The 72,089-nt window shown below is 40.5% G+C and overlaps 1 long non-coding RNA gene across 1 annotated transcript; it reads left to right on the top strand.

Moving 5' to 3' along the window:
- The first annotated feature begins 666 nt into the window (after positions 1 to 666).
- LOC136373728 (uncharacterized) lies at positions 667 to 33,371 on the top strand. The gene is made up of 3 exons (XR_010745714.1): positions 667 to 718; positions 32,352 to 32,416; positions 32,708 to 33,371. It is a non-coding gene; the product is annotated as an uncharacterized lncRNA (long non-coding RNA).
- Positions 33,372 to 72,089: the final 38,718 nt, after the last annotated feature.

The raw sequence follows: 72,089 nt of genomic DNA on the forward strand, positions 1-72,089 counted from the left end.
AGATGGATATTCCCTCGTGCAGGATGTGCTCTTATCCTGGACCCTGTGCTCATCACGGGGCAGCACTGAAGACCCAAGCAACCAGAAACTTGTCCTACTGTCACAGGAACCTCTCTTTTTGTTGTAGGAGCTTAACATTTGACCTGAGCAGCTTCAACTTTTTCCTTTTAGCATCCACATATCTTTAGGGGAAACTGTAGCTGAGTTTTTTAATGGGATCAGTAGCAACTACCTGCACCTGGGTCCATCTGCAGCAAGTTAATAAAGACAGCTTGCATTTAGATATAAAAGTGTGTATTTTCCCATGCTGTAACTTGATTGTCTTCCACAGAGTTACACAAGGGACAGATTTGGATAAAAGTAAATCCAGTCCAGCCTTTTACTCAGGGCAAAACTTATATTGGGATTAATGGGCTACTTTGGCATTTTGTCCTGCAGAATCAATTAAAAACATTTATAAAGGAAAAAACAAACCACCCCTGGGGTTTGTGTGCCTATTTTTTATGGCCTTTTATCATGCATAGTCCTCAGCACCTGTTTAAAATGCTGTGTAATCTGAAGAGTGCCTCTATGCTTGGGTGTAAATGGAAGTTCCCCTGTCACAGCTGTGCATACTTAAAGCAGTGCTTACACTGGGCAGGGCAAGTGTGTCTGGTTCTTTCTGATGACCAAGCACACCAGGACTTCCTGAGGGCTGCTGTCTGCTGGCTGGCAAAAGGTAAAATAATCCCTGATATTGTAATTTTTGGTGTTCTCAGATTTGAGGTAAACCTAGAGCAGTCTTGGCTTGGTTTGTAGGCTATCACAGGTTAAAATCTGTCTTGGGAGAGTTTTCTGTGGCAGATGAGAGGGGGTTCCTGGCGTGGCTGCTCTGCTACAGGTGACCTGCAAGGCCCTGAGAGAGGCAAGGAACCCATTTCCACAGAAAGCCCTTTGGTGTGGGTGCCTGCCCTTGTGACCTGGGGATGCTGCATGGGCTGGGATCTCTGCTGTGCCTTGCCTTTGCCTTGGGGTGATGCAAAGATTTTTTTTTTTTTTTTTTTTTTTTTTTTTTTTTTTTTTTTTTTTAATGCTTGCGAAGTGAAAGTTGGTAGACTGAAACCAGGAATGGTGGTAGCTTTGGTTTGTGCCCCTAATCTTGTGTGTCCTGCTCACATGGGCAGATGTGCCCTAAGGCAGATGCTTAGCTCTTTTCAAGTGTTAGCTAGACCCAGGAGTTCCTGTTTTTATGAAGCATGTTATGAACTGTAAGGTTTTCAGGTGTAATGGCATGAGTGCCTTTAAAAAAGTGCTAAAACTCCCTGTAGCATTTATTATCTGCATGGTGGAAATAGAAGTGCCTTCTTTCCTTCAGCTCTAGGCTTCCTCTTACCACCCTTTCCTGGTCAGATGGCTACTAGGCTAATTTACCATGGAGATGTTTCCTAAATTAAAGATTTATATGATGGGAGGGAAGGAAATAATTTTATGCTTAGGGACAGGTTAGGTTTTAGCAGCATCCAAGAGACTAAACTCAGCTTGGAGTGTGACAGTCTCAGCCTCTTTTGCACCCTTTGAGCTTCAAATCTTTTGCTGAATTAGACGTTTTCCTTTACAAGTTGATACAGAATGACTTACTTTTATTTTATTTTGGCTTTTTTTTTTAACTTGGGGTTGGGGGAGGGAGATGATTGTGGTGGAAAAGAAGTGAGGTGCATTGCTCCCTTAAAACAGCACTTTACTCAAAGCCAGCAGGGAGCATTGCCTGGTTTGTGCTGCTTGCCCCATGTGTGCCAGAGCTGTGGCTGCCAGCCAGCCACGAGCAAAGGGTTCACCCAGTTAATGGTGCTGGCAGGCAGAAGGAGGTGCTCACACACAGGAGGCATTCCCTGTGCAGGGTGTGTGGGATAACCACGCCAAGGATTGCTTTCCCTGTGTGCACAGGGCACCAAGGCTGCCTCTTGTCAGGACACTGAAATATGAATTACATTCCAAGCCTGAAACTCAACCTCCCACCTTGACAAATTGGCTGTGAGCTGAGCACGATTTGAGCCACTCCAGTGCAGCCTGGCTCGGTGTCACCCCTTGGTGCCCCGGGAATGGGACGTGTGAGCATCAGACAGCTTTGGCAAAGGGGAAATACTGCAGAGCACACGGCCAGATTGTCTCCTTGGTGGTAAATAGATGGTGAATAATTGAATAATGTTGTAATAGTGGAGGAAGAGCTGCCTAACATAAGGCACAAATTATGCTTCTCTCTCTCTCTGCCCCAGCTCAAATGTTTCAGAATCCTTTTTCTTTGCCATAATTGGACATAATCAGTAACACAGTCGGTGACTAAAGGCTGTCTGGTATCAATTCCCGCATTCAGCAACCACAAGATCTAGATTGTGAGAGAGTTAATGTGCTCTATTAGTTGATTAGTTCAGTTAATTTGTTGTGTCCCATGGTGATTGTTAAGTAAATACAAAAGGGAACTCTGTTTCAAATGTCTTCCTGCAGCTCTGTGTGTGTTATGTACGTGTGATACATGCATATGTGTATATCTGCTTGAAGGTGTTGAGAAACTGAAGTTTTCCCTGGCTTCAGAGGAAGTTTCTGGCTCAGCATCTCCTAAAGAAAAGTTGTCCAAGAATATTTCCTCTGGTTCAAAGGGAAAGACTTGTTTTATGGAGCAACTCAGAAACAGAAATGTGTGTGACAGAAGAATTTATCTCAATTTTACTTCTACATATAGCCTGTATGTCTTGCCTTGTTTTCTAATGGAAATTCTTTGGGCAGGACTCCTTTTCTTCAGGAATGTGACCTTGTGATTAATTAATCAGCTTAATATAAAGCATGCTTCCCCTTCTCCCCAGATAAAGCTCATTTCTGCTACTGCAGATGCAAATGTGACTTCTTTAAAGTATAAACCATGGGTAGACAATTAGTTGTGTATTTTCCTGTGCCCTAGTGGATTAGTTATGGATTTCTGAAGTAGTTATGTCCATCCATGAAAGACAGTGTGTGTCACTGCACAAATGCTTTTGTTGTCTTTGACAAACTGGAGTAGCTGAAAAAAAACCCAAAAAACGCAGGGAGTTTCTGGTAGGTATCTGGTTGATAAATAGCTTCCTAGGGGAAAATGTTATTTTTCTGAGGATTCAGACTGAACTGGAGTGAGAACCTGTTGGCTTTGTACCATGGAGATCCCCATGCCAGCAGTTCTGCGCCTTCAGAGCAAGCTGAAAGCCTCATGTGGGGGTGTGGTTGGATACCTGTGCTCCAGCACCATTTGCTCCCTCCTACAGCAACTTCCCTTGGCTTCTAGATTCATCTTTATTCCTGAAAACAGGCAGAGATGGCATTTCCCACTGTGTGGCAGCTGTGATGAGGCTCATGATGATGGGCCCAAGTGCAGGAGAAGTTTTCAACTTGGTGGGGAACAGCAGCTTGTAACAGTGCCATGATTAAAGTGTCAGGTTACTGCTCTTTTGTATTATAGGCAGACTGCAAAAGATTAATGCAGGGTGATTTATCTTCTGTTGGATTTACTTGACAGTGAATGAGACTGTAACCAATTTGCCTGAAGCAAGGGAGCTCAGAGTAAACCCTGATGGGTTTAGGGGGTGGACTGGACAACCCTTTGTACCCTTCCTTGTCTTAGGGAGGTCACTTCTAAAAACCTGGAGCTTTATGTGGTCACTCTAACTCTTGAACTTTAGCGTTTTGAAGCTTCAAATCACCTTTTCCACAAAGTGGAATCCCCCAGGCCAGACTTCAGTTTGCCCACACACCTGCAGCTCCCTTGCTGCCTGCAGTTTTTTATCACTGCAAGCTTTCTGAATGAAAACCACTTGTTTTGCTGTTTGTGGGGTTTTTCTCTTGGTCCTTGGTCCCAATTTTGCCTTTAATCCTATGAGTTGTGGAACGCCATGGAATTTTGTTCCTTCTGGGCAGTCTGTAGCAGCGGTGGGGGGAAACATCCCAAATCTGGCCGGTGAGCGGACTGTGAGCACTGCCGCCTGCCTGCTGCGAGGATTTTGCACTCCTGGCTGTACAATGAGGATGTACAAACACACCTGCTGACTGGCAGCCAGCATTAGCCCAAAGGTCAGCGCTAATTACTCCTCCTGGTTTGCATGAGAAGCTTTGAAAGGTGCAGGAGAAAAGCGTCTGTGGCATTTCCAGCCAACAAATTACTGGGCTGACAGGAGGGTGTCAGCGCTCATCAGCGCTGATGGACTGCGGGTTGGTACTCGTGCAATTAAGCAGGGTGGAAATATTGCCTCAGAGAGTTAACTTTCTGGGAGTAATTAACTGCGGGTGTCAACACGTGCCCATGAAAAGGAAGAGGATGTATTTACTAAATACATGAATTGAGGTTATGAATGATTAGTCGGTGGTTTAAGATGATCACCCTCGCCTCCAGCCCTTTCTTCCTCTTGTTTTTGCATGTTTTATTACCAATTACACCAGGGAAGGGTAGAGGCCCACAATTTCTCTGATTAGGCTCTGCTGATCAGAGTTTTGGCTGTTTCTCATCCAATTGAACCTTGTGAGCGTTAGTGTGAAAGATTAAGGCATTTTTAAGCCTTACTGTACAGACATACCTTGCAGTGCTTGTAAAGAACTGAGGTTGAAGCAAGTGAAACAGTAACACAAGGGAGGTCTGGAGGAGCTAAAGGAAAATTTGACTTTTGGAAGAAATCTGAAAGCAGGAGGCTGTTAATTAACAAGATTATTGGCTTCGAATGTCTTGGGTTCTTCATGTCAAATTTCCATTACCAGAATTTCAGTGGGGGCAAGGGGACTGGGCAGTGGAAACAAAATCCCTGAGGAGTGTCTGTTGATTACCCAAAGGTGAAGTCGATCAGGGCCAATGTTAGGATGTAAAAACATTACTTCAGATGAAAGCTTTTATTCAATAGCGTTGGTAGCATGATGGGGCCTGGCTCCAGCAATCAAAATATTGCCAGAGATATGTCCTAGAAAGTGCCAGGTCTGGGCTATGTCTGTGTCACCTCTGTGTATCTGTGACTCTGGGAAACGCTGCTGTGCCTTTGCTGTTGAAGAGCCAGCTTTTCCTTTGGTGTGAATTGAGCAAATTCAGTTATTCAAATCTACATGCTCTCTTTATTTCCCCTGAATATTCCCTTGAATAATTCAAGGTAGAAAACGGCAGTAGCTCCTTGAATTTGTCAGCTGAGCTGACATGTTTTTTACCGACCCCGTCCCTTGCTTTTCTCTGTTATTGTTACACATTTAAACTGGCTTCAAACAACCTGCCTACCTAGTTATTAAGTTACAGAGACTTCAAACTTCTGCAGGAGCTGAGTGCCCAAGCCCTGCTGTCACTGAGTGATGATGAGTGCCAGTCCTTTATGTTCCTTTGAACTTCAGCACCTTCCTGCTCATCCTAAGCACCAACTCTAAAACACACAACAAAAATGCTCTCACAGAGTGAAGCAGTGGCTGTAGCCTCACATAAATCAGGGCTTTGACTTACCCTTTGCACGACAGAAAAATACCCAGAGACAAAGGGGCTGCATGCTGTCCTTGTCGACAGAACAATTTGTCATGCATTGGGATCCTGTGTGTGACCAAAGGCAATGATCAACAAAGCAGGGTGATAAAAACTGCATCTGCAGATAAAAACTCCTCCTGTGGCACCTGGATGCCCATGGATTGGTATTGCTGTGTGGATTTTCATCTTCTTCCTCTGGGTGTGGTGAGGCAGGAGTGGCATCTCCTCTCGGGATGTTTTGGGGTCCTGCCCTGGCAGCCCATGAGAAGGGTTTGCTGTGCCTGAGACCCTGCCCCTTTTCTCTGGCACGGCAACAGCACTGTCCCATCTCACCAAAGCAAACAGAAGCAGAGACACGCCACTTGCTTCCTTGCAAGAAGTCTCACAGCTGATTAAAATCACATTTCAATGCCTGAATAAACCACCTTCTGAGAGGAGCGAGGCAAAATTGTTGTCCCCTGCAAACCATCCTTTGCTTGGTTGCATAAACGTCATTGAGTGTTTTGTTTCATACTTGGGGTTATCAGACACTGCTTGTGTTTAGGAATTGAATTCATGCGAGGTTTGAATTGTAGGGCAGTGGGGTGGTCTGAATGGTGAAGCCAAAGTAAAAGAAAATCCTCAGATGGTAGAGGGTAAATGATGGGAGTGTTGAGATTAAAGCTTGGAGCTGGGTCGGAAGTAGGAGCGCACAGTTATTGTCCCCAGACTGGGATGATAAACTGTGAGTAAATACAATGGCAGAAAGGACAAGGCTGAGGACAAGTCTTGAAATAAGCACTGGGGTTAGAGAGGAGTACCTTGATAGAGTTGAGGAATTTTACACCCATAGTTTACATAGCATTTTTGACTTTGCCTGTGCTAGGGCTTGCTAAAGACTTCCAAAAATCCTCTGTTTAGGCTTTTATGTTTGGCTTTCTGATAAACATGAAGGTGAAAGAGAGAAATTTACAGCAAGAGATAATTTCCAGATGGAAAACCTTCCTAGCTCCATCGCCTGAGAGGTCTGTGAGGTTTTAGTTCAAGTCCCTTCATAAACTAAAAGGTGCTGCTTACAGCATGCTTATTTTCATATTTGATTAGTAAGCACACTAAAAATGTGGTAAAGAGCAGGACTCTGCAGGGAGGCCATTTCTCTCCATGCCGTGCTATCATTTGTCACTCAGTGCTGTTAAATTAAAAGCAGCATGGCTGCAGCTCAGCTATTACCTACAGCCACTTAAAGGCCAGCAGTTTCTATTTTAGAATGTTTTACATTTCTGCGAGTTTTGGTAACACATCTTCATCCATGACTGCTCAGCTTCTTATTGACTCTGAATGAAAGAGAAATGTGAAACCATTTTTGCTGTGGGCCTTGAAGTGTTCCCAGGAAAAGGGAATGTGCCAGCATGTCAAGTTTAGGTCTCGATTTTGGACGATTTCAGTTTTTTCTTCTTTTTTCTTTTGCTGTAGAAGTGAGGATGTGGCAGTGCCTTGAATACACAGGAAATTGTTCTGTGGTGGAAATGTGGTGATGGAAGCTACCTGAAATGTCTGCTACAGCTGCTTGTGTTATCATGAAACCACTTTGATTTCTTTGCCTCTGTAAATGTAGGGAAACCTTATTAATAAAATTAGGGTGCTAGTAGATACAAAAAAGCTTCATTAAAGGGAGATCTAGAGAATATTGATATCACTCTTTATCTTACCTTTTTTACTTTTCAGATTATGTAATAATTCTCAGTTAATTCTAAAAAATAATAGCTGATGGGGTCTGAGTGGGAGGTTGTCTGCCCAAAACCTTGCTTGCCTGTATTTAATAAGGGATAAAAGGGGGGGGAGAAATTAAAATCCTGCTGGGTTACCTTTTCCTATTTTTCCATATGTCTTTAGTCTCTCACGGCTCCCACTGAACAACCAAGAAAAGAATTCTTTCTTGAGCAGAAACAATTGCATTTGCAATGTCTCATGGCATGGACAAATTTTAATGTGCCACAATGAACCTTACAAGGAGTCCATTACACTGGCAGCTGAGAGGATGCAATGAGGAAATGTTTGATATTTATATATTTGAGGATAGAAAGCAGTTTGCAGACACCTGTCTTAAAAGAGCTGATACTCCTGGACGAGGAGAGTTCTCTGAGTTTTATACTTCAGTGACTGGGAGACCTCGCAAAGTAAACAATTTTCATAAATTATCAAGTCCAAATATATTGTAATACTGACAGACATAAGACTCAGCTGAGGATAGAATAATCCATCTGGCCTTCAGATGATGGTGCAATGATGCAGAACTTTTCTATTAAGAGCAAATAAGCCTTCAAGGTAAAGGGTACTGGTAATGCTTTTGCTGGTGGAATTGGGAAAGCAGAAAGGGGATAAAATCTCAGGCATAGTTTGATGGAAACAGTTGTTTAGCCAAATGTCCGGATATAAGGCTTTAATTTGTTTTTATTGGTTTTTTTTTTGGTTTTTTTTTTTTTTTTTTTTTTTTTTTTTTTTTTTTTTTTTTTTTTTGTCCTGAGGTGTGTTCTATGAGAACAAGAAAGATGATCTTAAAAACCGCCTAAAAACTCATATTAAAGCAATCATCTGGGAACGGATGTGAATTACTTTTTTAAATCTAAACAGTAAAGGAGTACCTGAGAGCTGCTACTACATTCGACTTAAAGACCTTGCAGGTTTGCTCTGTAAAGAAAAATTCTTTGCTGTTTCTCATGTGCTTTGCTCAGGTTGAAAGAGGATCCAGCTGATCTTTGAATCTGACCATTGGCTGGTTGCAATGAGAACTGATCCTGGGGGAGGAGAAATGCTTGAGGATAGAAAAGATCTTTAGGAATTTAGGCAGGAGTCTAAACATTAATGTTCACATCTCCCCCTTCCAGGAATATGTCTCTGGAGGAGCCTGTTGCTGTCCTGTACCAGTGATTTTATCTTTACTAAAATATTAGGAGAATGGCATCCATCCTGACAGGGAAAGGGGAGCTTGAGGGTGACTTCATAACCCAGCAGATGCAAACTGATCAGAGACAAAAAATTAATGTTATGTATTAAATGATTAATTAACCATGCATTGGAGAAAAGGCTTATCTAGATGCTGGAGCTGTATTGGCTGGCAGCAGACACCTGGTGGCTGAAATGCTGGAAGACACATTTCCAAACTTCTCCTCTGATTTACTTGTGCTGTGTTGGTACCCTCTCATTAGCTGCAGAGCTCCCAGCCTGCTGAGAGGGTTTCTGCAGCATTGGAGCATCTTCTGGAGCTAATATTGGCTTTCTGGTGCAGCCTGGAGCTGCTCCTTCACACAGAAAGCTTGAAATATGAATTGTGAAAGTGCCAATTTGTACTTGAATATGGAAGAAAGCTTAATATAATGGAGAAACTGGTACAGCATAACCTTAGACATCTTACAGCTACACTGCTCTCAGTTAAGAAGAACTTGTGTATTGCAAAATAGTAAAAATGAAAATCTCTCAAAGGCTACTTTGGTTTAATTTGATTTTGATTTCTTTTAATTGGTTGTTTGTTTGTGTTGTTTTATTTAATTGGTGGCTATTGGTTTTTTTGTTCTTTTAATTGAAATGTGGAAATAAGTTAGTAAAAGAAAGCTAGGGAAACTAAAAGGGTTTCTTGGCCCTCCTTGCCATGAAAGGGATCTCTCCACTCAGGAGCTCTAACCTGAGAGCAGATCCTCTCAAAGCTGACACAAGGCACTGAATTTCCTTTAAAATAGGCATAGAATCTCTGTTTGAGGGAGAAGGCGCAGTGACCACCTCTGCTTTGAGAGAGAACTTGTCGTTTGGGCTGCCAAATCTGAAATGTTTGCAGAGGTTCCTGAATTGCCTTTAAATTGGAACTTAATGTCTTTTCACACAGATTGCCTTTTTTTTTTTTTTTTTTTTCTCCCTTTTTTCCCCCAACCTCAGAGTTTGGTTTCCTGAATGTTTTTTGTATCAGCTTGACCTGTTGTGCTTTATGGCTTCACTGCCTCTGAGGCTGCAGAAATCTCTCTGGTCGTGGGGAACACAAAGCCCTGAGTACTGTGGTGGGTTAGAGTTGCCTCTGCTGCCTCAAACTCTGCGACAAAACAGGAAAAGCCATTGAAAACAACCCTGAACCCACAAAAGAATTCTAATGCAAAAGTCTCTTCTTTTGTAAGTAGTGGTAAACATTGTCTTTCTTTAAATCAATATATTAAGTAGCTCAGAAGCCAAAGTAAGCTGAGGGTTGATGATGACTATGGAAAGAGCCTCTGTAAGGCACATTCTGCTTTGTGACATCACCTGCCCCCAAGGAAACCACCTGAAAGTCTTTCTTAGTGCTTCTTCCTCGTGTGAGATTATTTTTGCTGACCTCAGTTCTACTGGATCATTCAGGCTAAAGCTACAGCACTCACTAATATTTCAAAGTGTATCCAAGCCTCTAATTAGCTGGGAAAAAAAGATGTTTAGCTCGTTATCCTGCTTCAAAATTCTAACGGATGGCACTGCTGCTACTGTGATACATTCCATGTTAAGAGAAAAAGTGAGTTTCTGAGACGTGAGAAATGTAACATCCTGCCACCCTTTGCAGGGCAAGAACCTGATTTTAACACGTCTTTGATGGAGAAACCAAAAGGGGGAAAATTCTTATGGCTGTTCTGCATTGATGAAAATGATTTTACTTCCTTTCAGCCTGATACTGTTAAACCCTACAATATTTAGGAAAAAAAAGAGCAAACCCCAATAAACCCCTCTAAAAACCTAGAAAACCCAGCCCTAAAGTGCATCAGTAAAAATTATTATTGGTGAAGTTCCATATAAATACACACATATATATACATATGTGTGTATATATATACTCTGAGAACATGGACAGAGAACCTTAATTTAATTTCCTTCTAAGAACTTGTGTCCTTGTAATTACTTCAGATACTTGTACTCTAATTTTAAAACTTCTTGCAAGGCCTATTAAGGCAATGCCTTTAAAACAGGCACACTGCAACTTTAAACTGCTTTTTTTATACTGGGGAGAGACAAAAGAGAGTGATAATCTTGCTGTTTCAAAAGCAGGTAGGGTGGGAATGCATATGTTTAATCTTAGAGGAGTGCAGGTCTTTTGTGGTGCTTTGACTTTTGGACAAACTGAGCTAAAATCCAAATGGCAACATTGAGCTATGTGGTGAAAAAAAAAGCAGAGATTAAGAATGGTGAATATTTACAACACCGATGCCCTCAGTATAGCTTCAGGCAGTTATTAAATAGCAGATCTTCTTTCTCAAAGTAAAAAAAAAATTGGATTGTTTTTATCTGTGTGGTAATACTGTAAACAATGGATTTTAGCCTACACAACTTTGGTGTTTAATGCAACAGTTTCATTGAGTTTAATAAAATGTGTTTGTGTCCTGTGTGTGACTGACAGCATTTGTGAGATAAACAAAGAAATCTCACATTGTCGCATCCCCACGTCCAGGTGAGGATGCTGGAAGAGCCTTAGTAATTAAATCTAACATCCAGAGGCCCCAATGCACCTTGAAGGGATATTGGAGCAACCTATGAATTTTGTGTCCTGTTGATGTGGAATGACACTTTGGTTCTTTGGGAACAGAGTGGGGAGTGTTTCAATTCTCTGCAAAGCCAAAACCAACAGAAAAGATCATGAAATCATATGATCCATCTACAGTGACTTCCTCCAGGCCTCATTTTGGTGTCACTCACCTGGAAAAGATTATGCCAGCATTCAGGCTTTCCCAAGCACAAGGTCTTGATCCAAATGCTGGGAAACAGGAGTTCCATTGAAGCAGGAGTCTCAGTGACCAGACCAGTCAGCTATCAGCAATCTCTTCCTGATGAGTTCACAACTGCTCTGATTGTGCATTTTTAAAGATATGTGTTTGATAAATACAGAACTTCATAAAATAAATGAGTTTTTTGATCAGGTTGCACATCAGCATGATGCAAATACAAACCCTGAAAGAGCAGCATTTAAACATTTCAGTTTTGAAGGATGAGAGTATGTTAGTACCCTCCCTGAAGATTTTTTTTTCTTTTTTGCCCCATGATTAACTCTCTTTCATTTTCTTTAATCTGTTGCCATGTGCAACAGGCAAAAAGACAAATTGTGTTTACATTACCTTGGTCCTTCCCTTCATTTCCAAAACAACTGCTTTTATGCACTTCATGCAGCTCAAATCAGGCCTAATTACCAAGCCCTACATCTGCTTTCAATCTGTGGGCTAGCTCACAAGGTTGCTCTTGTTTTGAGGCTTGCACGGTGGTTCCACTTGTTTGTTTTTGTTTTGCTTCAGAAATGTATGTCTATAAACATGCACAAGGACAACAGCATCCCAATATTTGCCATCCATCATGCAACGGCCAGGGAGGATTTCTCCTTGGGTGCTTTGCTGTCTCTGTGTCAGGATAGGCACAATGCGCTAGACTAACCAAGCTCACTGAATCCATGTTGGGCATCACTATTATCCTCTTTTTGTTCCTTTTCCATCAGCTGCCTTTAGTTAACGAGCTTCTTAAAGAGTTTAATAAAAATTTCCATCTCCACCGTTTGGGTTGTTTCCCTCCATGATGGAAGAAGTTTTGCTGAAATAAGAGATACCTTTTAAAAGGCCACAGGGAGGAAAGAGATCCATTCTACTTTGTGCTGCGCTCATCTCAATTTTCCTTGAAATGGCTGTTCATGAAACAGTAGAAAGCTGGTTCTGAGAGTTTCTATATTAAAATTTAGAGTAGGTGGATGGCAGAATTAGTTTGACAAGGAAACAATCACTTAGAAGGTCATTCTTGCTACAAGCAATGACGTGTGGCACTTTGTGTGTGAGAACAAATAAGAAATTTATTTAATGGAAAGCCAGGATTGTGGGATATACTTTGTATAGCAGGCAGTGGTGGGAAAGCCCAGGAAAAAAAACCAAAAAAATAAGAACCAATGAAATCTCAAATTTCACATATGATCCAGACCATGATGTGGACCTACTGTTAATTTTTTGGTTAACTCTTTTCTTTGCTGAGGCACCAAAAGTGATGTGGGATGAATCTAAGCTGAAAGACTTTATCTGGTCTCTTAACACACAGATGAGAAAGAAGTAAACAGTAAGGCCAAGGTGAGATTTCTGTCACAAAATGATGTCAGGACTTTGTTTGATTCTGCCAATATCCAAACCAGTTGTATGTCTAATGAAATATGTATACATTGCATGTAGGTGTGCTCTCAAACTCTAAATGAGCCACCACTTATGTGTCAAATGTTCTAATTTTTTTTTCTCTTTATCCCTGAACATGTAAAGCTTTTTAGGGCATTTGAATGTTTGGTTTGATCTCCTTTGGTTCTTTGATGTATTTGTGAACAACAATGCCAGTATTCTTTCACCTTAGAGAGCCATTTATGGCTGTCATTTTTTTAAGTGTATATAATTATCGATGATAATATTACAGAGTGCATCTGCTATAGAATAGCTCTCTTAGATCTGTTTTATGTTGTGAATATCTTTCACAATGTAATAAGACTGAATAAAATTGAGAAGGCTCCTTTGCTCCATTTAAACTACTCTCTGTCTTGACATCACATTCTTCATTTCCTTCATTTCCTCAATGACTTAATAAGTACTTAAATTAAACAAGAAAGGCGTTCTAACACAGAGGTGAGGAAATGCAGAGTTCAAGCTGCTACTCAGCTCTTAATTCAGCTGGTGGTGCATAGGCACTCTATTAAGAAAGCCACAGAACAGCAGGTGAGCTTTTATCTCCTGTTTCTGCAATGTATATTCCATATGTGCTTCACAGGTCACTGCCTGTGCTGTGTGTGATCACCCACTGCTCCGGCCCCCTGCTGCACCAGGCTGCAGCCAGGTGATGTCAGAGGATAAGGAATGACTGCCTGATTAATATATTCCTGTTTTGCCTGATGATCTCTCTGCTTATAGCACATTCTTTCAGTGGAATGGGACCCAAAACCATTTTTCCCCCACCTCCCGCTCGGGTGCTCCTGTTCTTTCACTGCTTGACTTGTGTAATGTGTGGAACCTCTTGTTGTGGTCTTCAGCTTATTAAAAACAGAGGCCCTTTCCTCGAGTGACAAAAGCTCAGGAGTGGTTTTTTGGTTTTTCCCAAGTTACCCTTATGAGTCAAGAAATGAGTCCTGGCATGTGCCAGCTTTTGTGCTGCAGAATGTTCCTGGACATGTTCTCTGTTCATGGACAGAATGTCCAGAGCTGCCTCACTTCTTCTGTTACCAAGTGCCACAGCATTTTACCCTCTGGGTGAAGCTGATGCTTCCCATGCAACACCTTCTGTAAGTTATTGCACATTTAGTGCTTAGTAGTTAACTACTGTAATCCATTCTGATGGAGCTTGACAGGACACAGGGTGTTAATCTTCAGTAATTCTGCCTTAACACTCTTATTTAGACCACAATTCTTGTATGGGAGACTGTTCTAGGCTGATTCTCCAGCCCTGAGTCCCCGTGGGCGTGGAGCAGCGAGGAGCAGCTGACCCAGTGCGTGCTCTCCATCCCCGGGCTGTCAAATGCCACCGGGCACACCAGGGGATGCTGACTGACCCTGCCGCAGGCAGGACACCAGCAAGGCTGTCAGGGCTCCGTGCTGCTCACTGCTGTCTTCTGAGACAGCAGAAGGGAAGGGGAGCGGAGGGTGAGGTCAGAGCAGTCCCCGCACTCCTCGGGAGCCGGGATGCGTGTAGGCACACTGCAAGCTGCAGCTCCCCTCGTCCTGGAAATGCGCTGATCAAAGGCTCTCTGTCAGTATCTGATTAAGAGCCGTGTAAGAGCGCTGAAGACATTTCCTTCTGGCTCACAGCTCTGATTACAGGCGGCTCCCGGGGTGAATTTCCCCGCTAGCAGACAGCCTTGTCTCCAGGCTCCACCTGACGCTCTAGGGTTTCTCCATGCCACGGCTTCCTGTTGTTGAAGGCTACTATTCATTCGCAGCTTGTAAATCAGGGGCTTGTAAATCAAGGGATGAAAAAAAAAAAAAAAAAACTACTGTTGGAGGAATGTTCCTCAGCAAATTCTTCTCCCTCCCCCAGATATTTGTTTTCCCAGGGTGTACAGTCCACGATCGTGGAAAAATATTTTAAGATTCGACATCTGTAACTAATGACAGAGGTGGAAATGGAGGGCCATACCTTCTTCATTACCTAGGAAATTTGCTGTAACTGCTTTAATGTGATTTTTATTTTTTTTATTATTATTTAGGATTGGGTTTATTTTATAGCAGAGCCAAATTAACATTTTTATTGCTAACAAGCAATAGACTCTCATCTTTACAGTAACCTCCAGAATGGCTGAAAGCTTAATGTAAGCAAAAAGCAGAGGAGAGATTTGGGGTTGCTTAGCACTGATTTTCCTGCAAAAATGATTGAAATAGTGTTAAGGAGCTCTGCCCTGATGAATGCATCCAGGTGAACACAAGCAGCTGCTACTACTGCAGAGAGCACAATGCATCCAGTGAGGATCTCTCTCAGGGGCTGCAGAACTCCAGGCAGCAATGATAATTAGAGGACAACATTTGGTAGCCAAACCTCAAGAAGCACACACCCTTCGAAACAGAACAAGCTCAAACTGAATTACTGCCAGACATGCTGCTTATCTGGTGTAACACTGAGAAATGTGCTGTGCATGTAATTTTGAGCTTTAACTCCTTTCTCTGTCAGCAGGCAGAGCTGCCTGCTGGCCTGTGTGGCTCGTGGTGTGCCTGCAGAAATTGTGCTGGAGCAGATTTGAGGAGATCTCAGTACTTAATGGGCACCTACAAAGCTGGATGTAGGGTCTCTCTGCCCCTCAGCCCGATGGGCTCCTATCCTTACTCCAACCAGGTGCCTCAGGAGAGGAGCCTGGACCTCTGTGCTGTGCTCACCTCCAGCAGGGTGCAGATGCAACCCTCTGCAGGTCCTGAATGAACTCTGCAGCTGGTGTTCCCAGCTTCCCTTTGCTTTTTAGCCAGAGTGGCCTATTCCAGCCACACACACAAAAAAAGAGTAATTTTCAATCTAAGCTCATTTAACATGTACCAGATGGGGTTTTTTTGGTACTGAGCCCTAGAACAAGGCAATGACTGGAGGAGGGCCATGAGAGAGAACTGCTGCAGCCACAGCTCTGAAAGAATCCATGGGGTTTTGTAGGGGGAAGATGGGATGAAGATGGCATAGAGATCTAGTAAAGGGGCTGAGGCAAGAATTGAGGGAACATATGAAAAGTAGTAAGAACTGATCTAAGAAAAGAGAAAATTTGAAAAGAAATATAATTTCTCATTCACTGAAAAGCCAAAATATGTGACAACTTCTTAAAGGTCAGGGGAGCCGACTCCTTTTTTCTATCAAACTAGATGATATGGCAGCCAAAGAAACATCTGAAAATGTGCAGGGCAGGAGTAAAAAAATAATGGTCAAGAGCTAAAAATAAAAAAAAAGATTAATTGTGCTTTATTTTGACTCTAGTCATCACGCCATTAATTCTGAACTTTAAAAATACTTGCTGTTATTATTCTTGATGATGTGGTTAGTTGGTTATGCACTTTGTTACTTGTTGCCGTGAGAAAAATCTGTGACTGTGCTTTGAAGTAAGAGCTGAGATGCAAGAAAATGTGTTTCTGACAGCTTGCAGGAGAGACTGGGCTAGCAAGAAACCCTCAGCTATGGAAAGAATAATGTGCCTAATTTCACAGCTCCTGGAAGTGTTGTCTCTGAAAGAACTTTGTCTTTGCACAAGGATAACCTATATAGGGACTGCATGAATCTCTTTGGATTCATGTTCCTAGTAAAAACAGGTCAAAATTATTTTCTTAAGTGAAATCGGAATTGAACTTGACGTATAAAATATTTGCATGAGGTTTTTCTGTTTTCTATAACTCCTAATTTTTATGTTCATTTCCATGTCTTGGTTTTAATGGAGAATAGATACGAAAATGCTGAAATGTCTTAAATTAAGGGTTGCATTTGCAGTATTTCCATTAGAAAAACCTAGAAATCTGGTAGCCTATCCAGTTCTGTGTAACCAAGAGGGTACTTCAGCTTCTGGGTCTCCACACATCCAAAAATCCCAGACTCTGAGGTTTTCCAACAACCACAAATAGATGGAGAATGCTTTCTAGACTTGTTTTCTAGTTTTCTCCCCTTAACTTCTCAGAACTTCTGAAAGCAGTTCCTTTGATTGCTTTTATACTTAGGAGTAAAATTTGCTTAAGTTAGGTACTTAAAACTGCAGTTGTAGATGAGTTGACCATCAATTCTGTGCATTCAATCTCTTCAGATGAGCTCAGACTGCAAGCACTGTGACACCTGACCCTTCAAAATGTGCTTATTCACCTGAAAATGCTGACTTGGAACCAAGCCTTTTTTTTCTGTGTTTTGCTCTTCTCAGGCATTCTGCAGCTTCTACCCGAAGCTTCTCTTACTTTTTTTCAAAATTGAACCTCTGGTTATAAGTTCATGTAGAAGTAATTTATTTTGAAGTCATTTTAATAGGCTGAGGTACTAATTAGTTTCAATTTCTTGATTACTGTCTTAAATAATTTTGTGGCTGGTCACTTGACCCTAATGAGTCAATTTTTCTAAATTGATTAGGAAGCTATGGGCACTGCCTGCACGAGTTGCCTGGATATAAACTCTTTCTGGAAGACCCTTTAGCAGAAATGTCAAAAGAATAGCTGCTCAGATCCATCATTTCCCTCTTATTCATGCTTGATGCTTTCCCAATTTTGTAACCAAGGGCTTGTAGGAGACCTGATGGATGCTCCTTCCTCTTTGATGTTGTCTGGGCATGGCTGGAACTTCATAATTGAGAAGGAGACCTGCCTGTAATTACTGGGCCTGTCCTTGTGATGGCCTAGAAAGGGACCTTAAAGCAATAAGACACACTTAATATCAGTGGGCGACTCTGCTGTGTCCATTCCACTCTGAGAGTCATGATGCAAACCTCATTCTGCTCTGTGACTGGGGAAGAATTCAGCATTTAATTTTCCCCCGCTTCCTCTCTTATTTGTGTAAATAGAGGGCATAAAAAAGCCCTGTACATAACATTTTTTGCATCAAGTGAGTTGGTTTTTCATTTGCCTGTGTTTCCTTCAATTTTTTTTTTTCAGTTTCCTCCTGAATGTGCCTTTTGCTTTTTCATGCCTCCGCTTCTGACTACTTTTTTTCCTTCTGTCAAACACCAGTTTTTTTTATTTGTGTCACATTTTCTTCTCCTTCCTTTCCTGCCCTCTGAAGTCTTCAGTGCTTTTAACCAGGGTCTTGTTTAATCATTACATCAGTCTCTGCTAAAACTTGCATAAGTGAGGAGGCTCTGTGACATTAATGGCAAACAAATCCTGTGATGTATCCCACTTTCTTTTTCTTCTGCTATTGGAGCTTGGATGTGCAAGGGTTAGAAGGCATTTGCCCCAGAACATCTTGTGCTGACCTTGCGGAAGTTTGATGAACTTAAATGTATTAGGAAGTGTTTAAATCCAGGCAAAGCTGTGGAATCTAAGGACTTGTTATAGATATGAAGGGTGCTAAAGCCTTAAAGCCTTTCAGAAATTGTTTTTTTAAAAAGAAATCTCTGGAATGTGATTGATTAGAGTCTCAATAATAATTTAATAACTCATCTTGAAGCCTTGAGTGGCTGAAGATTTTTTTCAGGAGTACCAATTGCCATATTTTTTGTCCAAATCTCTATTTAAAATGTTAGTGAAGAACCTGAAAGCTGCAGATGGAGACCTTTGATTTCTTTGCTTCTAGCTGGTGTGGAGGCAGTAATCTCTGAAAGCAGGGTCGAGGAATTATTCCACACTATAACTAAGCTCAGCATCTCCCCAGTTCTACAGGGAGAGAAAGAGAGACAACCATTAATTGGCTAGTGGTCTTTGTGGTGTGATAGCCAAGATGGAAAACTGATTATAACTGCAAATTGGTGTTGGGAGTCACTGGGAGGTATAAAACACATCACATGTTTTCCAAGGTGCACAAGGATGTTCAGGCAAGGGGTGTGTGTATATCTATTCATCCATAGATTTTTCCTTCTATCTTTTTTCTGCCTGAAGCTGAATCAGAAGGGGTGATGAGAATGTGGAGAAGAAAATTGGTCAGTGTTCATGGGACAGAGTTCAGATCATTGGCACTCTGGGCACCGGGTTTTAGTTTTGGTTGAATGCAGCACCAGGTGGAACAGGCTTGTGGGTCCTGTAGGAAGCTTTAGGAAAAGCTTTTATGGGGAAATATTTCCTAAGTAATTTGTTTTGATAATGGATGTGTCCAAAAATCTCTGATGTACACTGGAGAGAAAACCTCAAAGGGGAGGAGGGACACTTTCAGTCACCTTGAATGTGTGAAATATTAAAGCCTGATATATAAAGGACACTGTAAATGTTGATAAGAATTCATGAAGGCAATAAATTTTTCTTTTCTATCATATTCTATCTAGAGAAAGAAAAAAATTTGTTTTGACTGACAACAGCGTTTCCTCTATAGGTTCTTCATTCTCTTTCCAGTGCACAGTTCTTATCTCTGCAGTCGCTTGAGCAACAGTCTCTTGGATGAATCAAGCAGGGCTCTCCCATTCCTGGAGCTTCAAGTCCCTGCACAGCAATATTTGTTCTTCAGGTGCATTCTCCTTTCACACCACTTTTTCCTGTCCCCAAAGGCTTCCTGGCCTTTGCCCCTTCCCTGCTCCCCTGTATCCCCTCATGAGCTGTGCATTATGCCTTCCAATTGTTGATTGATTACTTTTATTTATGTGGGAACAACACTCTTATTCAACATATTTCTAAATTAGATCATCAGGGGAGGAGGAGCAGGAATTTCCAGCTACCTATTCCCAAATGAAGTACCTTTTTTTAAATTTTGGCTTGTGTGTAAATTTAAATGTCATTTATCTGTAGGGAATAACAAGAAAGTTATTATGAGAGGGCAGCTCCACCGCTAGGGATTAAAGAAAAGATTTAAAGTATTTTCTATGGTTTGTGGGGGGGTTTTTTGGGTTTTGTTTGGGTGGTGTTTTGTTTTTTGGTTTGGTTTTTTGTTTTCGTGGTGGGGTTTTTTTCGTTTGTTTGGGGTATTTTTGTAGCTCATATTTGTTCTGCATTTTATTGATCAGTTGAAGACGTCAAAAAGAGACGGCGAAGAAATCAGTAGAGTTAGGTTTTGGGTATATGAAGTTTGCTGGCTTGGCTATAATCTGTTGTGTGGCTTCTCAAATTTTATTTTGCTTCCTTATGCACATTAGAATCGTCTTTTCACAGTCTTTTAAGGTTTCTCTCTGAAAGTGGTATAGAACACCTGCATGTTGTTATAAGAGAAAGAGAGGGAGTGACAAAGCTGAAGAGGACCTTCAGTGTTGGAGCAATGTGGGTCAGCATCCTCTTTTCACAGAAGGATGGGGCAGCTATTATTATATATTTTTTTTAAATTTATGTATGCATGTTGTCCATTCAATAGTCCCAAATTTAAAATTTACTATCAGCCTTGTTTCTGAATGCACTGATAGCAGTGCTTTCAGCTGTGGTTTGTTTGTTTGACTTGTGGGTGAAACAACAGGGAGCCCACAGATGGCATCTAATATTTAGGCAGGAAGAAGTCAGCTCCAATGTCACAGAGGAAAGTGTTATAAATAGAAAATGTGTCTGCAGAAGAGCTAATTAATTTACAGTGAAGACACTAAGCAAGATAACTAGTGCCAAATCCACGCAGGAATATTTTAAACTGACATTTTTCTTGGTCTTCAGAATAACTTCCACTCTGCTCCAGCATGAGAGAGTGTAAAGAAGCTGTGGGAAGTCTGGTGGTGTGTTTCCAGCTTTTCTGAACGTGGGCTCTGCCAAGTGAAACTCTCAGTTGTACAGCATGTGCTGGCAAGGGAGAGAATATGCTCCGCTATCTCACAGCCTTCAGTGGCTGAAAGCATTCCCCCTCACTCCTGGGGAAGTGCAGGGATGCAGTCCTGGTGAGAAGTTGTGCAGCACACTGTAATTCCTTCAGTGCTGAGGTGGGGCTCTAATCGAGTTCACCAACAACAACAGATGGATTTGTTCACTTGTTGGTTGGGTTTTTTTCCCTTGGCACACTTTAAGACCTGGATTTAGCATCTCTGGTTAAATGATACTTCACCTTCCCTCCCACATCTGGCCCTTTCTTTTTGTGCCCTGGGTGCAAATGAATGGCTTGTCTGTTCCCTGTGCCTCTCCTTAAGCCTGAGATCTGTGGCACAATTTGGCTCCAGTTTGATAAGACGCAGACACAAATTCAATCTGCTGTAACTAAACCTCACCATTTATAAATCTCTTGATGATACTGAGGCTTTAAGCAATTTTTTCTCTCTCTCTGATAGATGGGGCAGAGGCAGGTCTGGTGTGAATGCCAGCTAAACTGTGAGAATGCAGCACAATAATTGAGTGAGGAGCTTGGTCAGTTATTTTTATACTTTTAAGTTGAATCAACACAAATTTCTTTCACTTTTCCAGTGTTCTTCGTTTTTATGCACTTAAGTATTTATTTTTCATGTTGGCTTCAAGTATCACGCTTTAAAATCTAAATTTTTTTAATTCCCTATATGGTAGTGGGAGGATCTCAGCATTTATTTGAGGTATGGGTTTACATGGTTTTGGAGTGTCTGGGGAAACTTTCCAGGGCAATAAATCTCTTTCTGCTTGAAATAAATTCACTTATCGTGTATTGTCCTGGGTCTTGCAACAATGCAGTCTGGTAGCTCTTGAGAAATAGCTGTGGGAAATATACAAATAAAGAGACTAAATGACTTTGAAAATGGATCTTCCCTATTTTGACTTAAGGGATTTTTTTCTGTTGTTTAATTTTTATGGTCTCCTGACTTCTTCAGCCACTGCAGTGAGTGGGGTAAATGCAGTCCTACTCTCTCTCTTTTAGCACTTGACAAAGTTGCTGTCTGTTGGACTTATCTCTGGAAGTATCATTCAGGCCTCCTTATGCAATACTCTTGTTCAAATATACATTTTCTTTCATGGTTTTTTTGGCCTCACTGAAAATTTCCTCCTTCTTCCCCCTCCTTTGCCTCTTCCCCACCTCCAGCTCCAGTCTAGAGCCATATGGACTCTTTCACTCTGAGCACTAACCTTTGATGAATATGCCCTTTATTGCTGCTCACTCCCAGAGTCTGCAAGGAGCAAGACTGATTTTGCAACTGGTTTATTTCATATCCTAAAATCATCCTGGCTAAGGAAGGATCACAGAACTTCTGCATCTGAAAGTTGTTTTTCACCCGATGAACAGGTTCAGCAGAGTTAATCTCTTCATAAAGCCCCAACCATTCCTTGCTAATGAGAACCATGTGCACATCAAATAGCACAGGTCCTGGAGAGAATACTTTGATGCTCCAAACACAAAACATCTTCAGGTTAAATGTTACAGGAGACCCGAGGTGGTGGGAGAAAGTGGAGGTGCAGAATGGAAATGGGGTTTGTACGGGGAGACAGGAGCAGGGGACAGCTCAGGTCATTGCGCAGGGGCTTCGTGCTGAATACAGCTCCAAGCTATCACCAGAGCAAACATCTCCAAGACTCACGTGAAATATATCTTTTCTTGGCTAACACCTTGCAATTGGAGGCCAGGAAAAATACCAAGGGTTTGGGGAATTGCTGAAGAAATGTTTCATAAACAATCTAAATTTTGAGGTGCTATTAAAGCTGATGTCATCACTTGTGGTGTCACTCAGCTCTGTTTTCCATTCTGAGTGTAAACCAGAAATGGACTTACCTTCAAACTGGAGTGACTGTTTGGAAGAGCTCAGCCACCTCTCTGTGTCTCAGGGAGACTGACCAGGGATGGGGAGGGAAGGATGGAACAAAATCCATTGTGACCAGGAGCAGGGGAGGGGAAGCCACCACTTCAAGCAGACCATGTGCTGTGGCTGGCAGGTAAATGTGCAGGCTTTTTGTGCATTTCTAACCAAGATTAATTACTTCTGCTCTATAACTCTCTGTGGCATTGCAATGAGCACACAGCTTCACAAGTTTCCCATTTGTGCATCTGTGTGTTTACATGATATGTTTCAGCTTTATTTCTGGCAATAATTATTCTTTCACTCCTAAGGACAGCTTTGACATTTATGTCTGTGTAAAAGGATGCACTCACATTTTCTGCCACTTCTAATAGTGAGGCCAGTAGCTAATCCATGTCAAGTAGTTCCCTGCAAATGGATCACTTTTCTGCTTGGTGTCCTTAGCTTTGCATGGGGTGACTTCTGAAGTCTCTGTCCTCACATATCCAAGACAAAAATAGCTGTGTGTGTAAAAATGAAGTAATAGGGCTGAATCCTCAGGTATATCAGAACAGAAGTACATAGGATTTTAAAGGTGTCTTTCCACTCTTGCAGGTATTGGGAAGCCATTAGACCCCTTTATAACTGTTGCTGATGGTTTTGTTCCTGTGCACTGTCCCTCTGAGGGCTCTGTCCAGCAGACCTGTGTTACCAGTGCACAACCAGGCTGGCTGAGCTGTGCCTTGCTCTACAGAGGGGAGTGAGGGTGTGGATGTGGGGAATGTGTGCAGTGCTGGTTTTTTTTTGGACTGCATTCACCTTGGAGTCGCCTTTTTTTTTTTTTCCTGAAAGGTTGCAATGTGTAGTTAGCCCAGGTCAGGTCATGGCTGATGCTGTTCTTGCAAGTCCCTTCTGTCTCCCTGCCTCCTGCCACTATCAGTCCCCCAGAGGGAAAGAATTCTGTTAGCTACAGGATGCTAATCAGAACCTCCCCTTCTGTCATGTCACAGCTCTTATTTGTAATGGTGCTGTGTGCATCTGTAGCTTCTTTTTTATTTTAATCAATAATCGAAGGGCATTGCTCCCTTCTGATCCCTTGCTGTGTCCCCTCCTGGGCTGGAGACAGTTCAGGTTGCAGAAGCTCCACCTGGAAGCCATCCTGCTGCTGCTGCTCCCCCTGCCTGCCCCTAGGGAGCCAGAGCCTAATAGCTTACACGTGTATTCCAATTATCTCTTCCCTGCTTTCCTGCCCTGCATCCATCACTGTGCAACAGCAGCTTTGGGTGCAGCACCCAGGCTGCGTTAAAGCCCTGCCTGACTGATTCCTTACAAAGATTAAAGTTGCTGACATTTTTGTGCCCCAGCTCAGATAGTGCATGCTGGCTTTGATTATTCTCTGTTCCAACCCCGATATAAATCTGAGCCAGTGGAGTTATGCAGATGCAAGGGGGAAATCAGATGTGCTGCCCAGGCCTTTTGATGTCACCAGCTGCCTGCTCTGATTTGCATCCATTGCTGCAGAAGGAAAACAGGAGCTCACCTTGTAAGCAATCACCCCAATTCAATAATTAATCTGAGAGTGCACAGTCTGTGTCACAGCTGGAATTATTGTGCCAGGTTTCATCACTCTGCCTTTGTTTGTATCTCTCTGGTAACTGGCTAGGACAGGGGGAAGCAATTGGTTGGTTTCCTTAACCAAAATGTTAAAATGGAAAGCACATTAAGATTTAAGTGCTAAAAGGGTTTCTGGGGTGAGATGGGGAGGAGAAAGTTTGTGAAAGCCTTGAACCAGTGATGCTCACTTTGACAACATTGTTTTTATGCAAGCAAAACCCTCCCAAACTCATTGAATTTTTTTGTCTTTCTGCCACTACAAATAATAAATTTCTTTTTCTGTCACTGCCCTGTGCTATGTGGAAGGGCTTGTTCTTCAGCTGCAAGAAAGCAAAGCATGTTCTATTGACCACCCCAGTTCAAACCTCTGCAGTGCTGCCCCAAATGCCACACTGGCTGTGCATCCTAGGCAGAATACTTCTACTGGTATCTTCCCATCAAAAGGCAAAGGGGGTCACCTTGCTTTCCTTTTGTTGCCCATGAAAGATCTTAAGGAGCCAAAGAAGCTGAGGGTTTGAGCCACTGGGAAGCTTGGGCACTCTACCACTGACAGTCCTGCTGTGAGCTCTGGTGTGGCTGTGATGTCTCCTGGGAACTTGCAGAGAGGTCTAAAACGACCCTGGGTTTAAAGAGGAACAATACTGTTGAAAGTTTAGAGAGAAGAGGTGAAAACCTGGTCTAGGAACCAGTGGTTTTGGTCCACTCCTGTTGATTCAAATATTTCACTTCTAAATGAAAAAAAAAAAATCCAATTTCTATATATCATGGTTTTTTGTTTGGTAGTTTTTGGTGGGTTGTTGGTCTTTTTTTTTTTTTTTTAATGAAGAAGTAGCAAGGAAACAGCTTCTGTCTAGACTGGGACATCTCTGTATGTACCCAAAGGTATGAACATAAGCCCTTATAGGATTTTTCACTCTAAAGATAAAGCCAGAAGAGGCTAGGGAACTGAAACTCTTGTAGCTTGGGCCACAGATAACTATGAAATTTTAGACCCCGAAGTTAAGTTTGGTTTGTGGGTATTCAGAATATGACTTAATTTGTAACCTGGGTCCTAAGGGTTGCAGGAGCTTGTGGTGCTGTGACTGGTAAGGGAGGGAGCAGAGGAGAGTCTGCCTGTTTGCTCCGCTCCCCCTCATCGTGTACCTTTCTCCTCTGTCTCTTCTGATTCATGTTTCAAACCACAAATCATGCAAAAAGATGCCCTCTGTAGGTCACTTTATGGAGCAGTGATTTACTTGCAGATGCTGCCCCAGGTACTTTTCTGTCAGTGTGTCTTAAATTTCATGCCTCTAGGAGCTGTGGGCTTGCAGCTCACCAGTTCCCTGCCATGGGCACGTCTGTGTCTTCTGATTGTAAACCTGCATTACCATATTCTGTGTAATAGTTGCTTTTCATTATCTCTTTGCAATTTTACAGCCCTCTACTCACCAAGGAAAAAAGAAAAAAATCAGGTCTTCATAAATTGTGAATAAGTTCCTGTCACTTGTGATCCATTGGTTTGTAGAAAACCATTAATTGTGATTCCTTCTCATTAATTCTGGCCATGAATATCATGCAGAGCCCAGTGTTGCATTAAGCTTTTTATTGTTGAGAGACAGCAGTAAGCCATGACCTTATAAAGCCTAGCAGTCAGTATTTTTATTAGTATATTAGATATGATGCATTACACCTGCCATTTCTGTGATTTTCATGGATGGTTCATAGCTCTTAGGAACTCAGTGCTTGACATTTAAGATGGATACAGCACCAATTAATTTAAAAACACAAACTTCCTGGCTATTCTCGTTATTGAATTAGCACAGTATTGTGAACCACTTGCCTCCTGTGTGTGAGAAACAATTCATGAGCAGGACATCAATGTTAATGCTGTTTTAACCTTTGCTGGTTTGTTAAGGGATGGAACACTCGATGAGATGCTTACATCTTCTGGAAAAAGTGCTCGTTTCAGCCAGCTAAATTGACCTGCTTATTGGTGTAGTGATGGGGAAAATGTGCTTTGGGGACAGGTACCTGGACATTCTGGGATTCAGACTTGCTTGGAAAAAAGCAGGAATGTGGTAGCAAGGATGGGGTCCGGGTAAAATCTACCCCTAGCCCCAGCAGCTGGAGGTTAGTGTCAACGAAAAAAATTATTCTGTTGCTTAGAGTACATGCTTGGAAATGGAATGAAAACTCTCAGCTGAGCTGGCATAACCCAGCCATTAAAAAAAAAAATCACTTTTCTTCTGGTTTTGCCCCAAATTCTGTAGAAATCTGTTGTTGTTCCCACACGTATCCAGATATGAAAAGTTCTCAACATTGAATTATGTCTCCTCAGAGAGGACAAGCCGCTGCATAAGAGACCCAACATCCAAAAAGTTTTACCTCTGTGTACTGAGCAAGAGACAAAACAGCTCTGACAGACAATAGATAAGAGAGAGGTTGGTTATTTTAGTGCCTGTGTTTGTCTTTGAAGCTGGATCAGCAGCCCAAGAAAAGTTGACTCTGCTCTCACAGTGAGCCCTGCAGCTGCAGGCTTCATCCTTGGAAACCATTATGGGCTTTGCCTTCTCTGTAGCTGCTTGTTTCAGCTTCCCAGAAATGTTTGAAGGTGCTGGAGGGGGATCTGGTGCAGTTTCACAAACTGGCCTCAGTATCTGCAAAGCTGTCTGGAACTGGAGGAGGAGCAGTTCAGTTTTCAGATCTGTAGTTAATTGTGTTTACTTTGTAGTATCTTTATCAAGAATGAGACCCATTTTAAGGAATGAAGCCCCCTTATCAATCATTTGGATGAAGTTTTTGGGGTCAGTGGATCTGAATACTGAAATAAAGTGGTTCAGAATTGGATAACGAGAGCGCAAATTGCTGTGGAAATTGTCAGGTTTAAACTGATCAGGATACAAACACTGTTAGTTTGAAAACTATATAAAGGTTAAAAAAAGGGCATGCTAAGCCACCAAGCAGGAATAACAATCATAAAGTGGTATTCAAATAGCTCTGCTGGGGGAAACTGCTAATTGTTCCTCTTGGGTAAGCAGGTACAAGAAGACAGTAGCCTCAGGGTAAAAAAATTACAGCCTTGAGCCAGACAGAGAGAGACCACCTGGGTGTCTCAGCAGCTGCTGTAGGTTTGGATTCAGCAGTGCCTAAAGAGTGCCTTTCCTGGGCACTCTGCTCCCCAGGAGCCCAGGCTGTCCCACCCTGGGTGTTCTGTCAGCCCTGGACTGGGCTGCCTGGAGGCAGTGAGCAAGGAAAAGGGAGAAGGGACAGAGATTTTGCTGGTTTTCCTCCTCTCCTTCCTCCCTGCTGCTCCAAGCTCAGGCTCAGACACTGAGCTGGGCAGGGGCTGCCAGGGCAGGAGAGTGAGGGTGGGTGCCTTGAGGAGGAGCACTCTGGGCAAGAGAAAATTCTGATGTCAAACTATAAATTACTTGAGAGATCCTGCTCCTTGACAGCAGGCTGCTCTTTAAAATTGGCAAATAAATTAGCTTTATCAGGCTAAAATGTAAGCTTTCTGTCATGCTTGGTGTCTCAAAACTCCTTTTGCTTTTATTTTAAAAGGAAGACAAGGGAAGAAATAACTTTTAAGAGCTTTAGCACTGTCTGTGCTGAGCAATGTAAAAGTGTAAGATCTATTATATCAACACTGTAAGTTTGGCCTGTAAAGTCTCTGCCTTAAAATTCAGTCTAATCTGGTGTGATGTATTCCCTAGATGCCATATGAAAAATGAAGAATTTGCCTCTTTGGAAACTGTTTCAATCCTAAGCCAAAATATCCATAAAGCGGCAGCTACTGTTTATCCGCTCGCACGGAAACATCCACGAGGTTTTACACTTTTTGGATCCAGTTACAACAAATGTCACAAGCTGAATAATAAAACCATATTCCCAGAGATCTGCCTTCATTATTGATGGTGTCTTTAACAAACAGGAAAACAAGTAAAGAGGGTGGGAGTCTGACCTCCACTTTGATCTCAAAGTGGGAAAAAGCATCGGCCAAGCAGAGGATGGAGGAGGACATCAGCCTCTGACCTTGGGTCCAAAGACTGCCAAAACTCCACAGGGTTTTTTTTGGTTGATAAATGAAATAGATTTTAAATACACTTCTATTTCCATTTGTTCCCTTTGCTGTTGCCTCACAGCAGAGTTGTGGCAGCTTCCAGGTGATTTCTCTCAAGCCCTGGAGGGGAACTCTCCACTGACAGGGAAACCTCAGTGATACATTCACTGTAATATTCATACCCTTCTGATCCTCAGGACTTAAATGAACCCTTACTGGCTCTTCATCCACAGTATATGGTGTTAATTTATCAATCTAATTTGTTCTTTATATGTCTATGGAGATTCTGTTTGGGAAGAAGGAGTGGAGCTGGGAGGTGATGTGGGAGTTGGATGCAGAGCTCTTTCTGACAGCAGAAACCAAGCTTTGTTTGTTCAGGGAATATCCTGACACCCCAGGATGTATACATGGGGCTTGGTTCATGTCAAACAACCAAACTGTTCCAGCTTGGAGAGCAGCAGGTGCAGGGATTGCTATTCCTGGGAAACTTGATGCAAGTGTAAGTTATTCTGATTTCATCTGAGAAGCTGGTGCCTGACCCTGTGAGGGTTGGTCTGCAGATCCATTTCTTTCCTCTAGAAGGAGGTTTTTCTTCTGTAAAGGTGTAGAGTTGGCTTAGAACTGTGTGCTTTTACCCTTCTGGGCCGTCTCTCTGTAGTGCTTGAACCTTTTGGGTTGGGAAATGTTGCAAAAACCATAAAGATATTTATGGCCTACAGTGAGCTTCTGATTTGCCTCTTCTGTTTCATCCAGTGCTATCTCTGTTGTGCTTACCCAGAATATATGAACGTAAAAGAGTTGTGTCTTCCATTTGTTGCAGCAACAGGCAATTGAAAGATTAAAATAAATGTAATATTCTCAAAATAAATCTGGGGAAAACCAACAGCCTATCTTCAGCATTCTGGCAGCCAGTGTTGTATTTATTTTTCTTTCCTCTGAGTCAAACTGTTACTTCTCTCAGCAGAAGGAAGCCAAAAACCTGTATTGGGGTGGTTCTGTGAATAGCTGAAGCACTGAAGGCATTCAAATAAGATTGTTTTGCCCAGCTGTTTAGGAGAATATTCTGCATAATTGATGTACCATAAACAAAGTGACTATTGGCGAGCACAGCTGTCATTTCTATAGTCAGACTTGACGGAGAATATGGGAGTCACTTGTTATGAAAATCTGGTGGGTCTGTTTTGTCATTCTTAATTTGTAGGCTTCCAGAAGAATCTAGATTTCTCAAACAAACACAATGTGCTAATCTTTTGTCCAGGAAAAGCTGTAATCACTTTCCTCATTGAGACACAGCACTCTTTCTTTGTGGGTGCAAAGGGAAGTTATCAAAGCAAAGTTAATCAGGGCTTTTGAATATGGGATGGGTTGGAGTTTTTTGGGGGGAGGGGGCATTTTTTTTGAGGTTGTTGTTGTTGTTTTGTTTGGGTTTTTAAAATGAAGATAGAAAGTAATTTTTAAAACAAACAAGCATATTTTGTTTTTCAAAAAATCATATTCAATAATCAAATTTTTAAAACTTAATGTGCTTAAAGGACCAGAAATAACTTCTTATGTCATATCATTGCCAGATATGAGCTACTCTGCTGAGGCTGTGAAATAATAAGAAACTGTTTCAGGGTAGGGATCTGTCCAATTGCAGGAGCTCCCTCAGCAAGATATGCTGTAGAAATCAAAATGGACTACTTCTGCTGGTGTGGTGCTCTTCCAGCCAGAAAAAAGGGAGAGAATTTCTAGACAGACCCCTTCCATCTCAAGGAATGGGTGGAGGAGAGCTGACTGTTCAGTTATTGGTGTGAGGGGCTTTCTGTCTTCAATAAAGCCATGTACCACTAACACATCTGGCCTCCTCAAGAGTCTCCCAGTTAGACAGGGTTAATTTTTTGGGTAAGTGCTGTGGGGCTTGAGCACTGTTAGCTGGATGTGCCAGAGTGCTCTCCTGGCTTCCAAAAAGTGAAGAGGTAAAGATAAGGCTTAACAACCTATAATTCCTTACCATGGTCCCATTGTGTCCAGCTGAGACCTCTGCTGGCCCCAAAACTACAAATAAGTGACCAGGGGAAAAGACTGTTCTTATGTTTCTGTCTAGGGTGGGACTGTATCTCTATTTTAAGGACCATGTAACAGAAATAGGAGCAGAACAACACCAAACTCTGTCCAGCAGAGTAAGAAATCCCAAATGAGGATTTTCTTCAGCTTGGAAAGATGGCTTGGGGTTTTTTGTTGTTGTTGTTTGGGTTTTTTGGTTGTTTTTTTTTTTTTTTAATCAAAGACTAGAAGAACTTGTAATATGAAGCTAAGCTGTAAGTTTTTGTTAAAAGAAACCCAAAACAAAAGAAAACAAAAACCACACACACCCTCAAATCCACTGAAATTTGGGAATGGGACTTTTTAATGTATTCCTCTTCCCTTGAAAGCTCACAGGCTCCTAGGTAGCTGTAGAGGAGACCTGATGAGAAACACGTGAGGTGAACCTCTTTGAATAATGATGCCATCTGCAGGAGTTTCCCAGCCATCAGCCCCGGTCCCAGAGGACCATTTGTACTTCACAGCATTAATATTCATTAGGTGTAACACCATATGTTGCACAGCAGGATGCATTGCCAGCAGACTGTTTGTCATAAAGCCAGATTTAATAAAGCATTGTAAAACAAACATTATGATGATAAATACAAAATGACAGGCTAATTAAGAGAATCTTAATTGCCATTTTTCTGTAATAACATTTGTTTAGTGTGTATCTGTCTTGTGCTAGTACCTTCCTTGTACAGCTTTTCACTTCGTATTAGTTCCATAAGGGAATCTGTGTCCTGGATGCTTTAAGGCACTTAATGTTCTTTTGCAAGAAATAAATTCAAGATTAATGAATTGTTGCTAGACTATAGATGTGCATAACCATCGACCTCCAGTCTTGAGGAGTGCAAAGAAATCCAGCCCTGAAATGTAGATTTCAGAGGGGGTGTGAGTTTGTTGGGGACAACTTAATGCCCCCTCTTGAGGGAATAATTTGGCAGTGCAGCAGTTGCATTTCTTTAGACAGGCACTGTGCAATCCTTCTCCAGGAGGAGTGCTTTTCAGGGAACAGCTTAGATGTCCATGGCAATTTTCACATTTCATTGTGCAAACTGAAAACCTCTTTTTTGCCTCCTTCACTAGACTAGAATTTCATTATTGGTCCAGCACCTTACACTGGCAACTTCATGGGAGAGGAAGGGATTTAAAGAATGTGAAATGATATTGTGAATTAATGCAGGGAAGTGACACCTATTTTTCTTCTTGCTATTACCTTTTTATCATAGCACTTGCTGCTAGAGTGTCAGGAAATTAATACATCCATCTTCAAACCTGTCAAGGTGTTGAGTTACAAAGATTTTCAGAAACTCTTGTAGAAGGAAGATGGAGAAATAAAGTCCTATACCATACAATGTATATATTCGTACCTGACCCTTTTATATGCAAAAGATAGAAATCATGACTCAAGAAAACCTCAGCAAAACTCATATGGGAGATCTGACCATCATAGTTGGGGTTATAAATGGATTTTAGAGTTCCTCTTAATGAGGTTTCCTCTTCCACAGGTGTCATTTTCTCCTGTAATGTAGATTTGGGCTTCTGCCTCGGTGTAATATTCTGTTGTGACTATAACCAAAACTGGTACAAAATTGAAAGTCAGGGAGAAGGAAAGCCCCAACTCTTAGTCCAGTGACATATTTTGAATTTTACTACCACATCTTTATGCCTGGATCCCTTGAACCTGTTACATATTTCACAAAACAAACTATCCTTAGGGACAAAAAAAGTCTAAAAAGGGTCCAAAAGCTTATAATTCATTAATTTCTTTTAGAAATATTTCTTCTGCTATTGTACCTCAGATGGAATTTTTAATGTACCTTGTCTTGTAGATTTTGAAATAGTAATGTGTCAGAAACTGGATAGTACTTGCTTTTTTTGCTTGGAGTTTGGGGTGATTTGGGGTTTTTTGCCTGTGCTATTAGCCTTTTAAATTTTTTTTTTAATTATTTTTTAATTTTACTTAATTTGTGATAAAACTGAAGCAGAGAATAAGCTTGGTAAGTCTTAAGCTATAAGAGTTTTTCTTTTGTTTGATGATGTAGGTTGGTTTGTCTATTGTGAATTTTTTGTGAGTTTTTTTACATTTTGGTTGATATGGAGGTTTTTTCAATCCAAATAGATAAAAAAGATTTCTTTCCTTCTCTGAACACTTCCTGGACTGTAATTTACAGCCCTTCCCAGTCTCCCACCTGGATCATCTCCCAGCAGTACCTTATATAGAGCTTTACTCTTGGTTTTCTCACTGAGTACTACTTCTTTCTATACCCTTGGGTTTTACCTACACTGCTCAGGTTTCAGTGTTCTCTCCTTAGCACACACAAATTATCAGTGAAGGATTTTCTAGCTTTATTGTGTTTTTTTTTGAGGAGGGTTTAACTACTTTCCTTCTAGATTTTAACCTTATTTAAACTATTACTTCTTCTCTTTGCTTCCTGTGCTACCTTCAGGTGACTGTTGGGTGTTTGACACTGTCTGTGACAATCAATTCACTTTACATCTTCCAGAATATGAGGTGGGCAAAATGTCCACCTCTGTGTTGTGTAGTCTCAATGGTCTCATCATAAAGGAAGAAAAAGGCTCCACAAAATTATTTTAAAAAAATTTAAATGAATAATAAAAAAATCCCACTGGATGTTAAATTTGTACTACTAGAAAAAAAATGCACATGGGCTTTACTTGAAACTCTTCTGCAAGAGGTACTGAATGGGAAAGAACCAAATCATGATATTTAAATCATCCTGGGACTGCAGAGAGAAGTTAGATGGCCAGGACAAATTAATAAGTGCTTTGTCTTCCTCCGAAGGATGGCCAGGACACTCATACTCTGGAGCAGGGAAGATGAGGTGCTGAAGTGGAGCAATTTTTGAGAAATTGGAGATGGAATCTCAAGGCATATAATGAGCAATCTGAATGATCCTGCTCAGAAATGGTGAATGCTGTGTTAAAAACCCGCATCTTCATGTGACAGCTGTTAAGACTTTAAAATATTTGTGTTGCAATGCTTTTAAAAACATCTTTTATCCTTTATGACATCGAAATTGTCATGGCCAAGGGGCAAAAATGATCAATTCACAGGCCTTAGTTTAGGAAAGTGGTTCAGCACCTTGGGAGCTGAGTGGTGAATAAATATAGTGAGATCCTCATGTGTTTTGTGCTACTCTAATTTATTCCAAGTAACAACCACACTTTTTTCTGTCCTCACACTTTCCTCTAGTGATGTGATCAATAATGGAGAGGCAGATGTTGGATTTAAGGTGCTCTTCTGGTCCTTCTGACATAAATGGGATTTTTTTTTTATTTGGAGAAGGGAATCTGTACTCATCTGTTGTGGGCTGGAAACTTGTTTGTGGTTGTGGCCCATTTGTGTTTCGTGTGTGTTTTTAGTAGTTTCACATGGAGAAATCCCGGTGTGAGTTTCCTCTATACAAAAGACTATCTGTCTGTGAGTGGTAACTTAGCAAAATCTCAATTCTTACCTTGTTCAGTATCAGCATGTTAAGAAGAGATGTGTGGTATATGCTAAGAATGGATTCCTGAGAGCTTTTAGGCAAAATATTTTCAGTGGATCAGTGTTTCTTGTTTGACACCTTTGTCATCTTTATCTATTGAATAAATTACACCAAGTACAGCTGATTTTTTTTGTACTTTAACACACCAAAGCTTTCAAAACAGTGATGACAAAAGAAAAAATAGATTTTTGCCTTTCCACAGTAGACAAGTAAAGTTGTGCTCCATTGCTGAATGTGTCTTCTGCAAAAAGATTTATGACAGGTTTTTCAGTGAGTGACTGAGGATAAGTAAAAGCTCAACAGCTGTGTACATGCAAGCATGTAGGGCCTGGGCAATAAACAGCATTAAAGAAATGAGAGAGAACCACTACAGTAGTGATCCTGTTCTTTGATTTGTGGACCCAAAATTCAATAGGTGTGATTAAAAACCCAAAACAACAACAAAACCCCAAACAAATAAAAGCCTAGATAAAGATCAGAGCTGACCACTACTGAAGTACTGTGCTTGCCTTTCCAAAAGAGTTAACCTTATTTCCTTCGTGGTACTAATGTGTGCTGTCATCTGGGTGGCTCTGAAGATCACAGAAGTGTCACCTCTCTTCCTCTTCACTGCTGTAATGGCTGTGACATCCAGGCTTCACACCTGCACAGGCCTTGCTTCCAGAGGATGTGGAAGTCTTCATTTGCTAAAAGGCATCCAGGAAAAATTGATATAAAATGCAATTTATTAAGTCAGGCTCAGGAAGTCTGAGTTGCAAACAGATGGACGCTACAGGAATTATTTGGGAGACAGGAATGGTGCAGGACCCTTATTTTGATTTGGTGCTGCTGCTCTGACACTGATTATTGGTCTTGGAGAGCTCTTAGATGGCCATGGCTGTCCGAGCTGGTGGTTCAAAAGCTCCTTTGCCTCCTAATTGGACTTTTGGAAAGGAGGAAGAGCTGGTCCTTGCTGACCAGGCCCTCAAGGATCACCAAGGAATGATGTCCTGACCACTGGACAGGTCTTGCTGGTCAGAGGGGAGTCCCTTCCACCTCTCACTGCCAGCTTTTGGCTCAGCACAGCTTTAAAAACACCTGGCAGCACAAGCAGGCAGTGAACAGTACTCCAGCTTGTTATTTCCAAGGACTCAAAATAGACATCACCTTTGGCAAATGAGATTGGAGTGAAACATGATGAAATGGAGCAGGTATCTGAAAAAGTTTTATAAAGATCTTTGGGTTATTTATTTTCAAGTCAGCTGAGGAGTCTGAGAACAAAGCATCCATCTGGGAAGACTAGGAGAATAAAGCATCTAGAAGTCAGGTTTAGGGTTCATAAACATCTTCTGCTGTTATGAGTTTAATCTAAAAAAATTATCTTGAACATTATCAAGGGATTTGCACCCAGAGAAGTATGCTGTAAGAAAGCTTTTCTGAGCTGCACTAAACACTTCTTAGCACCAGGAAGTAATGCCATCAGTTTGTGACTAGCTTTTTAAATTATTCAGGAGCAGCCATGGGGATTTGGATTAAGGTTTATACACAATGACATTCTGTGCTAAGTTTCAGTCTTGGAGTGACACGTTGAAAACAAGCACTCTGTCATGTGATTATAGGACATGAAGATGTGTGCTAGAAAAGGAATGAGAGGCAGAAAGATAAAAATCATGATTAACTTTAGGAAATAACTGTGAGCTTCTGTGTCTACGTGCAAGAAATGAGGTTAGGAAGGAACTTGGAGGAGAGGCATAAAGTGGTTAGATGCAATTTTAAATTAATGTTTAATGAAAAGATTCAGGGCCTCAAATGGTACCAGTGAGATCCAGATTATCCTGTTTCCTCGCTCTGAAACTACTTAGATTTTATACACATAGTGGACATTCATCTGATCTAGTGACTTTCTGCAGCAGGTCTTTATTCTAAGCAGATCACTAAACAATAAATTCATTACTAACAAAAAACTCAGCTTAGAATAAAATAGCCTAAATCCTAAATGGGCATTATTCTTAAATTTATCTGTGATTACTTATGCTCTCAGCATCCTCTTGTGCATTTGTTGGAGAATGTCTGGCTAGGTGTTTTCACATCTGTCAGCAGAGCCAGCCCCTAAATGTGGAGTGTAGCACTTGGGAACACTTTGCAATGATCCCCAGAGGACCTTTGGCCTGTAAAAAGCAAAGAAAGGATTAGATGGACCCACAAATGCATTCTTTTATTTTCATCTGCAAGAGGAACAGCATTGCTCCAGCTTGGTCCCACATGTTCCATCACTTTGGACAATGATCTTGCCAGACTGTAACTACTGCTGTGTTTGAGAGGTTAAAGTGTTATATTTAGAAATCCTCAAGGCAAAGTCAGAACTTGAAGGATATATTGTGAATTACTTTAGTAAATATTTTTCTTCTCTTGTAATAAATGAAAAAAAAATAAAAATCAAACAAAACCCAAACAATAACAAAAATCCTTTAATAAGTGGCTTGGAAGGAAAATAAAAAAAGTGCACTGCAGAAAGGAGAGGAACATTAGTGTGGGTGGTGCTGCAAGGGATAGAGAGAGATTTAGCAAAACTGGACAGGCAAGGAAACCTCTGGAAAAACCAATACCCCAAAATAATCATTGTGTGATTTCATTTGTGGGAACTTTTAGGAGTTGTTCCTGATTATTTTGTCATTACCTATATCTGGTGTGCTGCTGGATGAGAGAAGGAGTTCCTTAGAGTGGGACAGTTTTCACTGTGGAAAAATATGAAGTGGCTTAGGTCAGAGTCAGATCCTCAGCAGGTAATTAAGTCTTTCAGAATTGAAATATAGTAATGAAAGCGAGCAAGTCTCTGCACTTTTAATTGGATATTAGTTCTCCTTTTTGTTTCCCCACTCTGGATGTCTTCAGAAGCTGCCAGATAAAAGTTCAGTGTCCTGCCTAGACAACTGTTTCTTAAACAAGTTATGGATGGTGCTTTGTTTTGAAAACTGCTGGAACTGTGATGCACATGGTGATTTTAAACAGTGAGATTGGAAAAGTTAGCAAACATGAACTTAGTGTGATGGCAGTAACTGGGGGAAGCTTTTGACTTGCTGACCTACAGTACTTGTTCTTTATTTATTCTTTCATATAAATATTTTGTTTAGTGTCTACTATGAAAACACTGAGTCAGTCTGAAATAAAGTTGAAATATTTTTAAGGCACTTGTTCTTCTCCATAGTCAAAAGAAAAAGTTTTGGGTTTGATTTTTAATGTGTGATATGGGGAATCTTCATGAACTCCCCCACATTTACATGCTGAGTCTGAGTCCCTGCTGGAGACCTGAGCTTTAAGGACACTTGGTCATGTGGATAGGGGAGACACTCAGCTGGCTGATTGCTTTTCTGTAAACTCTGGCCTAATTGCTCTCATTTGGGATTTAGTTGTGAATTCTTCATCTATTCCTTGCCACTAAAGCCAGTTGTGTCTTTTTTTGAAGTCATGAGAGCACCTTTTTAACTGAGAAGAGAAAATTCTGGAGTTGTCTTTCTTTAATTTCTTTTTCATTTGTTTGGTTAGGGTTTTTCATTGGGTGTTTTGTGTGAGTATTACATTTGTTTGGTTGTTGGGGGTTTTCCCCCTTCTTCTCTGTGTATTACTGAAAAACTACGCAACTTAACAGCACCCCTGGTAATTATAAATTTCAGCTTTCCCTTCCTGTGGCAGACAAGAATGAAATACAAGTCCACAGGTAACAGAACATGCCAGTGACTTGTCGGTGCACAACACTTAAGGAGCTTTCACTGGACATCCATCTTCAAAGTGCCTTGTAAACAGTGGCAGTCAGAGTGGTTGGATGAATTAATCACTTTTGAGAAGCACTGGCTTGATTACATAATTATCTAGTTTTTTTTATGCTGTGGGGCATTTCACCTTTAGTCTTTAGCTGTTGGCTTCTGGAGAGAAGTATAAATTACTGGACTTTGATTTTTCCCACATATATTCATTGTGGTCCCTGGTAAAATTTCTGAACCTCCTTAATTCCCTATCTGGCCTCAGGTATGCTTCTTTTCCATGAAAATCTTCAAAGATACCTTTTTTATTTGTGAAGAGGAAAGGGAGAAGCAGAATGAGCAGCAGTGCTGCAGAATCACCTTCCCTGTCAGGTGTGTCCTGCAGGTCCCAGCTGGCAGAGGCACCAATGCAACCTGGGCACAGCGTTTGTTCCTGTTCCCAGGGTGCCTCTGCACCCCTTGAAGCTGAGATTTATTGGTGGGAGGGTGGACTCTGCTCCAGGGACTCAGCTTGGAGAATTACTTATCCAGGAATACTGGTCAGTGCCTGGTGAGCAGTGGAGGGAGCTGGGTTGTTTTCCCAAGCTTGCCCCTTTTGACCCCAAAGCCAGGCCCAAGGGGGATTTGCTGCTCTCACATCTTGTGCAAAGACTCTGGACAGTTTGCCAGAAGAAAGAGGTAATAATTTATTTTTTTTTTCTGTGAGAGCTGCCTGGAAACATTTCTCTTTATTTCTGCTCTGCACCCCTCTAGGCAAAGCAAATGAGTGTAGTACTGTGGGAGGAAAAAAACTTCTGCTGTTCAAAGCCCTCCTACTCCTGGCCTTATCCCTTGGCTGATTTTCCCAGGAAAGGAGCCAGGGAGTGTAATCCCACACCTGCAGTGGAGACAGTGACTGAAACCCCCTTACACGTGCTGCTGCTGCCACAGAGGGCAGAGCCCTAGGTGAAGAGTGGTTTCCAGAAGATACTGGGCTTTGAGGGGTGGGTTAAGAGGGGCTGGATGAAACGGGAACCTCTCAGGCCAGGGATCTGTTGTCTGGAGGCCTTTAGGGCAGTTTGGGTGATGAGTACTGGGGATGTGGGCTGTAGGCTTTCAGGAGAAAGTGCTGCTCTGTCCCTGGCTTCCTGGAGGCTGTCATATCATCTCTTGACATCCTTGTGGGCTGTACTCTCTTCCAAGAGTAGAAATTTTAATTCCTCTAAGTTTACTCTTTGGGATTGCTTTGCCATCAAAAGGTTCCCTCTAAAATTCTCCCAGTTGCAGACTGAGACTTGTCTATCTCTCCTCCTGTCTGCAGTGAGTTTGGCAAATGAACTCTGTGCCTCCAGTTTCCAGTAAAACCTGATGTGGCAATAAATAATGATCTGTCCCTGAAGCCAGTTAAAATAAATACATCTTAAAATGTCTAATTAAAAATCAATCAAACAGCTCATACCTGCATTTATTTCTTTCCAATAGATCCAGATTTAATCTCTAGGGCATAAATAATCTTTCCTCTGATGATATCTAGAGCAGGGCATTACGTATCTTTTCTATGAACTAGGTTTCAAATATCAATGCCTACCCCCCATATCCAAATATTGTGTGTGGTTGTGTCATCAGCAAAGGTAGCAGCAAGCAAAGTTTAGATATTTAAGGATATTTTAGGGGCTTTTTTCCTCTATCTGTGATTCACATTGTCCAATATTACTAAAACAAATGGGCTAGAACTCCTCACAGAGGGGCATGTTTTTAGCATTTGGCTTTCAGGGGGGTTCTCAAGCTCTTTCACATGAAGTCAGCATCTCACCCTCGGCTTTTACAGATGGAAAAGCTGGCATCCAGAATGGGAAGTGGCTGGCCTAAGGTTTCTCCAAAACCCTTGGAAAGTCCCTCAGTTCCCCTCCAGCCCATTAATTTCAGGCAGCAGCCAAGCCCTGGATCCTTATTTGTGTTGCAGCAGCACTTAGCAACCTCACTGGGGGTAAGGGCTGCCGTGCTGCCCCACCAGCAGTGACCATCCCATCCCTGTCTCTGTGCCTTGCAACACAAACAGCTGCAGCCAGCGGCCAAAAGAGCATGGGGAATTGTTGAAGTGACATGTCTAAAACCAGACCTCAAGGAAGCAAGAAACATCAGCAGGAAGTTCTTGAATTTCAGCCACTGCATGATGATTTCTGCTTTGGTGTGAGGAGAATATTTCCCTCAGTTCCCAGGGGACTGGGGGAGGCAGAAAAAAAAATCATCAGCCAAACTCAGTGCATGCTGCAGGCAAAGGGGTGTTGGTTCTGGTCATAAATTGCCTCAGGAATTGGGTGTTGTGTTCCAGTTTATCACAGCACATTGGGGTATTTTGCTTTCTCTCAATGGTCTGTATGTATTGTATGTGCTAAGCTGAAAATTTTTCTTTGGAAGAAATGCAGCAATGGTTCAGCAACACAACACTCACCAAATGCTGTCTGTAAAAGAGAAGCTCCCTGATTTTTTCCATCTCACCATTTCTAGAAGCTGTTTTCTTTTTTTTCTACTGTCAAAAGACAGTAACTTATTCACTGTGGAAATATATTTCAGCTCAGTGATTATAATCCTTACCTTGTAATTTTTGAAGAGTAACTGATCCAGTTTGATAAAAATTCTCCATGTTCTAATCAGTCAAAAATAGTCCTCTCATCAGACACGTATTTTTGGATAGCTCTAATCATGACTGAATTGGTCAGATGCCTAACCACTAATTTAAATAGAACCACGTCCTTTCAACATCCAAAATGCAGTAAGTCACTAAAAAGGAAAAAAATAATCTGTCTTGACTGCTTTGCAGTAAAAATAAAAAACTGAAAAATTTAAGAGCCTCCCGTTCCCTCATGGAGTCAGACAGCAAAATCCTCTGCCCCAGCGTGATAAATTTTTCTTCATTGTTTGTATAAATTTTCTTAAATTCAGCTGGAGTTGTGCTCCCCTCTTGAACTGGTGACCACCACTTGAAAGTTTACAAGAAGACAGACGTGATGGACAGGTTTTATGTGTCTGTGATGCGGATATTTGCAGTTGAAATGAAATAATGAAAACTCTGCTGGGACAGGATTCTGCCATTTGCTGACAGTCATTACTTTACTGCTTTGTCACCCTGGTTTCTTATCTGTACCAACAAGAAGTGCAGGTCAGGCAATAGGAGCTGTCAGGAGGAAGAAAAAGGTTCTTTTCCATCTCTGTGACTGAGGACAGCCTGTCCTTTGCAGATCTCACCCTCCCCACCTGCATTCCCCTGCAGCACTCGATTACCCATTAAGGTTTTTAAGAGAAACTGAGTGGCAATTAGGCCCAGTACAGCAGTGAGAAAGTGGTGGAAGCTGTGGGCTTGCTGAGAAATCTATCCATAAATGAATTAACTGCACAAATAATTCCAGCTAATTAGAGGTGTGCATTCCCCAAATAACTTGATTCTCTCATTTACTTAATTGAGTTGATGGTTGCTCTGGGATGGAACAGCAAACTGTGCAGTGGCTATTACAGTAAATATCACTTTGATTAAATCTGTTCAAACAGTATAGACTTTTTCTGTTAACTTAGAATTTGCCACAGAATCAAGAAAACTGTTGCTTTGTTTATTTGTTTGGTTTTAATTATGTCTTTGTGTTCAATATTTTAGATGAAGGTAAGGTAAATTCCATTTGCAATTCCCAAGATTATCATCTGAAAAGTAAGGGTTATAAATAAGGATTGTTGATCCTGATTTATCCTGGATTGATTTATCCTGAGAAGTAGGGTCTTTGTATCACCTTTCAGAGAAATGCTGATGGGACTGACAACTTTCCAGATGATGGCACATCTGCCAAGCCATGCTTGGATAACAAATCCAGGTATTGCCTATGGTCTAAAGGAAGCTTCTTTTGGATTTACATAATGTAGGATCTTTCCCTAGATGGAAAAACAGAAGAGAACCAGCAAGCTTTGCTGGTGAGATGATTTCTCCCTAAATGATGAGAGAGAGTCTTCAAACAGCCTCAGATTTTTCAGCTTGTTTGACCTTATCCCTCCTCTTCTTCAAATGACTGCAATCTCAGGGTCCAACTTTTTGTTCCATGTTCTAACAACTTGAAGAGGGCCACACCAGCCACTGGGAATCAGTAAAACATCTTTCTTTTCTGTTTGTTTCTTTTCTTTGTTTTCTTAATTATATAAAAGAATAAGCACAAAAATACTGCTGGTACTGAAAGCATCCCTTTTCAAGAAGAATAAATTTCAATTCCTGCTTTGTGTTGGGACCAAGTGAGAGGAGACTTGACCAATATTTTTATTCTCTGGTGTAATGCTTGCTAGTCAAGGATTTCTATTCTGGCACTCAGGGATGTTAATGAAGGAGAGGAAAAAAAAGGAGAGAAGTTAAAATATGAGTGGCAAACCTGAAAGAAACAGACTATAGACACCTTTTTCTTCAGGAGAAGTAAAGTTGGAAACATGTTCCTGTTCTCTGTTTTCTTGGAATCATTAAATGTACTGGTCTTTTTGGTAAGGAAATAATTTAAGTACAAGGTAATAGCCACAGTGCTGTTTGTCATTAGCTTGTACCTGCTAATAAAGAGGGAAATCCATCTGTTCTGGAGTCACTTTCCTAATGGACCTTCAAAGACGTGTTCCACATGTCAGTGCTCATGGGGAAAACAAGGAAGGAGATTGCCAGGCCACCCAAGCCCTTTGCAAATAGAAGATTTGTTCAAGGAAACCCTGAAAGGTCCAACAAAATTTCTCTCTATTGTGTTATTATTTCACCAGCAAAACCTTTCCCCTGTTATTTTGATACTCACCCTCTCCCAGCATTACATCCTTGTGGAAATTCCATTTTTGTTCAGTCCTGCACTTATTTTCCTTCCCCTTGTTGTTCTTCTTCAGTTTATTTTTCTTTTCACTGTTGTATTTCCTACTGGCACCAGTGATGTAAATCAGTGGGTAGGTTTGAGACAGGGCCATTTTGTATTCTCATGGACATGGGAACTTTCTCTTCAAGCAAAAAAACAGGGTTGCTAATTTGGTACACTGCTGAGACTTAAGTTAGTTTCTAGATTTTTTTTTTAATTGGATTTGAGCTTCAGCAGATTCAGCAGATGTTGGAAAGCAAATAAACCATATGCAATGGTTGTTAGACATTACTCATGGTGTAATCCCTTTATCCAAATACAAAAATTAAACATGTGAAACCATATCCTTTGATAACTGCAAAAGTTCAGCTCATACTCAGAAAGCCACCACCAAGTAATTCCCTTCATTAATTGGTGCAGCACATCCTCTCTGAAGGAAGGTGGGCAGACAGGGGAAGATGGATTCATGACTGTGCTTTAAAATAAATGTCAGCTAACCACAAAGGGTCCAATTCGTTGCTGATGTAACACTGCTGACTTCAGTAGATTTACACTGGGGATTAATGTAGTCCTTTCTCTAATATATATATATGTTCAAGGGGGAGAAAGATGGTTTTTCTATACATTCAGCACAAGATCTGCTGGCATATAAACAACCCAAACAGAATTGTTCCCTTCTCAAACATCTGTTAGCATGACTGTCCAAATCCTGTGTATCTGCCACAGGTTGTTATAATCGAGCTGCATTACATTTACAAAAATACAATAACCATTTGGTCTCTACTTTAAACAAGAGCTTATAAAAATGGCTTTCAGGTGGAGGGAGTGGTGATTTGGCAGCCTTCTCTTGGCAGGGCTGTGGATTGCACATAAGGGAAAGTTGTTTGGTGGTAGAGCAGACAAATTGCTTAACAATTAATAAAAATAATGCCTTGTGTTTCTGCATGACAAGGTGCAGTGTAGGAATTCTCCTCTCCCCAGCTGCTCTCCACTAATAAAACACAGTCAGCTCTGTAGGTTTTTAAATTGCACAAAGCGAAGTAGAACAGTGCTTTAAGATGGGCTTACATTATACTGGTTTGCACAAGTAAAACTGGAGGTCCATGGGTTACAAATCGAATTTCTCCAGACTTCCCTGCTTTTAAAAGGTTTTGCAGCCCCACATCAGTCACCACTGTTGCTTTTGGGTTTCTTCTGGGTTTTTTTAAGTTTCTAAGAGCTTTCTCCTAAGTAATTAGCCAATATAATAAAGTGTGTAGAAAATTATTACAAAAGTCAGCTGCATCCTTTTAGGAAATGCATGGGTATTTTTTCATCAGAATCAGAGCAGATTTAATACCTTAAACCTTATTTTACAAGGCAACTGAGACTTCACAAGCCAAAGTGTGACGTAAAGTGATAAAAGGCTCGAGAATATCTTCTTAAAATCAGAGGTATATTTGAAAATGTTCTTTTTGTTTTGAAGGTATGATGGGGTCTCAACTTGTGGAAGAGACAAACTTTGTCAGCCAGGCTGCAAATCAGATGGGGAAAAATTTGCCTTGATTTCTGTAAAGCAGCATTTGGGTTTATCCTGTTGGAAGTTCCACGGCCATTTTCTATGTTTCACTGAGTTCTGAAAGTTTTCCTTCCTGTTGTTTTGGCTTGGTTTGGTTTTGCACCCCATTTTGAAAGCAGACATTGTTTTCCTTGGGAGAAAATAGAAGTTTCTTGGAATTGCTATGCTGTTGGCAGAAGTCGACATTTTAGAAAAAAAATCAAGCCCCCTGGATGTGATTTTCCTTCTTAGTATAGTGTGTGTGATTCTCATAGCACTGATGATGTTTTATCAGTGGCAATTAGAAGCAAGATACTGTATGAGAATTTCCACTTTTTGGGAGATATAATTGAACATTTGTACAACACACTCAGCATTTTCCCGGAATTAATCCCCAGTGTTTCACATTTGAGATTTTCTTGTTCAAACAGGGATTTTTTATAACTTTAACAGATAGGTTTTGGGCAATATCTATTATTTTGCTCAGAGTGCAAAACCAGTTCAGACTAAAGCTCTAGAAATGTGCTGGAAATCTGAGATTGGGCTCAGCATAGAACAGAAGCTGTTGGGACATTTGGTTTGGGCAAGGATTTTGTCTTTTATAGCACTTGAAATCAATAGGACTGGGATAAATTCTCCTATTCCTGCATGAAGATAAAATAATTACTTTTGGTTCTACTTTTCTCATATACTCACTGGTTGTCTTGATCAAAATTATTGCCTTGGGTTTGGTAAATTAAATAATTTAATTAATATTTTAAAAGATGCCTTATTTGTACCTATATCAGCAAAGACTGAATACTTCAATTTGGAGTTTATAAAACCGCCTAACTGCAGAATTTTTTTCTGGTTGTAGAGAAAACATGGTCAGGTAGACCTTGGATGATGAACTAGTAAAGCTAATTGCTGAAAAACTTTGAAGGAAAACAAACAATAACTTTTAGGATGTGGATTAAGGTAGGAATTAATATGCCTCCAATTAGTTAACAGATTTGTATCCAGAAAGGATGAATTACATCTTGTTAAAGTGATTTTTAAATATATATATATATGTATATATGTATATATTTAGAGAAATTTTTATGTTTTAAAGCAATACTGATAAATCCAAGTGTTTGCTGGTAAGGATACAATAGTCAGAAGTTTTCAATACGGTGTTGATTTCCTGCTGCTGAGTTCAACAGGGTGTGCTCAGGTGATGTGTAAAAGAAATTTGTGTGGTTTGATTTGTTGGAGGTTTTTTTTTTAATGAAATAAAGTTTTATTCTCCTCAAAAGCTTCCTCATTAAGATTCTCGTAAATGAAAATATTTAGCTGTTGACTAATCACCAATAGCAGCCAATATACTTCTCAATTAATCAAGTAAAGCCTGTTAAATGCAGTTTAAGGACCATTTTATGGGGATTCTCAGTGACACCTCTGCAAATGTATTTAAATCAACTTTATTTGAGACTTTACCTGGGCTCTTGGGCAAATAAAGCTTTACTCCTCCAACTAATAACTGATTGCATTGAGGGCTGGGCAGCATTCAGAAGCAGTGAACCTGTAAACCTATTAAATTTACTGTGTTCTGCAGCATAGAATATCCATGCCCTCAGTGGTTTCCTAACTGGTCATAGGGAAATGCAAAGAGGTCGAGCAGAAGGGCACTACTACAAATATCCATTCCTAAATATCGGTAGAAATTCTCAGATCCAAAGGAGGAATACAATTTATTTTAGCTAATTCTTCTTTAATGCAGTCCTTAACCAAAATAATTATGTTGCTGAGCGTAGCAGAGACTTAAATAAAGTCGATCTTTCACAAGGATGAAATTTCCAAGTTTTGTGGCCCAGAGGTATTCCCATCAGATGCTCTCTGCGCAGTCAGTGCGTATTCTTTTTTGGGGGCTATAAATCCTCAGAGGTGTTTTCAATGGTGTATTAGCCGTGCCTTTTGGAGGCGACCTGGGTTTCATTTGCCTAGCAGCTTTCATTACAGGTGCCTCTGGAAGGCTGATGGCTGGAGATAGAATCAAAAATAGAGGTGAAAAGGAGTTATTACTTGTCAGAGACCCTTATCTTCCCTGCTGTTCTACAGGGCTCTGTGAAATGGCCCAGATTACAGATCAATAAGGGAGTGCTTGCACTCAGCTAAAACCAAACCCCCAGAAACTTTAAAACAACAGAATCAGTGCTCAGCTGGGAGCTTGCTGAGAGCTGAGCTTTGCTGCTTGCCTCATCCAGCTGAGATCTGGGGAGTATTTATCTTCACAGTGGTATCAGTGGAGGCTGAGCTGGCTGCTCTGGTAGTCTTGCCATTCTTCTGCAGTGACATCGATTAAAATGCTCCAAAGGACTCTGCAAATGCACTGCCTTCCTGCCTATCCTGCTAAAGGATTGAACAGTGTCTTCCAAGGGAATAATAGCAGCTGAGAAAATGTGCTCCTCTATAATGCCTGCCTTACCTTTTTGAGCTTTGCAGAGGACACAATTTCTTGTTGGTGAGATTAGCACTGTGTCTTGACAACAGTGCAAGTCTTTTTTTTTTTTTTTTTTTTTTTTTTTTTTTTTTTTTTTTTTTAAATTCTGCTTTTAGTCGAGTGGCCTTAAGTGTGGCAGACATTTCAGGTTCTGATCCACGGCTCTAGCGGGTTCTGAGGAGTTCATGTGTGGTAGTTCTTCTAGACATGCCATGTTATTCTCCTTATTGTTCTCCCTTTGAGCTCTTTAGGAAATCTGAGATAGCACAGGCCAAAAACTGGAGCGCCCCAGCACAGTCTGTGCCCTTCCCAGCCTGGAGGAGTGCTGGATGGATGGAGTGGGGTGATGGGGATGGGCTCCACCAAGAGCTCCTGGTGCAGTAAATTGACCCTTGCAGGTGTCCCAGAGGCATAAATGCTACATCACACAGAAATCTTATCTTGTACACCCCTTTCTGCAATATTTATATTTTTTTAATCATATTGTTACACACTACTGTGGCTGCTGTACTTTCTCTGTGTTTATTAGGCTTGACTGAATATTATTATATAAATATATTTTCTTAATCCTTTTCAAGTGCTCCCTTTTTCCTGTTTTTGATTGTCACTGCAGGTGTATTAACACAGGATTTGTACCTTGATACTTTCTTGCTGCAAGCTGTGTGTGAAAATCTCACAAGATAGCTGAAGGTCTCTTTTGCATTGCTAAGTGGTGACAGCAGGACTTCAGGATCATAGGGGAACAGGCAAGAGTCCACTGTAATATTTCTAATAGTCTCTTAAAAAGCGCTGTGAAGCTTGGAAAAGTCATGAGAGAAACACCTGTGGGGCAAACATGAATTTTCATGGGATCAGAGGGCAACTGGTTTGGCATGGGAGCTCGAGAAGCTGCTAATCCAGCTTCCTTCTCTCAGAGCAGGGTCAGCCTGGGTTGCACAGGGCTTGATCCAGCCAGGTCTTGAAATACATCAAGGCTGGAGACTGCACTGGGCAGGAACTGTTCCACTGCCTCACTGATCTCATGGAGGAAAAATTTTTCTGCATTTCCAGTATGAAATGCTTGTTTCAGCTTCTGCCATCACTCTGCTGAGCACCCCTGGGAAGGGCTTGCCCTGTCTTGGGATGATGTCCCTGTGGGCAGTGGGGACACTTGCTGGGTCACCTCAAAGCCACCCATTCCCCAGCCTGAATGGGGCTCAGCCAGTGGGTTTGTTATCTATGTTTGTTCTGTTGGAGCCAGGATTAAAGCTCAGGAGATGGAGTTTTGTGTTTGGACTCAGGTGTTTATTAATTCTTATCTATAGGACAGTCTCATGAGTTGTGAGCTCTAGCTAATAAGGTAGAAAATGGCTCTGTCTCTAACTCTTTCCAAGGTATTTTAAGCATAAATTATTCAATATCAAGATGACACCTATATTACTTTTGTTTTTTATACCTATATTTTTTTTTCTTTTAACCCAATAACCAACCACCCATGGTCCGCAATTCGGATTTTTTCTTACTCAATTACAAAATACCACCCAGACCCACGAAGAAGAAGGTGAAAGAAGAACTTTGCCTACACCCTAAATCCTCCATCTTGCTTTATATATATTACTATATACTAAAACCTTAAACTCTAAGTTTTGCACCCTGTGATATCACTTCTAAACAAACTACACACCCACAATCCCAGTGCTGTCACTCAGTTTTGGAAGCCTATTCCAGAGCCTCAGGTCAAATGTAGTGTTTGATTGAGGGTCAGTGTCTGTCAGCACAGAAAGCTTGAAATTCTCAGCCTCTCTTCCTAAAACACATCCTGCAGCCCCTGCTCATCCTGGTACCTGTGTTATGACCTTTATCAAAGCCTTTCTTTGTCTTGAGGACTGAGGAGGAGGTGGGGATAGGATGCATCCAGATCCACCCTCACAAGTGCAGAGTGTGAGAGATCCCTTGATCGCCTTCCTCCACTTTTGTTCCTGCTGCTCTTAGCCATTTCCTCTTTCATACCTTTTTGAATTTCAGTACACCTAGACTAGAAGGGAGTCCCTTGTCTTCATTCTTGGAAAGACTTTCACCTCTTCTAAGGTTTATTTCCACTCACAACAGGTTAAAAAAATGCCTGGGAGTTGTTTGCTTTCACCAGATGCTCCCAAAATCACAGGGTGTTTTAGAGCACCACAGCATTTGCAGCACATCTCCAGATGGGAGCTGGATAAAGCTAAAGGAAGAAGGAGAAAATAAGACTGAAAGTCAAAACTCAATAAAATTCTGAACAAAAGATTCAGGACAAGTCTTTACTGGTAAAAAAAATTTACTCTGTCAAAATAAGAAGAATTGTTAGATAAAGCCCTATTTTATTTTTAAAAACACATACATTAGTTCTGCTCTGAAAAAGATTGCTAGAGAGAAGTCGTATCAGAGAGTAACTGCTTCCAGCTTTGGTATTTTTAAAAGATGGAAATTTATTTTTGGGCAGAGGAATAGGCCACAAATATCATACCCACTGTTAGGCTAAAAATTAGGCAGCTGTGAGCCCATAAAAATAGATGAGTCTTCATCAGTCCTCTGAGCTATTTTAGTTCATTTTGCTGTAGGTTCAAGCTTTTAAGGGGATCTTTGCAGCGTGAACATGAAATGGGTGAGGTTTGTTTGTGAAGGGATGAAGTGCTGATCCTTCTGCCCTGATAACAGCCATGTATTTAGGGCCGTGGAATACCTTGGCATTACTTTTTTATGTACAGAGGATTTCTGAAAATGGAAGTAACTGGAAATAGTTATCATATTTCAGGTCTCCCAAGTGAGAGCTAAAGCTGCAGGTGATGTTTCAAGAGCTATGAATTAGAGAGTTCCATTTAATTCATTGAAGGTCGTGATGAACTCGTAGCCTTTGGTAAGAAGACTTGAGCCAGCCAGAAAAAGATTGAATTACTTGTCTCGTGGGAGGCTTTTCTCTTTTGCTGGAGACTTCAGGCACTTGGGGGTCAATGTGGAACAGCTTGGACAATGTCCTTTTGGCCAAGCCCCAAACCATCAAACCTTTCTCACTGGTTTTCTTGGCCAACGCTTGCTTCACCTTCACCAATCCCAAGATATGCAAAGCCAAATAAAAGAGAGAAAAAAGGAATCCAGATGTGAAAAGATGACCAGATGTTTTGGTGAGGCTGGGATGATCCATTACAAAAGAATTCTGTTTTGTTACCACAAACATAAAGACTGTTCTTGTGCATTGAAATGCAGAGCTTTCATTATCCCAGGCCTTTGTTCTTCCCTTTCAGAATGATATTTCTGCATCTGTACTCTACTTGCCTTTTCACCATGGGTATAAAGGAAAAGAAATGGCTTTTTCACCTGCCTGTAGCAATCATTTCTAGAAAATACTTTCCCAAGGAGCAGCGAGCCTTGCAAAGTTCCTGACAGTGTTCCTTGGAAAGGATTTAGCCACTGTAGGGCTGCTCCCAAATGAAATGAACTGCAATTCTTACACAACTCCTGACCTCAAGAAGCATGCTCACACATTCTCAGCAAATATTGGTGTAAGTTATAGCTTCTTTCTAAGCAAATAAAACCTGTAAATAAGCTGGAGAATCCATAACCCTTGTACATTAGTGGTTTTAACTCAGTTAATGGCAGGTATGGCTGTGGTGTTTAGTGAGAATGAGAGTCTCGGATTATGAAAATATGTGGACATAAAGAAGATCCTGGGGGAAAATGTTTCCGTCAGGGGCATAACCTTCAATATCACTTTTGTTAATAAATGATAATTCAGCCTGACATGAAAAGAAAGGCTTGTAATTTGTAAAGTCTTTTATTCTGAACTGTCAGGCCCTCAAAATACAAAGTCAAGAATGTACCAAATAATTTAAGAACAGGCAGGCTATGTTTGCACCTAGAGTACCCGAATTTGCTTGAAGAGCAAATTTGACACAAACAAGGCTTCCGTTAATTAATAATTAATGAATAAATAATTAAAGGTAAAGAGACTAAATAATTAAAGGTAAAGAGGCTAATTTATAAAATAAATTGGCTTCCCCAGGACTACTTTCTGATTCCACTGATCTGTTGAGGAATCTTTCCTGAACTGTAGTGGTTGAGCACATTTAAGAGCAATGTGAGAAAAATCAGGTTCTTGAAATAGATGACTGACTGAAATTGTGGCTTCACACCCTCAGTGTCACTGCGTTCTTTCATATAGGTTAAAAACCCCATATGTGGTGTGTGATCTTTTTTTTTTTTTTTTTTTTTTTTTCCCCGAGTGCTTGTGTAAGTACACTAAATTGGGGTTTTGGTTACATTTTCGGTCTTACCTATAATAGTAAACTTTTAATTCTTAATTTAACAAAAGCTTTGCCTATCTTTCATCAGAACCTTATTATTTCCATGAGGTTTTGACTACTTCCATAAATAATTGCATGTTATAATACCTGCCTTGCTGCCAGAGCAATGTGAAGGGCTCCAAGCTCATCAGAACTTCACAGAGTACTGAGTGTGTTCTAACTCTCAGGGATTTACAGGACTGGGAGTTTTATAAGGTTCATGCTCACAGGAAAAATGCTGCTCTCATGATTGAAACTTGCTGCGGAGCTCCAGAAAAAGTGTGAGTTGAGCGTGTTTTATTGACTTTCTTAAATATTGAGTGAGTGCAATTTCAGCTTTTTTAACCATCCCACACCAAAAGAAAGTGGAATAACTGATAACCACTTTGTTCATATTTAAGACTGGTTTGAACAGGAGCCCAGTGGCTTCTTAATGCATCCATCCATCTATAGGCTAAAAAAACAAGTCCATCCTGTAGCTCAAGGGTGTAGCAGATGTGCTCAGTCTTTTGCCTTCCAGGACTGTTCTCAGAACTCTTGTAGTGGTTTTAGCTCAAATTGGACAGCTCTGTTTCTCAGTGAAATAATTAATTACTCAGATGAAATACTCCATTTAGTTTGCTGTAGAGAGGTCAACAAGCAGGGTGTCTGCAGAAATGGAAATGTTTGAGCTGTTCATAATCCTTATGAGTGATATTCAATAATTGGCATTATTTCGACAAAAAAGACATCTTTGTGCATTATAAGGCAGGAAAAATTACAAACAGAAAATCAAAATGAGAACAGATAAAGTATATTTCCCTTCTTTTGGGATGTTTTATCTATTTACTTTAAAGTCACTCGAATTTTAAAAACTAAGTGAAAGCTTGGCACAGTTAATTTTAAAATTTATTTTAAATGAAGAGTTGGCTGATTAAGGCTCTTAGGCTGCCTGTGTTTTGGAGGTAACTAAAGCATTATTATCCCAGTGTGATAAGATAAAGCAGAAGACTTGTGTAGGGAAATGTTCCTTTTTCTGTTCTGGAATTACCTTTTAAAAAATACATTGCTATTTTATGCTTGTCTGAAGAAGTTTTAGAAAAAATTATATATTATCTGTTGAAATGGAAAGAAGATTTCCCCCCCCTTTATGCAGATGGGAATGTTTGAGTTACACAGGTGCAACTCCTTTTTTTCATTTTTTCCAATGGCAGAGTTTGGTCCCTTACCCCCTTCCAAACAATCCAACAGCAGCATTTCCCTCCTGGTTTGGAAGGCTGAATAAAGTTATATATTTCCCATTTCTTGACTGTTTTGGCATCTCTCCCTGAAAGGGAGGAAAAGCCTTACAAAGTTTCCTTTGGCCCAAACCCCAAAATATCTGCTGCAGCTGGGGGAAGGCGGGTCTGGCTGTGGTGGTGCCCACAGTGGGGGCTGTGGTGTCTCCAGCAGCCCCCAGGACCCTTCCTGGGCAGGGGAGATGCTGAGCTCCTTGAGGGAGGATGGCTGGGTGGCACTTTTAGGGTGCTAAAATTAGGGAGGTTTAAGGCACAGAAGCAATAACATGGAATTATGACATGGTTTGGTTTGGAAGGGACCTTAAAGTTCATCCGGTTCTGACCTGGACACAGGGCTGAGTCTACACTCCCCTTGTGCCATTAAAGGTTTTGTGAATTTATTCTGATCTCAGTCTTATTCTCTTTTTCTGAAAAAGTAAACATTAAGTGGCTTGTTGAGCAAGGTGAAAGGCCACAACACATTTTTAAGGCTTATGGGAATCTGAGAGAGGCCTGGTTTTTCCAAAACCAAATTATTGCATTGCCATGTTCAGGTTGCACTGAACAGCCAAACATTTGTGTTTATTCTCTTTCAAAACTCTGATGCCCAAGCTTCAGTAGTCCCACCAACTTTCCACGTGCATCTTGCGAAAAGCAATTAATTCTCTGTCAAACCCACGAGAAAGAGGATTATTTTAATCAGCATTAGCTGATATGTGCTGAGGATGTGGACACTGGGAGCTGACTTGTGGAAATTTGCTAAGCTATGAGTGAGTGAAGTTGAGAACCTCAGACACAGACACAAGGCAAAGTTTGCCAAATGCTTTGGAGCTCATGGAATAAAATCCATGAAGAGAGGAAGGCAGTTTGGAAGCACAAGGCTCTCTCAGTGCTGACAGGGCTCCTTTGCTGAGGGGTTTATGCACTCTTGTTTTCCTTGTCTCTCTTCCATGTCCTATAAAAAGTGAAGATGATAAATGACAGATTTTATTTTGCTTGGGGTGTCTGGGGGATAAATGCTTTGAGGGCTGAATGTGTTACGTCTATAAAGGGTAAGAATAAGCTTCCAAAACCTTAAAAATGTCTGTTGTAAGCCTAACCAAGCCCCCACCCTATCTATTCCTGTGTATCTGGCTTCCTGTAAAACTCCTCTTCAGGTAAGACATTTCTGTTGTCTGGCAGCTTGGCAGGAGCAGCATTCAGGCTCATATCAGCAGGATGAGAATTTTAATTGAGAATGAAGCTCATTAAGCTGGTCTTAATTCGTAGCTTAGAGGTAGCTAGTTTCCATTAAAAGCTAGATATAAATGTATGCACACAATGTGACCTGCTGGGTGCCTTGGGTTTTGCTTTCCATCACAGAGCTTCCTGGGGGCTAATCGCCCTCCCAAGGGAGCAAACAAGGGGGTGAGAAAAAGAGATGAAATTCCCACTGCAGAGCTTTCAGCAAAGCTCTTCATCTGGGGAAAGATTTTTTCCTTTCCTTCCAGAGGAAAAGACAAAACTCTGAGGCCCCAGAGCCTTTCAGCTTGGGCCAAGACATGCGAACAGCTTCAGTGAAAGGAAAATATTTTGGTGAGCTTCAAGGTTCCTCCTTGTTCTCCGGTTCTCCTTCTATTGTTATGGTGTTGTTTTCAAAACATCTTTACTCCTCTTCTACAGCCTTAGGAAACCAATAAGAAAAAGTATCTATTACAACTCTGAGAGTAATTTGGGCCATTTTTCTAAGTGATTGTGGAGAGAACCTTTCTATCCAGCTGGCAGCTTATCTGAATTAAAGCAGAGGACACAGAGGTGAGCGCTGTGACTGCCAGGTGATTCACTGAGAATACTCTGTGGCCCAGGTTTTATTGGCAGCTTCTTTTTTCCTGTAACATCCTCAGTTTCTTGCAAAGAGACAGGGTAGACATATTTTTCCAACTGGTGTTAAAAATTCTTCTTTTAGTAGTGATGTTTCTTCATCTTTTGCACCAAAAGCAGTTCTTCAGAGGTGTATTTAAATATTAAACACATAGATGGGATCTTTGTTTGGATCATTTGTCATGCCATACACATGCACAGCATGAAAAATGGTCCTTAAGTCTACTGTTTACTTCATGTGTGGTGCAGCTGCAAAATACGGTGGTAGAAAGTTTTTTATGCGTTTTTGGAGCATGCTGTGTTACAGAACCAGTCTTTGGGCATTCCCCTCATTCCTACCTTTCTTTCCCCTCACTGTTCTCTGCCCTCAAGGATCATCTCTGGGGCAGAAAAATTGCAAAAATGTGTGCAAAAGTGTGATTGCAAAGCAGGTAAAAGACACCCTTGAAAGGTAAAATAAGGATGCAGCTGAAGGATAGGTTTGATAAGGTTGCTAAAGCAATTATAAATAGATTTTGTGGAAATTTTTAGAGGAAATAATTGTGTGTATAGTTACAGGTCAGAGTAAATTCAAGAAAGATGGTTATAAATGTCATATTTGAACTTTCAAACTGTCTGATATTTTTTATTCTTACTTCACCTGGTTATGATATAATCATGCTTTAAATCTGAGATATAAGGACAAAGCCTGTACAGATGTATACCTAGATAACCTTAATATCAATATGTATATTTACTATCAGTAGTTGCTATTCTGAAGGAACTTGTTGCCAATACTGCTTTTAGAAAACTTTGTTCACTCTCCCTGTACAAACAAAAATCTGAGCTAAAGAAACACACTTCCATCACTGTTTTTTGTGATGTTCACACAGTTCTTTCAAACTCAGTCTATGCTGATAGTTTCAGACATTTCTTAGTACACTGCATTTTCAACCTGTTAAAATTTTGGTTTGTGAAGTTAGGTGAACAGTTTTGTAATCTGATGCTCAGCTCTACCTTTCCCCTCCAAAACAATAACCCCACATAACAAATGTTGCATTATATTAAATAAGAGTCAAAAAGAGACAGTTTAAGGAGAATGGATTTATAATTCCCTACATTTTGGAGCCATGTAGGTGAAAGGCAGGAGGCAGAGAATTGAAAACAGACATAGACCTACAGTCAGGGAATCTACAGCCAAATATTATGCTGACATCTCCGTCCTTCAGTCAGCATGTGTTAAATTAAGAACAACAGTTGATAACGTCCTTCAGAAAGGACATCTCTGCCTTCCCTGAAGCTATAAGATATCTGACACCACCAGTGATGAATTCCTGGGGCCACAGGAGGACAGATTGCCCTTGAATCCCCTCTTCTCCAGTCTCCTTAGGAATGGGCTCCCCACCTGTGTCATTGTCAAGGTGAGGCTGAGGACACCTCTTGGTTTCCTGTAAGAATTTAAATGGCAAAAGGAGCATACAGCAATTCCCCAGCTCCAGGTGTGGATCTGTATTTGACAGAGCAGAACCCAGACATGTAGGGCTGTGCCTAGAATGGCAAAGCTTCACCCATTTATCAAGAAAAGCTATTTGATCAAATAAAAATCCCAAGGGATCCTGACAGCCACCTCATGGTGTGTTTGCCACAGTCAAAACTATCAACCCATCAAGTAAAAGAGCTGATCACAGCTATGGGCTGAATCCTGCAGAGAATGAGGAGCTGTCTGCTCTTATCCCATTTGGAAAGGTTTGCTTTTTACTGCTAAGCAGCAGAATTCCAGAATTCCTGCTACAATTACAGCTGCACTGGCACTGCCTGCTGTCCTGGTTATGGCATTCATGGACACTTTCCATGCAAAGTAGAGATACAATACCACAGTCTTGGTGTGACTGGAGGAGTCTGGGAAGACTTTTTGGTTTAGAGGAAGGGGCAGGTTACCTTTCATCAAGTATTTGTGCCTCAGTAAAAGGCTAAGAGTCCTTTAAGGACATCATGTATCTGAAGTCCCACCCATGCCATCAGTAATAATTAAAAAACCCACAAAATATTCAATGGTCCTGTTTACTGACATTTTAGGAAATACTGGGCTCCACCCAAAATTCTTTCCTGTAAGAAGTAACTGAAAATACATGTTATATAAATTGTTTGAGCATTTCCAATTAATCGTTTGAGTATTTCCAATAATTAGCAAGCTGTGTTAAATAATCAAATTTTAAATCAAAATTTTAACTGCAGAAAGATCCAGTTCTGGTTCTTTGTTTGGCTTTGGTTCATTCTGTGGCTTGGTTTGACTGTTTTATCAGAAATGCCTTATCTGCCTGAAAGTGGTTTCACTGCAGCTTATTTTTACAAATGTATTTTTCCTTCAAGTTTTTTCTGCGGCAGTTTTAACTCCCTTCAGCAGAGATGTGCAAAGCCTCTCATAGATTCAGTGTATGGAAAAAAAAATTATTTCATGTCTGAGACTAATTCCAAATGTGGTTTTATTTTGAAGTGAGCACTTATGACCTACTTTATTTGACCAAATTATTGATTTTTCAGGAGTATGTTAGGAATATATATCAAAAGCTGTTATCTGAAATACATTCCTTCAAAGACATAAAGCAGGAGCGAGTCCCATCTCTGTTTAGAAACATCAGATTTTATTACTAGAGAGGTTTAAAATGAAAATTCGTTTGGTTTTTAATCGGTTTCCCCTAATACATAATGAACCCAGAGTAACACATTGAGTGCTTGCAGAAGTCTGGGCTGAGGCCCGGGTATCCAAGTCCTTTCAGGTAATCAACTGTCTTCTCTCACTCTCCAACATCGGGGCTGCAGGGCCATGATGTAATATGGGAGATTTTTGGTGTCTGGGGGAGAAGTCCTCTGGAAATAAAAGCAGCAGTTCCTTCTGCTGTGCCTGGAGTCTGGCACTGGGCTCTTTTTCCCCTCTCTGCTGGAACCATTGGGCAGTCTGGACTCCTCTTTGTGTTCTCTCATCTTTTCATGGGGAAAATGGGGAAGTGTCGTGTTTTATTTATCTTCTTTTTGCCAGGGTTGGGATTAAATGAATGAGATGGTATTTCTTGTTCAGATTCAGATGTTTATTAATTCTTATCTATATTACAATCTCTCAAACCCTGAGTTCTACAGCACTTCTAGCTAATAAACTAAAAATGGAGCTGTATCTCTCTCCCCCTACAAGGCCTTTTAAGGATAATCTGTCCAATTAAGAAATGACACAAATTATTTTTACTTTTAGCCCAATAACCAACCACCCACAGCCCTCAATGTAGATTTTTCTATCCAATTACAAAATACCACCCAAACCCATGGAGAAGGTGGTGAAAAAACAGGACTTACCCTCCATCTTAAAACTTCCATCTTGCTTTAGATATATAAATATATATATATATATATATATATATATATATTACTATATTCTAAACCCTTAAACTCTAAGTTTTCCACCATGTGATATTACACTTCTATTCAAACTACACACCCACAATCCCAGTTTTATCATTCAATTTTGGAAGTCTTTTCTGTGGCCTCAGGTCAAATGCAGTATTTTCTTGGGGGTCAATTCCCGTCAGCACAGACAGCCTGAAATTCTCAGTGCCCAGGGCTCCAAGAGGGAGGGAACAGCAGAGAGAGAGCCCACCCCAGGACCTTCCATGGCTGTACATGTGTGTCTGACCCAATTTTATTTTGGGCTATGAGCCCTGCCAGCACTGAAGGCCTCTGGTGTCTGACCCAGCTCTGGCCAGCACAGACCAATTTGTTTTGAGAATTTCATATCTGACACTTCCAATGCTAAGAAAATGAAATATAGAGTATTTCAAGTGTTGTGAAATAACGAGAATGTCCTGAGCAGTACAGTGAGCCAGCCCAGTGGTCCTGGCATGGTGGTTTAGGGACAAACTGTGGGATGCTGCCACTGATTGAGTTCAGGTTTGCAGAAAAAGATAAGAATGGTGATGGCCACAGCGTGTCATTTGCCAGTATTGCTGCTGGGAATACTGGGCTGTTCTCTGATACTCCTGCTGATTATGACATTTCAGAATAAGTTGGATAAAATTCCGGAAAATGCTCTGTCAGGAACCCTTTTGACCAGGAATGGAGGAAAACATTAAGCAGTAGGAATCTCAGCCAAATACTCCCATCTCATTTTATTTGATCGTTTTAATGATTTACCATTTCCTCGACTTACTTCTATGACAACTTTGTCTTGGGTGTTAAAGTGGTTTTAAATTTTTTTTAAAAAAAATATTTTTTACATGTGGCACTATTTCCCTTTCAGATGGGTTCTGAGTAGGGGTGGCTTTTCCTGATGCTCACTTTGTCAGATCAGCAGAGACAGTTGAACAAAGGAAGTTTCCTTTGATGATTTATGATCACAGGATAAATCTTCCTGAGCAAGCAAATGAAGGAAAATGTGATATGATTCATTTCAGTTCAGAGGCACTGCTGAAAATCATGGAGATGGCAAAGAGAGGTTGTCTCTTAAAGTCCCAAAAATGGGATCTGGGCCTTCTTATCATCCTTACCAGACTTCTCAATGGGTCTTACTACTGCCTTACCTTTTAATTTGCTTTTAACATTAATATTTTGATAACTAGCAGATATTAGAAGCTCCCTGTACATTTTGGGAGACATTAGAATTTGTACTTGTTTTGAGCCCAGCTGACAAGACACAGAGTCAAAATTTGAGGCCACATTCAGGATGTTGTGACTGTTCTTTTTGTCTGCTTGTCTGTAAAATGAGGATTATTCTCTAATTCACAGTAGCCAAAACTTATGGCTCTGGGCAAAAGACTTGAGGACATGATTAGAATATTTTTGTGTTCAACAAATGCAAAAGACTTACCTGGTTACAGGGCTGCAGGCTGACAGTGGAAGAAAATATCTGAAAGAGAGGTTTAGGAAATAATTTTATTAAATTTAAGATTAAAAGTTATTTGGAATTTTATCCAACTTTGCTCTTGGAAGTTACAGAGAGAAAAGGGTGTTTTTAATTGTTTTTGGTGGTTTTTTTTGTTTTTATGGGGGTTTTTTTTGTGTGTTTTGGTTTGGTTTTTTGGGTTTTTTTTTTTGTTGTTGTTTTTTGGTTTTTTTTTGTTGTTTTTTTGTTGGGTTTTTTGGTTGTTTGTTTTTTGTTTTTTGTTGTTTTTTTTTTTTAATGCTTTGAGTGCCTCATTGATGAGAAATCAAAGGGAACTATAAAAGCTCAGTACTTTCAAAAACTAAAAATTCTTCAAGATCAGCAATTCAGATTTCTTGTTTAAAAAGAGCACTTTTAAGTTTTGGTTTATAAATTTTGCCCAATAATTCAGGTAGAGCAAAATAGATATACACATATTAAAATATTGAGGATTGGGCTCTTTACTGATTGATGGAGGGTAATATTTGTCACTCTGAGGAGGAATCAGTGAAGATCATCAGGTGTATCTAGTGGAGAGTCAGGAATGGACGAAGGCAGCAGAATTTCAAAGTAGGGAATTTTGAGTATGAAGAATAAGCTAGCAGCAAAACAGGATCTCATCACCCTCTCTACCCTCCCAAAAAAACCCCAAACAAAAATCCAACCAAACAAAATACACAGAACCTCAAACCAACAAACAAAATACCAAACCCCAAAAGAACCAAACAAACCCAAAACAAAACCAAAGATGGAAGAAAGACAAAAGACCTTTAACAGCAATGAGGAAAACTTTGAAATTTTTCCTGTTTCCACCGAAAGCTGTGCCAGCAGCTGAGGAGCAGAGGCTGGAAGCAGCAGGTGCAAACTGGAATCTAAGCAGCATGGGTGCTCTTTATCAGGAGGACTTTATTCCACTTCTCTTCTGTGTCCCTCCTGGCATGGATGAGCCATTCCAAGGTTGCCTTCCTAATGCAGAATCTGTGCTGGGAGGAGCTGGGCTACGAGTCTGGTTTGCATCTCTGTTTATTCCGTGTGTTGACAGGTTGCCGTGTGCCCTGAGGCTTTTTTCTCCCATCTCTCCTTTTCCCTCTCAGTTGAAGGATTTTTTTTTTTCTCCTCTCTCTATGTGAGAAATCCCTGTGCTCACCAACACAAATACTGTGTCAGGGAAGTGAAGAAAATGGATGGTAAGTTTGTGAAGAGAAGATATTTCTAGTTCTTGTGTTGCATGAAGGCCTTTTCTGTGGTGAAACTACTCTCTTTATCCTTATTTCTGTATCCCACTAGATCAGTTATTCACCTGATAAAATCTTTATGGTGTTTGTATATTTGTTTTACAGCAATAACTTCAGGATAGTCCTCTTGGTGTTTGGTGCATAAACACATTGTTGACTTTTAATTGGCTGACAGTAGATTTTTTCTTAATTCCAAAGGGATGGATGAAAGTGGAGGAAAATAATGGGGATGGAGGCATTGGTGAAAATGGAGAAATTGGTGAAAATGTAGAGAAAAACCTACCCATTTTGAACTTAAAATGGTGCCAGATTTTTGTGTCAAGTGGCAAGGAGGCAAACACAGAAACCAGAGCAGCTGCTGAGACTATAATACAAAGAATTTCTGGAGAAGAAATTGATTATTCCACTCAGCAGGACTATCTGGATGTTTTGTCCAGGGGTGAATTTGACAACACAGCTGATAGCCATGAAGGGATATATTCTCTTTTCTCACAACACTTAGCTCATCCCTGGGAATTCGTGTCTGAGCAAAGTCTCTTCCAACAGAAAATTGAAGCATCCCTTAAAGAGTCACTCACAGAAAGATAAAAGATGTATTAGAGCTGTAAGATTTTGTAGCAACAAAAGTCTTTTCTTACTGGTTGAGTTGTAAATCTACAGTAATTTGGATGGCTTGACAAGTGTGATTTCTTCTTTGCAACTCTGTTAAAAACTGCAAACCCTGTGTGATACATGAAAATTTATTTCTTTGGCAAGCAAAGGATGCTTTCATTGCTGACTCTGTTCGTTTTCAAAAATTAACACTTTGGAAAGAAGACAAGAAATTTTATTCTTACTGGGAAAGATAAAGAATTACTTTGCTCATTACTCTGATCTCTGTATAATTCATAGCCCAAAACAGAGCTGATCTTAAATCATATAAACGACAGCACTGCTGTTGATACATGAGAAAAAAAATTACTCATAAAAGTTTATTATTTTATAAACAAAATAGTCTGCAGCACAATAGACAGGAGAACACTTGAATGCATGTGAATACAGAACAAATTATTCTTCTTCCTCAAAACTAAGTCAGAAATAAGGAGATTAAATATAAAATTACTGCCAAAGTATGTGTGTAGATACTCATGGCTTGGACTCTGCCCCCACCCTCTGCCTGTGGGTCCTATATGGCCTCAGCAAAGGTAATTGACACCAAATTATTTAATATAACATTTAGTTGACTTTTAGGATTTTTAGTAACTGTTCTTGGACACCTGGATTTCTTTTCCTGTTTCTTCTTTTTTTTTTGGTTTCCATTTTGTCTCTGAACCCTTGTATTATTTTAGATTATGCCAGAATGAATGATGCTTGTTTACCATATAAAGTCACATCCTTTGCTTGCAAAATCAGTAATTTTCCAACCCAAGAGCAATTTACACAAAGTTTTGCTGTTTTATTGGTCTCCAATGGCAGGATATAATTTCAGAAACAGAGAAGCCCTCAAGAAAACATGGATTTTCATATGCCTTACTCTCTAGGACTAAGTAGTCAGTTGGGGAAGGAGGAAGGAAAGGAGGAAGTAAGCAGTTGATATTAATCCAAGTAGATGATTTTGCCAAAACTACCCATGAGACAGCAGCGACTTTTTCTTGAGAGATGAATCAATCTTTCTTTGTGATATTTCAACAACTCTCTTTCTTTTTTGCAAAGCAAATGCTTTGCAAATTCTACAGTACTTGATGGCCCTGACAATAATGCTTCCCAATTCCTAAAAAGTAGGCAATGGAGTACAGGGAAAAATCAGTGTGTCATTTCTTTTCAAGCAAAAGTTTCAGGGCTATTAATTCAAAAAAATTTCACAGTAAACTCCAAATTTGAAGAAACTGAGTGTTGTATCGGCTGTTTTTGGAGTGTGTATTAGGACAACATGAGCATTGCAGAAAGGAAGGTAATTTGTTGAGGTGAGAAAATTAAAACAAGAATCAAAGATTTTGTTGTCTGCACTGAAAGGGGATATTTGGCTCTTTTGAGGGTGGAATGTTAATAACTGGGAATTGGATGAGTCTGAGAGGAAAAGACTCCAGTACTGTGTGTTTTGTGACAGCAGAGTGGAAAAGATTGGCCCTTTTCAAAGATGTTGGAAAGAGGGGAAAAAAGTGGTGGAGAAGCCACGCTGAGAGTCATCACCAGGAGACAGCAAAAAAACCCGTGGGCAGTAAGATTCCATCACCTACAGTCGTGTAACCAGCAGGGGGGCTGACAAAAAAATGTGGGAACTTTGACTGCTACAGGATGAAGAAGTGGGAAAACACCAGAACTCGTGATACAAGGGTGTACCAAGGGGAAAATAAACATGATTCAGGGATAAGGCTGCTTGACAGTGCTCTGACAGGATCATTTTATGACTCTTGCTTCTAATGGAAGTTTTCAGTATGGACAAACTATTATCAGGAAAGTATCCTTTTGGCCAAAGTTAGAGCAACCCCAGAGAGCAATCTCAAAATATCTTGCTTGAGTCCATAGGAAATGCTGACTGGAGATGTGTGAGGATAACAGAACAGGAAAACTGTATGATATTAATTTTTCCACACGTGTGAGCCTCGAGTTTATGGTGAAAACATGAGCAAAAATGTGCCCAGTGAGTAGTTCTGAAAGCACAAAAATACTGAAGATAAGAGTACTTCTGTCTTGTTGCCTCCTTATTTGGTGCTCCAGAGTGAGACGAGCTTGTGATTCTTCTGTGGTTTTTGTTTCATTTTTATAAGTTTCTTCACAGAGATCTACTATTAGAATTTTCAGGCTTTATGTTTCTTATTTACCCTACCAAACAAATCAATTTTTGAGCATCCTATTTTTAATCACAAACTGAATGTGCAACTGAACCTGAGATAAAGCTTCTGTCATGGCAGATATGCTTGTTAGCACTCTGGGAAAAAAAACAAACACAAAGAGATGTAAAACATTGATTATTAAATTTTGTATCTGAAATGAACACTTAATAAGTTTTAGGGGTTTTAGACCATCTGTCTGACCCAGTTTATAATTTCAAATGTCCAGAGTGCTAAGAATGATAGTTGAAACACATGGAATTTAAAAAGAGGTTTTTGGTTTTTTAACTTCATATTAGTATATCTTTTTTACCTGTGTGTAGATGTTGGGGGACGTTCTTATTATTTTAAAAGAGGTGTATTTTTTCCACCCAAAAACTTCAAGTGACTCCACTGACCAAATTTAATGGAAGTAACTGAAAGGTGGAGGATAATTCTGTAAGTGCTTTCACCTCCCTGTTCTTATGACCACAGCAGAGCTTATTCTTCCTGAGCTAAAGAGCAAAAGGAGGAAAGACAGCAGCTGGTATCACTAAATAGATATTGTTGAACTTCAGTTTTGTGAACCCAAGATAAAGATTAGCTTTGTCCAAAAATAAATTGATAGGCCTTAAACAGGTAATGAATTACTAACTTAGTTTCAGTAAAGTAGGTGTTAACCATCAGAAAGAACTCCCCCCCCAGCTTGTCAGGATTGAGAAAATTAAACTCTCAATGTACTTTTATCATATTCAATATGCAAGTTTACAGCCTGTTCCAAAGATTAGATGGATGTTCCACTCAAATTCATGGATTAGAAAGGAACATGGGCATTAATGGTGGAAAAAAAGGGCTCAGACAGCTGCAGTGCCTGCTCCCTTGAATATAAAACGTATTATGTTGTTCCTATGCCAGCCAAACCTAATTTGAGTAGATAATTGTTGATGTAATGGCAGAGCTGAGGCAGAATGTAGCACAGCAATTCTCTGAGGCCACAGGTTTAATTCTTCCCCTCACTCCTTCCAAGCAGCACATGAACATCAAACCCTTGGTGCTGCATGAGGTACCTGAGCTCGTTTGTGCTCAGTTCTCTGGGGCCACAGCTACACTGCAGGCACTGCTGACATTTGAGGATCAGCCAGATGTGGCTGTGATTTCATTTGTGACTCCACCAGCCAAACTGTGTGAGCCAGCCCCTGCTGATGGGATTCGTGCAACTTGCTGGAAGAACCTTTCAGGCAAAAATTGTCAGCCTGCCATGATCTTCATCCTCCTTCTCCCCAGTGATTCCACTTAAATGCATCCTGCTTTACAAAGGAAATCAAAGTTGCTAACTCTAATTAATTCCAGTCAAAAATTCTGCAGTAAACTGCAATCAGCTTAGATATACTGAAGGAAGAATTAATTCTCCTGTCTTGCAAATAGTAAAGGTTTTAAATGGAGCCTGTACCCATTTATTTTGAGTTTTTTTCCACACTATATTCAGAATTCCCACTCTCATGATATCTTGTCATAGCCTGTGCCATCTCTGCCTTTTCTGTCTGCGTAAAACTTGGCACAAGGTCTGTGTAACAGTTCTACCTTGGAAATTCTCAACCGAAACATCAAAACAGAAGGACAAGGAGAGGGTCCAGCAGACAGCCACAAAAATGATGAGGGAGCACCTCTCATTTGAGGAGAGACTGAGGGAGCTGGGCCTATTTAGGCCAGAGAAGGGAAGACTGAGAGGAGATCTCATTATTGCATTTAAATATCTCAAAGGCAGTGGAAGAGGATGGTGATCAGTGATCAGGATGAGGAGCAAGGGCCATAAATTAAAACACAACAAGTTCCACCCAAAGCGAGGAAGAGCTTTACTCTGTGGGTGGCAGAGCACTGGCAGGAGGCTGTGGAGCCTCCCTCTCTGGAGATGATGCCTTAGGTTTTGGCTTTCATGTTTTCAGACTCTGTGCTGCCCAGGGGTGCAGTTCTGAGCCTCACATTCAGTGTCACTCAGCTCTGCACAGAGCAGGGAGACAAAACAAATCCTTTTCCTGCTGAACACCAAGGACAACTTTCAGGCCCAAAAGCACAAACAGCATTGGGCTGAAGGGAGGAACAAGAAGGATGGGACCTCACAACCTGAAGCTGGAATTGGACAATTAAACCCCAATATGCAAATGGACCAAAATTTATAAAAATATAAGGTCTCGTGACTGGTCAACCATTTTGTGACCATTTTGGGTCCACCTTGGGTGTAGCCCTGGTCAGGCCCTGTCCTGCCCAAGGTGGATCCTGGAGGCCTTTCAATAAATACCTGCTTTATTCTCCAGCTCTGCCCAGTCTCTGTTCCAGCTCAGCCTTCCCAAGGCATCAGAGACATTCAAACCCCACCTGGATGGGCTCCTGTGTCTCCTGCTCCAGGTGACCCTGCCTTGGGTGGCCTTCAGAGATCCCTTCCAACCCAAGGATTCTGTGACATTGCATTCCCAGTTAGCAGGGACAGAAGAAACAAATCATTTTGCATTCACTGAAGGTAAAGTTTAAAAACAGCCACAATGCTGTATTTAAAGATGCAGAACTTAAACTTTAAAGACGTTCAAATAGATCATATAAATCTTATGTTTTTAGTTTCTGCTGTATATGCAATACTTTTTTAGCCTTAATGACATCATCACACTGTCTTTTATTCTGTAATATTATTCATAATTCAAGTTACAGAGAAAAGAGAGATACTTTCAGTCCCTTTTCCAATTTAGCTGCATGACACACCCACCAATGTTAGAAATTAATTTCTTTAAGGTAAAAGATGTGCTTTCTGGGGTTCTCCTCCAGTGATTTTTCTAGATCCACACCCTTGTCTCCTTCCCTTGCCACTGTAGGATGCACAAGCTGATCCCGGCATTTTGTTGTTTTTTCAGTTTTTCTCCTCTTTTTTCCTTCTCCACTTTCTCAGCCCACCAAGAGCAGAGAGTTTGAGGATAGTAAAGAGTGCTGTACTTATTTGAAGCAAGTCCCAATGCCCTTTTTGAGGCTCCTTGCTCTGTTTGGGGCCCCCTAAAATGAGAGGAACCCCAGCAGGCCATGCTGAGCCTTCCAGAGCTATGCCTGGGACTGGTGCTGTGGCTGTGCTGAAGTCCAGATGAGTCAGTCACCCATTTTCCACTTAGAAAATCTTTTTCTTTCCCCTCCTTCCTGGGTCTCTTCAGTTTTGATGCTTCAAAACAGCCTTTGAAGTGCTGAACAGCACACTGACCCCCCCAAGATAGATGCCAGGATGCCAAATAACAGCTGCAGGGCTGGGGTTTCATTCCTGCTTGGAAATGAATAGAATTTGGACATCAGGTAAATGATAAAGGGAAATCTCATCATTTTCTCCAGCACTCATTAGTGGATTCACACCCCATGTGAATCATCACATCATTCAAACAAAATGGCTCTTCATCAATTTCCAGTTTGAAACAAATGTGCTGATGCAAGTGCTCAAAAGATTTTATTTTTCAGTGTGAGATAAACAGTCTTTTGCAAACTAGGACACGCCCCTTATCTAGAAAAAAACCCCAAATTTTACTGTGATTTTGATTTTATAAAAGTCTGATTTCACTGTGGTATAATCTAGGCAAATTTCATTCTTAGATTGTATAGAGCTTAAAAATGTGATGAACAGGATGTCTTTGGGTCTTCTTATGCTAATGAACTTATTCTCCATGCCAAGCAAATAAAAATACAACTTTATAGCATGACTGGTAACTCCTCCTGCCTGCCCTGGGCAGATTAAAACCTCTATCTCCACCTTACAGCACTGAGGTAACTGAGATACTGTTACATTCTTCCTCTCCTGCTGCAGACAAATGGTAATGAGAACATGGACCTGAAAAATGAACATTTCCTCTATTTAATATCTGTTTTTTACTTTTTAATGAGTGGTCAGTGGAAGAGAATTGAAAAGCTTCAATCTTAATGAATCATATGTATTTTTCTATATTGAAGAACTTCCTGAAGTGGGAGTATCTAGGCAAAGAGAAGAAAAGCAGTACCTTGGAACAGCTTAATCATCAAGACCCAACAATAACCCTCTTGGACCTTTCTGCTGTCTGAGAGAGAGGGAATCTCTGGCCAAATGAGTCCTCTCCTGTACCTACCACCATATGGAAGTGCTTTTCAAGAAACTGTTCCTTGAGGGTTTGGAAAGCAGAGGAAATGATTTTCATGATTGTTTTAGGACTTCATAAGGATGGAGATAAATTCTTTGCCTCACCCACAACTGACAGCTAGTGCAAGAGCCCATGCCGACAGGAAATTCAAATTTTCTGCTGGATATCAACGTCATCCCTACTTAACTCTGGAAAGTGGGGTTAAAGGACGAGCTGTGGTTACAGTCTATGGAAACTAAAAGCATTGTTGCCTGAGATGTTGTGAAGAGCTGAGGTTTTCTAGGCACAGAGCCAGCATTTCTTCCCCCTTATTTAACAAACTGGACTCCAGAGATGTTAATAATTTCAAGTGGCAGATTACAGTATGCAGCAGTGGTGAGGCTATTAGGTGGGTTTATTTTAAGTAGTTGGAGAGGGTATTCTTTTCTTCCTAACATTTGTCAGGCCCAGCTTTGAATTCCCAGGGTTTTAATCCAAAAGGGACTGTTACATCAATTTGATGGAACTCCTGTTTTCTATAGGCTGTTACACTTCACACAGTTAACAGTGTGTTGAGTCTAGAAACTTGTGTTGGCATAGCACTCACTTTCTAGGATGGTATAAACTTAAGATCTTGCACCATGTCCCTCAGGGGTGTGTTCTACTTGTTTATGTGATGTACTTTTGAATAAGTTAATCAATTTGTTTTAACTGAAATTGGTTTAATTGCCAACTGTTTTCTCTCTTGAGCCTAGGGTAATTGGTTTAAATAATCCTTAATGTTAAGTTTCTTTACCCAAGTTCTTTTAAGTTTTGAGAGAGATAAACAAGCTGTCATCTATTAGTGTCTTGCTGTATGACTTGACCAACTGCTCTCAAGTAATTTTATAGATCTCAATTTTTATCCTAAGATTTCAACATATTTTAAACCCTTTTTTATCCTTCAAAGGACTTCATCAAGAATCCAGATCAACTACAACGATGTTATCAGCCATGGTCACACTTAAATTGAAGCTGAGTAGATAGTTGCCTAGAAATGATCCTCAAAAATTCCTAATTAGAAAAAGCTTTCACAATCGACTATCTGCTGACCTTCTATTTCATATTTGAGAAGCAGAGAAGTCTGAATCCATATAATATATGCTTTGTAGAACAAGGTCAAAAATCTCACAAAAGTCTAGTTTTAATATATAAGTTACCCTTATTGTCTAAACTTATTACAGATGACATTGTGATTATTTGGCACCACTTGTCTTTCACAGGATTAGATTCCTTATAACATGGCTTTGAATCCCTACTTAAGTTTTCATTCTTTTTTTCTTAGATTGATTTTCCTCCTTTACCATTACACGTATTTTTCTTGTGAACTTTAACAAAAATATACCTAGTTTTACAATTTTTTAGAAGTAATAGTAAGCCAGAGATCTCTTCTAAACTTCTTGAGTCATGAGCAAAAGTTATCCTCACTACTGGAGTTAAACTTTTTTTAATGACTAATTCTCTAATGGATATTGTCTAATGACACTGTTCTCTCTTGCTAATGGACTGGAAAGTACCTCATTGCCTTCAAAGGATGGGATTATGTCATCCTAACTCTGTCTAAATAGAGAACTGTAATATCTGTTAAATGTCTCTGCCCTCATGCTTATTGGAACTAAAGAGATGTCGTGTGAGATGGAGCTGATCTGCCAGTTTTGAGCTAATTCTGCACTTTACTAATTTTTCAGGTGCCTCCTAGTCTAGGATTGCCATTAATGAGCCATTTTATAAGAGCTGTTTGACCTGCACAGCATTTGCCCATTTTAAGGATGCATTTCTCCCATCACCTTTCCACATGTTGCAGCCAAACCCACTGTGGCCCCCATCACAAAATTACAGACACGTACTTTTCGGACAGGTTCTTTGGCCAAAGAATTTCCAGTGCTTCGTGCAGAAGAGGCACATTCTTAGAAGTTTTCTTTGGAAGAGTGAAGTAATTTCTCTGGTGGGTTTTCTGCATTCCCTCAGCACCACACCCCTGCTCAAGCATTCTCAGCCGTGTAGGTAGAGAAGCCACATCCAGGTGAGCACTGCTTCTGTCTGACAGGAATTGTTTGTTAGCTTGTGACATGAGCCTGCTCTTTACACAAGGTACCATGTGGGGAATAATCCCAGCAGTGCAAAGTCAAGGGATCCCATTTCCCTCTTATTTTTACAGCAGAGAGCTGAGATAGATCAAGAGCCATCTGAGGTGATTTATTATCCACTTGTTTCATAAGGAAAAGGACAGTTAAAAATTCAGGATGTGCAGCTCTTCAGAGTGGAATCATTTTGAGGTCTGCCACCACTGGCTCTTTATTCATGCAGAACCCTGGCACAGTGGTACCTGCACACCCAAATCCACACCCAGGGGCAGAATTGGAGTTACTTCTGGAAATGAACTGGGGACTCTGGCTATGAAACATCTGCTTGGAGTGATATCATTGCAGCTGTGATGACCTAAGAGCAACAAAGCACTTCAAAATTCAATTGTACAAAAGGGCCTTTGAGGAGGATGATAAATGACCTAAATTAAGCTACAGTTTTTAAGTTCTTCATTTGAGCCTTGCTCATAATGAACACTTTCCTCAAGATTTCTCGCACCTGTCGCTGTTAGAAAGCAACTGGCACTCACCTGTCTTTTTTTTAAGGAGTTGTTCTCAGCACATTATTTCTCAAACAGCATCTGAAGTGTTGGCATAAGGAATTAGTGTGTTGGTTTTTTGGTCCCTTTTTGGCATGCCACTTCCTTATACTCACTTGGCAGGAACTCAGAGAATAACTTGTGTCTGGAGGGAAAAAAAAGTGTGTCTTGGTCCAGAGTTCCTTTGATAAAAAGTGTTTTCTATATTGATGCCTCTAAAGTTTTTTGGGGGTTCTTCAAATCTCGAAATAGCAAAGAATAATTAACCACTTGCCAAGATGTTGAAGTCAGTAGATTTTTGAATCAATTATGCAGGTTTTCTTAACAGAAGTGCTTTTAACTGCTGAATTGTTCTAGCATGTTTTGTGCTTGAAACTAAAGCATGATGAAAATGTAAATTGCTCCCTCATCTTGTATTTCCCACTCTGCTTCTTGGTGAACATTATTCTCACATAATCTATTGCTGAAATCCCTTTCAGGACTTAAATGGGTCTGGTTTGCAGGTATCAGATTTGAAGACTGGCAGTCCTCTAGGCTTTGGGGCTGTGTTATTTACTTGACAATTTATTTTAGGGTGTTGCATGTTCTTTTTGGTTGAGTGGAGATGGTTTAAGTGCTTGTCCATAAGTTGTGCTTATATTGGGCTTGAAAATGTGGCTACTAAAGCCTTAAATCCGAACAAAGTGAGGAGCCAGAACTATAACTTTTGAAAATCAATTTTCCTAGAATCATTTTTAAGTAATTTCTTCCATTACCCCATTAATATTTGTATCTTCTCCCCTGTTCTTTTTTCCTGCATACCATTTCAGTGAAGTAAAAGATTATGGTTGTGGACAATAAAAGAAAAATATGGGGTTATGAAACTAATTTAATTTTTCAGGCTCTTTTTCCAGAGTGACATTGTGAGGGCCCACTGGCTGATTGGTGCTCCACGCTCCCCAGGCACTGGGGTTGCTCACAGACCTCCCACCTCTGGGAGGGCTGCAATGCTGGGGCTATAAAAATGACTAAAAGGTGAAGATTAAAATGAAGCATGGGACTACTTTCTGCTTTTTCCCGAGGCTCTAAATCTCACAGAGGTTTTCTGAAGTTCCATCTCAAAATGGGAGGGGAAAAAAGTTATAAAGCAAAGTTTTGTCATTTTGATTCCAGGAGATAAAATGTCAGATGTTGTGAGCTTGCTGCACTGACTTTAATTCTTGCCAGAGGTCCAAAAGAATAGTTCCATTTTGAAAATCAAAGTGACTTGGGAGCATGATGCATGTTTGTGCAAAGCAAATGCCAAACTTGTATGCTGGAGTATTCATGATCCACAGTTTTGGATTCATAAACAAGTGTTTGAGCCAAGGGTCCTTAAGTATCAGCCTGATGGAGACCAGAAACTCTGCTATTTACTTATCCAGCTAATGTGCACTAATCAATACTCCTTCAAGAGTGAATGTTTGAAGAAAATAATTCCTGCTCTGTTTGCAATGTTGAAGGAATGAATTAAACAGTTTTTGGTATTGAAGACAATGGCAGCCTGGTAACAGAGCAGGTAAAGAAGCAAAATGCAGTAGTTACTTTTTCTTTCATGAATTAGTTTCTCTGTTATAATAAAGTGTTTTTCTAGGAGTCAGATATGGGTAGGTTACCACACAGAATTGTCATTAACCCTCACACACACAACACCTTTATAATACCCTTAATTCTTCGAAGAGACTTAGAGGGTATGAATCAGTTGCCAATAGTTAAAATTCCTTAATTAATTAGCCATATACTTTTCTTTTAACACTCTAAATGTACCCTCTACCAAACTAAACTCTGATAGCTCCAGATTTCTCAGGATTTGATTTTTTAAATAGGAATAGTGCCATTCTCCTTCCTTCATCTCCTCCTGCCTTTGCTTTTTAATCTCTTTTAACCTTTGCAAGGCCAAACCCATGCAAAGCATCACCACTGAGTTTTCTGGTGTTTGCTTGCACTGAACTTTGTTAAAGACAAATTGACACAATCCATTTTTTTTTTTTAGTTCACAGAAGTAATTCACATTGCACTTTTTGCCTAGCAAGACCTTGCAGAAACATCTTCCTGTGGGAGACTCTCTTATTGATGTGATTTGAATATGTGGCACAAAAAAATATCTTCTTTGGAGGAACCTTCATGAACTGTTCTCCTCCACAGGCATGTGGATTCCTCCAGGATTCTCTGTGATTTCCCTGGTTCCCATTCAGGAACTTCCTCTCTCTTGTTGAGTGGAAGCTGTGGCAGGAGAAGTAACTGGGAAAATACCAAGAGGTTGCGTTATACAAACACTGCTGATAATAAGCTCATGAATCAGCTTTAGCAGTCAATGGTTTTTAAATGTGAGTTGGATTTTATTTTTTGCTTGTGCTGGAATAGTTTACGTTATTTTTTGGGGGGTTTTCTCAAGCAACAACAGAGCCGGAGAGCCCCAGTAAGAGCTCATGCCTGGGATGCTCCTGTGGGCTCCAGGCTGTGGGAGATTCTTCCATGGCCAGAGGAGTTGGAGGTCTGTGAGCTATCCTGGTTCTGCATTTCCAATCAGAGCACTGGAAACTTGATAAATTAACCAGAACATCTCTACAGAGGGAGGTGTTTTCTGTCCTCAGCCTGTAACCCACACACAGCTCCCAGTGATTTTTGTTTTGGGTTTTATTTCCTCAGGGCGTTTTAGATGTGATAATCAAAAGGAAGGGAAGTTGATGTCATGAATGCATCTCCTTCTTCTTGCTTACAATGCAACAGAGAGCCCTTCCAGATGAGAAATATATTCAGGTTTCCATAACATACCTAATTACAACATTTCTAAAAGTTTATTTCATATATAAATTACCAAAACATTACTGTTACAGTCCTTTTTGGGCAGGCAGAAAACAGTGCAGGTTTGCCTTTTTTTAGATGAATTTGTAGACAGCAGAATTCAAATTCTACATGTTTTTTAAGGTTGTTAATATTATCCTTACAGACAATAAATTAACCACACTTTATGAAGAAATAGGATTCCTCTAT

This window comes from Sylvia atricapilla, chromosome 2, assembly GCF_009819655.1.
Source record: "Sylvia atricapilla isolate bSylAtr1 chromosome 2, bSylAtr1.pri, whole genome shotgun sequence".
In the NCBI taxonomy this organism is placed as follows: Eukaryota; Metazoa; Chordata; class Aves; order Passeriformes; family Sylviidae; genus Sylvia; species Sylvia atricapilla.